This window comes from Megalobrama amblycephala, unplaced genomic scaffold, assembly GCF_018812025.1.
Source record: "Megalobrama amblycephala isolate DHTTF-2021 unplaced genomic scaffold, ASM1881202v1 scaffold434, whole genome shotgun sequence".
Classification (NCBI taxonomy): Eukaryota; Metazoa; Chordata; class Actinopteri; order Cypriniformes; family Xenocyprididae; genus Megalobrama; species Megalobrama amblycephala.
The window spans coordinates 89,757-161,845 of NW_025953377.1; the positions used below are offsets into that span (position 1 = coordinate 89,757).

The 72,089-nt window shown below is 35.5% G+C and overlaps 3 protein-coding genes and 1 long non-coding RNA gene across 6 annotated transcripts; all 4 read right to left on the reverse strand.

Moving 5' to 3' along the window:
• Positions 1-9,190: 9,190 nt before the first annotated feature.
• LOC125261578 lies at positions 9,191-11,910 on the reverse strand. Its single transcript, XM_048180135.1, has 4 exons — positions 11,211-11,910; positions 10,618-10,700; positions 9,864-10,160; positions 9,191-9,743 (listed from the first exon to the last, which is right to left on the reverse strand). Exons 2-4 carry the CDS (start codon positions 10,688-10,690, stop codon positions 9,460-9,462), a joined length of 654 nt encoding a protein of 217 aa, XP_048036092.1. The 5' UTR covers positions 10,691-10,700; positions 11,211-11,910; the 3' UTR covers positions 9,191-9,459.
• A 14,263-nt stretch (positions 11,911-26,173) lies between these two features.
• LOC125261580 lies at positions 26,174-30,253 on the reverse strand. The gene is made up of 3 exons (XR_007183370.1): positions 29,313-30,253; positions 28,760-28,842; positions 26,174-26,307 (listed from the first exon to the last, which is right to left on the reverse strand). It is a non-coding gene; the product is annotated as an uncharacterized LOC125261580 (long non-coding RNA).
• Positions 30,254-34,135: 3,882 nt separating this feature from the next.
• Positions 34,136-39,231, reverse strand: LOC125261577. Of its 2 annotated transcripts, none has more exons than XM_048180133.1 (6): positions 39,085-39,231; positions 36,204-36,286; positions 35,690-35,986; positions 35,554-35,598; positions 34,977-35,021; positions 34,136-34,828 (listed from the first exon to the last, which is right to left on the reverse strand). In XM_048180133.1, the coding sequence occupies exons 2-6, from the start codon at positions 36,274-36,276 to the stop codon at positions 34,623-34,625; spliced, it is 666 nt and encodes a 221-aa protein (XP_048036090.1). In that variant the 5' UTR covers positions 36,277-36,286; positions 39,085-39,231; the 3' UTR covers positions 34,136-34,622. The 2 variants fall into 2 exon arrangements, with proteins under 2 accessions (XP_048036090.1, XP_048036089.1); XM_048180132.1 differs by lacking the exon at positions 39,085-39,231 and adding an exon at positions 37,093-37,245 and having other exon boundaries at positions 34,137-34,828.
• Positions 39,232-43,905: 4,674 nt separating this feature from the next.
• LOC125261576 lies at positions 43,906-58,332 on the reverse strand. 2 transcript variants are annotated; one of them, XM_048180130.1, is made up of 6 exons: positions 58,162-58,331; positions 54,191-54,270; positions 47,457-47,753; positions 46,777-47,070; positions 46,665-46,697; positions 43,906-46,203 (listed from the first exon to the last, which is right to left on the reverse strand). In XM_048180130.1, the coding sequence occupies exons 1-6, from the start codon at positions 58,170-58,172 to the stop codon at positions 46,004-46,006; spliced, it is 915 nt and encodes a 304-aa protein (XP_048036087.1). In that variant the 5' UTR covers positions 58,173-58,331; the 3' UTR covers positions 43,906-46,003. The 2 variants fall into 2 exon arrangements, with proteins under 2 accessions (XP_048036087.1, XP_048036088.1); XM_048180131.1 differs by lacking the exons at positions 43,906-46,203; positions 46,665-46,697; positions 46,777-47,070; positions 47,457-47,753 and adding exons at positions 51,273-51,829; positions 52,238-52,270; positions 52,350-52,643; positions 53,020-53,316 and having other exon boundaries at positions 58,162-58,332.
• Between the last annotated feature and the right edge of the window lie 13,757 nt (positions 58,333-72,089).

Genomic DNA, 72,089 nt, shown 5'->3' on the forward strand with positions numbered 1-72,089 from the left:
GTACATTAGATTTTGAAAAGGGATTTATTTCTGGTAATGGGAGGGTCATATATTTTATTGTTTATTATGAATCATAGCTAATATGTTCACTACAGTCTCTGAATACAACATCCTGTTTCTTTTAATCATGTGCATCAGAGTCAGTTGAGAAACAACAAACACATACAAACATATTATTCTCTTACCATCATCAGCTCGACAGACAGCAGTAAAAGTCCAAACCACAATGAACAGTTGCACAGTATTTACAGCATTCATGGTTTTGATTCTGCAATAGAAAAAAAAAAAAAAATGGAGCCCGATCACACGAAAATGCGTATCAATAGTACGAGTGTGTAATCTCGTAGAATATATATGGTACGCAGTTTTTCGCGTGCATGATACGCACCTTATGGCGTATTATATGTACGAAACCCCACCCCCATCTTACCCAAGAGCGTATCATATACACGCCATAAAGTGCGTATCATATGCACGCGAAAAACTGCGTACCATAAACACGCCAAAACTCATTTTGGCGTATATATTCTACGAGATTACAAACTCGTACTATTGATACGCATTTTCATGTGATCATGACAGAAATTTGCATCAGAAGAACTAGATATAGTTAGAGATGATTTACTGCTCAGTAGAAATGTCAACATAATGAATCATGCATTCATTTGGAGGTGATGAAGAGACTCATGAGTGTAAAATACAACCGCAAAACTACAAGATTTATCACAATAAAGCACAGAGAGAACACAATGAATCACATCCATTCATGATAATATTGCTGCTGAATCTACAGAGCTGAGATGAAATAAAATAAATTCTGTTGAATTATCTTCACTGGCTAAAGCAAAAACAAATTAAATTCTGTAGGAAACACTGCAACATTACTCAGACAAAATTATCACCTGAAAAAAAGTTTTCTATTTTCGTAGGCATTTTAAACATCTTAAAAATGTGTAAATGAAATAATAAAAAAGCACCATGCATGTATTAAAGATTTTCCTGTGGCTGGTTGTTTCTTTTTTAAAGAGAGTCTGCTCACCTCTGGTCTGTAGGTCTTCTCCGTCTGAGTTCATTTCTGCAGCGACACCAGAATATAAATGAACTACTTTCGGATTCAAAATGGCTCGGACCACACAGCTTAAGCCAGTCGCCAAAAAAAACTATATGGTCATTTCAGGAACAGCAGAGAGAGAACGCGCCTTCTGAGTGCTTGAGTTGCCCAGATCTTCTTTCTTTCTTAAGGATGTCTTTAATATCTTTCTGGACCTCAAAAGTTATGAAGAAAGTGTAAACTGGCGTTGTGTCAGTTACACTTTTACCGTAAGATGAATAGGGAAGGCTATTCACTGTTTTCCTAGGACACCGGGTGGTGGTGGCTCTGGTGTGAGGGCCCTTTCATCGCTGCTTGCAGCTTTAATTATTAAAATTATTAAAATAACTCCACTTGTGTTCATCAGAAAGAAGAAAGTCATATACAACTTTCATTTGAAAGTGAACTGATCCTTTAACATCATTGCTTATTTCTCTTTTAGACACTTATTTAAAACATTATTTATTTTATAAACGTACTTTAATGCACAATCAGTTTAAGGGAAGATATTGTCCGTTAATGGAAAAGGTCTGACTGCAGCAGTCTCAGTGGAAGAGAGGGGCACACAGAAGGATGTTAAATTCTTCAGGGTGTACGCAACTGTAAAAATCATTTTGCAATATAGTATAGCAGTACTGTGTCCCTCCCATACTTTTTCCATTCGTTCATCCCCACTGGGCTCAAAGTCTTGGCATCGGAACAGGCAAGCTGTTCAAGCTTGGTTGGGCTGTCTAAAGCACACTGGCAAATGACTGACACCTAACTAGTTTAAAATAAAGGACTTAAATGTTGGTTTTAATAAAGACTTGGAGCAGCCATTTTTCAGCAAAACGCACAGAATAAAAGTGTGTCACACTTTACTGCGTGTTCTGCAACATGACATGTAATTCTTCTTCAGTAAGGAACCAGAATAATATATGCTTAGAGCTACACCTAGCTGTCATTCAATGAAACTTAAACGAGTAATTCACATGAGCTTGATAACTTAAACAGCTTTAACTGAAATACATAATTATTCTAGTAAGAGTGTATTTTTCCATCATTAAACAGGTGCAGTTTGTGATATTGTAGATATCAGTGTCAGCATCAGGTACTTAAAAACATATTGCGCAAGATAGCCTGCGCAACAAACATATACAATGAGATGAATGTACATTACATGCATGCATTTAGCAGATGCTTTTATCCAAAATACTTTACAATAGAGGAACAAAAGAAATGTATTAACCAACAATAATCATATTTAGTTGGAGGTTGGCAGCTCTTTCCACCAGAGAGGAGCAGAGAGGGTGAAGGGTCTGGAAACTGATTTTTTGAGAAAGAAACCTTAGATCCACGACCTCTTTGGCTGTCGATCAATGAAATATTGTTGAATATTGTTGAGTTTCTCTGGAAAAGTGCATTAAATCTTTTTTAAACCATAAACTCAATATCAGACTACATCAGACTTGACAGTGAGATTCTCCACAATTGTTTGTACTAATTCTACATATCTTTTGTTGTCTGATTCTCAAAACACATGATGTCTGAAGGTCTATCTGTTCTCCATCAGACTGAGATTGATTTGATCTGTGTGGTTCAAAAGGGCGAAGAATGGCGTTGAACATCAGAAATCTAATTTGTGACTTTTTATGTGATCTAAAGATTATCTGTGCCAATTTTGGGGAAAACTGGATGCATTTTATATAAGAGTTGAATGACTTCCAAAACCCCCAGAAGTGTAGAAAATCATGTCCATTTTGAACCTGCCTGTTGATCCACAATCTCTCCCTCATCAAAGGTAAACAGGTTAAAGCGGAACTCAGTAAGATTTGCTCCCCCTACAGGTTCCTTCAGTGAATCACACTGTCGTAAATACTCCATGCGCAGCTCTGGACTACAACGACTACAACGCTCACCAGCGCAGTAGTTTTGCAAATACAGTACAAGAAATCTCGAAGGTGGTGGGTAATTTTCGAAATTGTCTTAAGTCATAATATATACATCGCTTTTGAATTACCGAAAAGCATTTTGTCACTCTCGCGTGAACGTGAACATGAGGCGAGATTGTGTCGGGTCGGCACAGCTCAACTTGCAAGTGCTGTTTTCTGGCATAGACGTGCCAGAGGGGGTTAGTGCACACCTCAAACACACCACTACAAGTCAATTAACCATCGTAAGGACTTAGAAAACTATTTATGAAGGTAAAAAAAGTTACTTAGTTCTGCTTTAAATTGCATCACATCTACATGTACATTGAGTCAATAAACTGTGTGAGGTGAAACAGTCAAGTGAGGTTCTTCCCACATTGCTTTTCTCTATGCATAATCACTTTGGAATCAATATATTTAGTAATGCTAATAACTTCTACCAGAAAGACTCGGGAGGCAAGATAACGGAACACTGATATTTATTACCAAACAGCAAGCAGAATATATAAGGTTAATGATCTTTGGCGTAGACCCCGTCCGTAGCTCACGTCCTGAGGGTTGGAGACTTTGCATTTCCTGCCTGAAGCTGAAGGCAGGGGCGTAGCCAACCCCCGGGGAGTATGGACAGGGACCATCCTGGTGGTGGTGGGGAGGATGGAGGTGAAAGATCGCGTCAGCATCTGCGAACTCAGACAAGTGTAAGTACCAATCTTTTATACTCCAAGTGTTAGATAATGATTGGTTAGATCTGAATTAATAAGTGACGTAACATTTGAGTCTTCCCGGCAGAACTTGCGCTAGAGCTTCATTTCTGTGTTTCGCCCATCTTTTCCCATTTCTTCATCCTACTGCAATCCCTCAACATCACAAGACAGGGAATCAGTCCAAGTAGAAATTACTCAAATGGCGGATAACTATGATTTCAAGTGTGAGTAATGATAATCACAATCAGAGCTGGCTCTAGTCTGGGGAGACTCCTGAAAATAACCTCTAGAAACTCCTTTTTAAAAATGACCACCCTCAAGTGTTTTAAATTCACTTTTCATGAATCAAACCCGCAAAAAGGAAACAGGAGCCTGTGGTGGTTAAGAGAAGAGGAACAAAAGCTCAAATATTACACAAAGCTGTGCATGTTTCAGGTTTATCCACAAACTAAAAAGAGTGAATCGTTATTATTTCATTACAATTCTGAGTGACATTTTGATTTTACTGATGATTTTGCTGCATGGCAATTTTATTTATTTATTTTTACTCATAATTAATATTTATTATTATTTTATTTATTATTAATTTAAATGTACATCATATGTATTTCATATTTTTGTATAAATCTAACATTTATATAAATATTTTATTTTATATATTGTTGTTTATACAGTAGGATAGGAAATATGGAGTAAAATAGGTTTTGAATTGAGCAATTTCATGAATTTGCTTGTTATCAAGCAAATCGTCATCATTAAATTGTATTGATGCGTTATATCAGCTATCAAACACTTTGCAGTGTAGATATTAATCAGATACTGAAAAACTTGCACATATTTTCTGGACAATTGCTGCTGTTATCATCATGTCTGTGGCACAGAAACAACCTCCTCTGGAATCCACAAGGTTTGCTGTTTGGTTTAGTTTTGTAAATGATGATTATGATGATGATGAATAAACAGTCCACGATTGCAGTGATGACATTATAATTAGATCCAGTCTCTTTTGATCTTTGATCTTTTGATATATATCTTCCAAGGGGTTTTTTCCCTCCTAGGACTTTTTTCCCAGTGTTAGCACGCTGGGTTTTTCTCCTAGGGGTTTTTTTCCACCCCTGGGAGTCAGCCGACATTGGCTTAATGTAGCACCATCTTGTATATGTTACATATTACCACGCTTGTTTGTACAGCTTATTTTTAACCACTTCCCTTTTTTCTGTGCTTCTAATATGTAAAGCTGCTTTGAAACAATTACCAATTGTAAAAGCGCTATATAAATAAATTTGACTTGACTTGACTTGATCTTGATTTAGAAACCTCTCCTGTTGATGATAGTGTCTCTGGAAAGGGGCATTTAAACTGTTTACAGTAAATGATTATTTAAATCATAAACTCAACTTCAGTCTATCACACATCAGACAGTCAGATTCTCCACACAGACTTCACAAAACACTAATACACTGGCATAAAGTTGGTTCGATGTTGGACGTTCGATATTCGCAAATTCTCTAAAGTTACTGGAATACACATTCTAACTTCAATAGCATTTGAAGAGAATGGCTTACAGTCATATAACTGACCGTAAAGTGTTCATCTAGGTGTCGACTATAATGCACACATTTTAGATTTTTGATAAACTGTCAAATTATATGAAAATATTACTATGTATTTCATATGGTATATGGTCTCATACACAAAATGTCATAATTTAAAGCTCAATAACATTTGAAGAGAGTGACTTTCAGTCATAAAACCAACTGTAAAGTGTTACTCTAGGTGTCAACTATAATACACACATTTAATATGTTTTATATTTATTAAAATAAACTATTAAATCATATGTAAAATATTGTAGCAATCCAGGCAAAGGCATAGGATCAATTATTGAATGACTATTTATTTAATTTTAAGGTAAGATGACAAATAGATAAACGAGAGCAGGATTGCACTGTCTGTTCACACACATGCATCAATTGGAGATGTTAACAGTTTAACAGTGAGCGAGATCTTGTCACATTTTCAGTTATTTCCGGACTACATTTCCCATAATCCTCCCTGCCAATCACCTGCACGCACTCCACTAATCAGCACACCCAGCTGCCACACATTACCTGGAATATATATGCTAGTCACATCCTCACAAACATTGCGAGGTCTTGTTAACTCTTGTTGCAATTCTGAGCGTTATTTATCTTTTCTGTCTGCTCCCCGTGTACGATTCACTGCTGCCTGCCCTTTGGACTATTTGCTAGTGATGGGAAACCGAGGCTTTCTGAAGCATTTGAGGCTTTCATCAAATTGTGCCGAAAAACGGTTCATGAAGCATCTGTTCATAAAAGCTTGCAGATGGATCCTACCCTGAGTCCCGTCGCGTTACAGATCTTGTGGCAGGCGCAAAAAGAGCAAATTACATATAAGATAAAATAGCACATATAGATAAGTAAATAAGTAAATGGTTGCACTATCTGTTTGCTCTCACGTAGTCTTGTGTAACCAGAGCTTCAGACGGACAGCAGAAGGTCTGGACTCTATCGCAGCTTTCATTGGCCAAGGACCACCCAAGAGGATGTTTGACTGACATGGTAACGCAACCAATCACAGTTCGTTTGGTTCCGAATCATGTTTAAGGGTGTGAAAATGTAAAGTCGATGTCTCTACAATAACAGACCAGAGTGCATCCAATAAATTATTCATTCAAGAACGTCGAGCTGCAAACTTCACATGCTTTTTTTAAAATCCAGCGTTTAGTTGATCCTCATAAGCGCTTATTCTCACAATTGTAAACATGATGGCATTCATGATGGCATTCTTCTTCCATGAGGGGGTTTGGCATCATGGCATTTGTTTCCAAGCAGACCATTAAAGAATGCAACACAGGATGTCACCCAGACATCCAGTAGAATACAACCAACCAGATGATGACTTCGATACTCCTGAAGTGTTTCCAGATAAGTATCATTCAGACATCAGATGTTCAGTCAACGGGCTGTGGGCGTGATGTCTGAGGCTGAGACTATCTCTCATGCATCAAACTGAGTGTCTGGTAGATCTTGTGGCACGCACGACCCTTAGTAGGTGTCACGAGACTCGTGCTCTGGATTTAAACGGTGGAATAAAATATAAGGTAAGGTGGCAAAAAGGTAGGCTAAATAAGAGTAGAAGGAACTGCAGGATACATGTCTGATTCTCAAACCACATGATGCCTGAAGGTCTATCTGTTCTCCATCAGACTGAGACTGCTTTGATCTGTGCGCTTCAAAAGGGCAAATATTGTTTCTGAAGAATGGTGTTGAAAATTAATTCACGGGATTTAAAGATTAAGTGAATTTTGATTGAGTTGAGTCACTTCCGAATCCCCAGAATTGTATAAAAAATCATGACCTGAAAAACTGTTTGATTTACGTTGAAGTGACATGAGAATATCTGTCTGCCATTGCAAAATCTCTCCCTCATCAAAGATAAGCAGGTTGGATTGCTTCACATCTACATGCACACTGAGTCGTTAAACTGTGTGTGAAAGTATGAATGCAGGTTTGTATAAAATTTTCCATCATTACAAACGAATACAAGCCACCACCTTTGTGCCTCGTGCGAGGTGCTTCCCATGATGCTTTAGGGAGACTTTCACTATAAACATGCATTTAAAATGGCTTTAGAATCAATATTTTCTAATATAATAGTGCTAATAACTTTTGCCTGTGTCTCACCCATCTGGGGCGTCTCCTGAAAATGACCTCTAAAAACTCCTTTTAAAACGCTGATCCCTCAAGTGTTATAAATTCACTTTTATTGTTGTTGTGTGAATGATTGATGATGAAATAATGAAACAGACCTGCAAAACCTGTTTCAGGATGTTCACAAACTAAAAAGAGTGAATCATCATAATTTTGAGTGATATTAATGATGACTTTGTTGCATGGCAAATTTTATTAGTTTATTTTACTATTATATAAATAATATGTATTATTATTTATTATATATGTATTATATCTGACCATCATTAAATTGTATTATTTATATCTGCATTATATCATCTATCAGCCTCCTTACAGTACAGATAATGAAAAACTTATATTGATCAGTGAATGCATTTACAATGAAATGAAGATTGTTTCAGTTTTGAAAGCTGTCATTTCTCATATTTCAGAAAACTAATCTCAAAGTTGATCTAAATTTACACTGAAATCATTAGTCTTTAAATAGGCTTATAAAAATCAGTCTACCATTGAATCTCTTATAAAATCTATGAATGTCTAAAGATTTACTGCAGAATAAGATAATGTAACTTAAGTAAGGCATAAAATCTATCTCATACCACAAGAAAACAACAAATGGTGCTAATATACACACACGATGTGGTATAATACTTCCAAAAAATTATAATCATAACCTTTATCTCCACACCAAAATCCCAGATGGCTAGACAGTGATTCATCTTTTATAAATCGTTAAAATATGAATGTCTGTGACGCTGTGAGCATGGAGAATTGTTGTGTAGACTGTAAGTATTTTAAATGTTTACCTTTTTAAAATGTTAAATGTTTAATATGAATAAATAGCGCTCATAAACGGCTGTAGAGATGCCATTCTCAAGAGAAACGAGTCAAGGCTTGGACCCAGAAACGGCGTTCCTTACGTCACGGCTTAACAAGCGGATAAGGAGAATAATCCTGGAATGTTTTCATCAAAAACCTTAATTTCTTTGACTGAAAAAGGAAGGACATGAACATCTTGGATGATATAGGGGTGAATAAATTATCAGGAAAATTTTATTTGAACGTGAACTAATCCTTTAAAGACAAAAATATACACAGATCAAATAGATCCACTGTAAAAAATGACCGTGATTTTAACAGTAAAAGACTGTAAAAATGCTGCGGTGAAAAACTGTCAATTGGTTTACAGAAAGTTTCCGTACTATATACGGTGAATAACTGTAATAGATCTAACGGTACATTTAATGTAATTTTACGGTAAAATACCATTAAATTCACAGTTTTTGGAAGTGAAAAATAACAATTCATTGTAAAATTTACAGTGAAAAAACGTAAATTGACATTCCCACAATTCTCTGCGTGACACTTCACATTTGATATATTTTCGTTGAAATAATTCTGTTTCTTCTTAGTTTTTCTCATTTTTTTCTAATCAGTTATGTACATTAGGGTTTTATGTTACATCTAATGTTGTTAAATTAATGTTTATTGCATTTTTAAAATTTCATGCATGTTACCATGATGGTGTTTAGTGCGTGTGAATGACACTGTGTGCACCTTTTATATGTTTGTGTTGTCCTTCTCAGCTTGTGGAAAATCTGCTTGTGATGAACTTTGATTCATCATGTGACTCTTATCACCACTGTGTTTGGTGACTGTCAGTGTATTATAAAGGTACAAAACAGATATTAGTATTTCATTAGGTTGGTAAATTAACATTATATCAGTTAATGAAATACGTTATTTTACCGTAAATTTAACAGATTTTTTTTTATGTTGCTACTGTATTTTTTACGGTAAAGTTCTGGCAACCACAGCTGCCGTTTTTTTACCGTAAATTTTACTGGGATTTTTTTTACAGTAATATACCATTATTTCACAGAAATTAATATAAAACAGATACAGAATTTTAAAACCTACAACCAGAGTTATATAGTTTAGTAGTTTGAGATATAACAGATAGTAACATATAGTTTATGGAGTTCCTATAAAATTGGTCTTTCATGAGTTTCACATTAAAAGTCAAACAAACTCACTGCTTATACTGTTGAGTCAGTGCTATTAATCTCATTTTGTGTGCTTTGCTGTTGCAAATTGCTGTTGTCTTCATCATGTCTGAGGCACAGAAACATCCTCCTCTGGAAATCACAAGGATAGCTGTAGTATGACTGTGTTTTGTAAATGATTGTCATCATGATGATGATGATGATGGTGATGATGGAACAGCCCACGACTGCTGTGGTGACATTACCATTAGATTCACCATTAGATTCAGGACTCTCCTCTGATCCAGGATCCTCCTCTGTTTTTAATTCCTGATGCTCTGGAAAGGTGCATTTAAACTGTTTAATTGGTTGTTTAAATCATAAACTCAGTGTTTATGAATGAAAAAAAAAATTGCAAACATTTATTGAATTATAAACAACAGTATTCTATACAGTACCTGTTATGTCCACAGTGAATTCTGTGTTTTTCTTTCCACACTTGATTGTTTGTACAAAGAATCTGAATTGTCCTGTCATTGCTGTAGCTGGAGTGTATCTGCATGTGAAGTTGTTTCTCTGTTCACAGGAGCCCTCAGGAAACTCTTGTCTACAGATTTCCGTGTCATTATAAATCTTAGGGTATTGAAACTTATACTTTGAAATGCAGCATTCAGAGCACTTCTGAGAGACGCTGCAGGTGAAATTTACTTTTCCCACAGTTCCAGTCACATTCTCACAGTTTACACTGGAGAGATCTGAAAAAAACAAGGGTCACGTACTTTATTATTTATCATGAATTATAGCTTATATATTCAATAGCAATATATATCCACCACAGTCCCTGCATGCAACATCTTGTCTGTTTCTTTTAATCATGAGCATCAGATAGAGTCAGTTGAAAAACACAAGATCCTGTAGTCTTGATTGAAAGTTTTGATTGAAAATAAAAATATTACATTACTTTTCATAAAATAGTGTGAATAACAGATTTCACTGTATTGTTCAAACTGTAATTGTTCAAATAGTAAATCAAAATTTGAATCATTGGAAGGATGTAAAACTCAGAAACAAAAACACTTGTACTGAACACTTACAAAAGAGTTTTAAAGAGTCACTTGTGTTGTATATCTATTAATATGATTTGACCTTTTTTCATTATCTTTGATTGAGTCCCTCACACACACTCGTTCTAGTGAAAGTTTATTCTCTTACCATCATCAGCTCGACAGACTGCAGTAAAAGTCCAAACCACAATGAACAGATGCACACAATTTACAGCATTCATGCTTTTGATTCTGCAATAAAAAATAATGATAGAAATTTGCATCAAAAGAGAGACTTAACCAACAAGAACTAAAAAGTAAGTACTTTTGAGAACTAGATTAAGCAGTAGATTTAGATGATTTACTGAAAGCTCAGTAGAAATGTCAACATAATGAATTATGCATTAATTTGGAGGGGTTGAAGGGACTCATGAGTGTAAAATACAACCGCAAAACCACAAGATTGTACTGAGAGAACACAATAAAACACATCCATTGGTGATAATATTGCTGCTGAAGAGCCGAGACAGAAACTGAACGCGATGAAAATATTTCTATTGCATTATCTTCTCTGGCAGACTGCAACACTGATCAGACAAATTTGTCACAAACACAAATTTTCATAAGCAAAATATCTGCAAAATGTACAAATCTCATAACAGAAAAACACCATGTACTGAACATTTTCCTGTTGCTGATTATAGGTTAGTAAAGGAGATTATTTTCCTATAGAGAGAGAGAGAGAGAGAGAGTTATTCTCACCTCTGGTCTGTATGTCTTCACCGTCTGAAATTATTCCACTCTGGGACCCTCTCTGCGGCGACACTAGAATATAAATGAGTTGCTGAGCTTTCGGTTTCACTCGGTTATTCTCACACAGGTTATCGTATTTTTTGTCCAGCAGTTCAGCAGTTCGTGCTGTCACGAACCTGCACATTTCCCCTTCATGCCATCTCTCCATATAATCTCAATACGTCAAATAATAGTGATCTTCACTATTCACTATCGTCAGGTCCGTTGTTGTTGTGCTCGATTATTTCCTCTTGTATCTTCACTCTCAGTCCTTTAATTGACGGTTGAACGGATAATTACAGCGGAGGGAGAAAAGGTTTGAGCTTTCCTCAGGGGTTTATTAGGACTATTTCAGGGTAACTGATGTAAAGATGTTATCAGGTGTGGTACAGGGAGGGATTCATTCGATAAGAAATACATTACATTATATAGAAATGCGAAATAATTTCCATCTTTACCTTACGTTCCTGCAAATGATCCCAATAACCCTATAACAGAGGAGAGAGAGAGAAAGCTCCAGCCAAAGCCTGGTCAATGTCAAAACAACTGAGATGACCAATCATATCAAAGAATTCCAGCGATGTAAAATGCTCAACTTTTTTTTGTCAAATTTCCACATATTAATGGAAAATATAATTTATGTGATTCATAACTGAAAGTGATGGAAACACATTATTAGCCTATATTGTTATTCTATATATTTTAAAATAAAAAGATATTTGCAAATATTTCAAATTGATTTGACTTTGATTGAATTGACTTTACAAAAAAAAAAAAAAAAAAAAAAAAAATCTTATTTTTGTTTGTTCACCATTCTATGGGACTCAATCGGTCACAATATTCAAGACATTACAGCCTTTCATACAGATTCCCTTTCTGTTTAGCTATCAAAATCATCAGTTTTACACTGTTTAATAGACTATGTCAAGAATTTTCAATAACTTAATAAATTTAAGTCTACTGGACTGGTCTACTGGTTATGCATGACGCCCCTCTTGGGGTCAATGAGGTGTTGTTGCTTAGGTCCCACTTTATATTACGTGGCCTTAACTAATATGTACTTACATTTAAATTAATCATTTGATACAATGCACTTATTGTGTACATACATGTTTTTACATTGTATTTATAGTTTAAAATCACCTGCATGTAATTACATCTGTAATTAATTTCTGTAATTACATTTATAATTACACTGTTGACCCATCCCTTAACCCTTACCCCTACCCTTAAACCTACCCATACCACCAAAGCTTTCCATATCCACCTCAATAGCAGCAAAAGTGATTTGCAATTCAATATGAACCCAATAAGTAAATTGTACCTATTTTTTTATTTAAGTACAGTTAAGTAGTATATAAGTAGTTAAGGCCACTTAATATAAAGTTGCTTACTGCTTTTTTTCTTCTATTTTGAACATCAAAGTGATATTTAAAATAACTTTTCACTGGAGGAACGCTCTATCCACACAGGTTTTTAATAGATTGCATCACCTCTACATGCAGTTGTTAAACCATGTGTTAAAAGATGAATAGTTTGTCTGATATTTTCCATCATTACAAACAAGACAACTGTTGTGCCTCGAGTGAGGTAATTCCCATGATGCTTTACGGAGACTTTCGTTTTAATAAACATGCACTGGAATCATTGTTTTGTAATATAGTGGCAGTATTGTGTCTCGCCCATACTCTTCTACTCTTTCCTGCCCACTGCATTCAAATTCTTGGAATCAGAACAGGAAATCTATTCAAGTAAGCTTGGTATATACCAAACACATTACATTTAGCAGACACTTTTGTCCAAAGCGAAAATAGAGGAACAAAATAAATTTTTCATAGAACCAACAATAACCATATTCAGGTGGAGGTTGGCAGCTCTTTCCACCAATGAGAAGCAGAGAGGGTGAAGGGTCTGGAAAGTGACTGTGAGAAAGAAACCTTAAGGATTTAAGGGGCTTTTGTCTGATTCTGAAACTGCATGATGTCTGAAAGTCTGTCTGTTCTCCATATTACCGAGATTGATTTGATCTGTGTGGTTCAAAAGGGTGAAGAATGGCATCATTAATCTAATTTGTGACTTTTTATGTAATCTAAAGATTACCTGTGCCAATTCTGGGGAAAACTGGACGCATTTTCTTCAAGAGTTGAATCACTTCCAAAACCCCCAGAAGTGTAGAAAATAATGTCCTTACACTGTAATGATTTTACACCAGTGACATGAGAGAACCTGCCTGTTGATCCACAATCTCTCCCTCATCAAAGATATGCAGGTTGGATTGCATCACATCTACATGCACATTGAGTGAACGAATGCACTTTGTAAAAAAAAAAAAAATCCAGCATTACAAACAATGCAAGTCACCACCATCATGCCTCAAATGAGGTTCTTTCCATGATGTTTTAGTGAGACTTTCACTGTAAACATGCATTTAAAATGGTTTTAGATCAATATCAATATTTATAAATCAATATTTTCTAATATAGTAGTGTTATAGTTTTTCTCGATTGCTTGAACACCAGGCTTTTGAACTAAATTTTCAAAACCATAACGCCATTTATCAAAAAGCACACCCATTTCCCTAAACTATAAACACTATAGAAGGGTGGGCTATGACTATATACTCTTCATACAACTTTACAGTTTTTTTCAGTTGCTTACACACATTTCCAAAACTTTGCTTCTTTGTTTCAAAGCTTTACACACAAATCCAAGAATTGGACACACAAAATGCTTCACATCTCTTGCAAAATGAAGCACTGCATATCACACATTTTAAATATCACAAACACATCTCAAAAGCAAAAAGCTTGTCTTACATTGCAAACACCTTTTGCCATAATATTCTATTTATTTATATATATATATATATATTATATACACAGTTATTCAAAACCTAAAGCTCTTCTTTCATGACCTTCATTTCTGTACAAGATTGAAGTTGAAAATTTCATGGTAAACACAAAAGCAAGATTAAAACCAAACCTTTTTTTTTTTTTTTTTTTTTTTTTTTTTACTCTACGCATTTGTGGTTGTGAATACAGTATTATACGTATAATACGCCATAAAGTGCGTATAGCTATCATATGCACGCCTAAACTCATTTTGGCGTATACATTCCACGAGATTACACACTCTATTGATACGCATTTTCGTGTGATCGGGCTCATTTTATGTGTAAGCAGTTTACAAAAATGTATCGTATCTTGCACCCCTCTATTTATGTTGTATGCTCTAAAATTATACCTGATTGATTGCCAAAATGAGGATTTTGTAACAGTGTTTTGAATAGTGTAAGAATATGTTGTACATTAGTTTGTGTGTTTTTGAGGGCTTGTCTTGTTTTTTCAGCAAGATTGAATGGGTTTTGAGTAGAGAGTTTCATTCTGACCTGAAAATAGCAAGTTTGGGGAATTGGGTGTGTTTAGAGTTTTGAAGAAAAGCATGCACAGTTTCAAAAAAATATGCCGTCAACAAAAGTTGTAAGTATGAGTAATGATAATCACAGTCAGAGTTGTCATGGGGCATAACCTGAAAACGACTCTTAGAAAAGAGGAAGGAACTCACACACAGAGTTTCTTCCTCTTTTTGAAATTCTCTAGACATGATGTGATGCCTGCCTAGTGATGCTGACACACATCAACTGAAATGTCTAGGCAGACTTCTTCCATTCCATTTTCTCTGTAGGAGGCATAATTTCATGAAATGTGTTTAAGCAATCAAGAAAAACTGTAAAAAGCCTCAAGTGTTTTAATATCACTAGTTTAATAGGTGTTGTGTAAATGATTGATGATAAAATGATGAATCATTTCTGCAAAAAGGAAACAGGAGCCTGTAGTGTTTCAGAGAAGCGAAAGAAAAGCTTGGATATTACACAAAGCATGACTCAAATATATTTATAAACTAAAAAGTGAATCATTATTATTTCATTAAAATGCTGATTGACATTTTAATGACCTTACTGATGACTTTGCATGGCAAATTTTATTTATTTATTTTTATGATTCTAAAAAATAAAATAAAAAAATGTATGATTATGTTATTTTATTTATTATTAATCTAAATACTTTATTTTTAATCTAACATTTATATCAGTATGTTTGGTAACACTTTAGATTACAGCCCTGAAAGTACTGTGTAATTACAACGTTATTACAGCGTAACTTACGGTAATTATAGTGTACGTAAGAAGTATTTATGTAGGGGAACAATATGCAAAATCTGGGGAATAAAGGGGTAACAACCAAGAAAATAACAAATTAATCATACTGTAAGTATTTTAGAATACTACTATTTTAGAACTTATTCCATAGTTACAGGGTAAGTATGACTTTACGGGCTGTAAATTAAAGTGGTGCTTGTTACCCTCTTGTTTCATGTAGTTACAGGGTAAATACAATACAAACACAACTATACGTCACACCTCAAGTTATGTCAAGCGTGAACTCTCAACCCTCTCATGCACTCACAGGTGAACGTTGGTCGAAAGCATTACAGTTTAAAAATTTTAATTGTTTGGTATTTTTCTTACAAACACTTTTCGTTTCACTTCAGAAGAAATTGATTCATCCGTTGGGGTTGTATGGATTACTGTAGTTATTACTCTATGTGCTGTTTGATGCTTCGACTTTTAGGAACACATGCGCTTGGATTATAAAGCATTCCCAGAGATTATTTATTTTTCTAAAAACCTTTGTTTGTGTTCATCTGAAGAAGGAAGGTCATATACATCTCGGATGGCATGAGGGTAAAAGATGAGTAAATGGTGAGGACATTTCTGGGTGTACTGTATTTTCTTATAATACATACAGAAGTTAAAGAAAGAAAAGAGGAACAGGAGGAGGAGGGAGCCAAGCAAGAAAAAAAATGAATAAGAAGTGTTGTAAATCTGTTTTGAAATAAGTTGTTTTTCAAATAAAGGTTTCCTAGTGATATCAGATTGTGTGTATACATGTGTTTTTATTGTTCTTACCCTGTTACTACATGAAACAAGAGTATACTTCCCCAGTATTAAAAAAATTGCAATATTGTAGTTTTACTTGCCTTGAAACAACTCAGTCAGTTCACACTTATGCAATAAAACAAAATAGGCCTACTGTGTCAATGCACTGATATGTAGCCTACCCTGTACATTGTTTTAAAAAAAAAGCCTTGATATATTTGTACACTATTATTACAAAAAGGTATGCAGTGTATGTTCTCGCTAAATTGTTATCAAATTTAAGATTGTTGTCTATCATAACAATATAAGAACCCCTTAGTTCTAAAATACTTACAGTATAAATAATTGGTTATTTTCCTGGTTGTTACCCCTTTATTCCGCAGAGTTTACTCTATACTTACTTTATGTACACTACAATTACTGGAAGTTATGCTGCAAATATGTTGTAGTAACACAGTACATTCCGGGCTGTAATCTAAAGCGTTGCCATATGTTGTTTATACAGTAGGCCAATTACAGCAAATATGGAGTAAAACAGGTTTTGAATTTGCAGTTTCATGAATTTGCATGTCATCAAGCAATTTGTTATTAAATTGTTTTACATGCATTATATCAGCTATCAGCCACCTTGCAGTAGATATTACAGTTTTTCGCAATCGATCTGACACATTTCTCCAAATGAATGTAGTTGCTCTCAAAACAATGAACACAGCAAACTAAACACTCTTATTTTGGCAAAACAGTTCAGTATTCACTGCATAATGAAGCTCATAATGGATAATGCATAATGGCCCTCATCCTCATCCTCGTCCTCCTCCACGATCTGGATCCGTTGTTCCAAAACTGAATGAACTGACTCTAGCTCTTTTATTGAAGGTTGGTATGCCTTATTTATTCACTAGTTTTACAGGTAAGTTACCAGATATTCATCTTTAGAGAGCATCACTTTCAAGTCTTTATTGATTTCATTTTTTAAACAATAAAAAAAAAAACCTATACAAAGTCACATCATTAGAAACCTGCAAGTACAGAATATATAAAAAAAATCATTTCCACACTTAAGGTATAGTACCACTTACCAAATACAAATTGACATTCATTTTATACATTCATTGAAAGTCTGAAAAAAGAGCAAAATCAAACACAGTTTGGGTTTTTGAAAAAAAGAACCGGAACCGTGCAAGATTTCCAAGTTTCGGTTCCGAAAACTGTTCTGGTGTAATGGGAGGGCGAAGTGCGGGAGCGTATCCTTTCATAGAGACGTCTCACATCATAAATATTACAGCAATGAATGCACTGAAAAGCCATCGCGCGCCATCCACATCATTTCCTCCATTTCCTTCTATTTTTTTCCTTCTTGTCAAAACAATTGCTGTCTTTGCTTGGCCAACAATGCAATATAAATAAACGCCCCTTTCTTCTATTTTCTCTCCTATATCAAAAACCATATACAACATTAGAAAATACAACTTTGAAATCCACAAAAATTCTTTGAGAGAGAGAGAGAGAGAGAGAGAGAGAGAGATGCACAAAGCTGCACGATTAATCTTTAAAAGATCGCGTTCTCGCTTTTATCACCCACATTCTAATTCAACGATTCGCCCGTGTATATTAAACCTTTGACAAAAATAACATCGCAACTTTCAAATCTGCGTTCGCGCTGCCGTTGATCTGAAGAGAGTTGTCACGTGTAGATATGAACAGCAAAGAATCTTTTCAAACGCACAGTATCATTATTTCTGTGTGACAAATATTCCAATTATAACAGAAGTAGGCTATACAAAAGTGTATTATTCAGATAGAAACGCTGACGTTTATGTATAATTAATTACCTTATGTTCTGAAAGTAACGACTGTATCGACTGCACTGTTACGCCAGTAAGTCTTTATGAATCCAACTTACAAAAATATTCTGTTTCACCTGTCTGGATCTTACATGTGTGTTCAAGCATCTTATCTAATTTGTGGTAACACTGTACAATGAGTTTCATTTATGAACTAACCATGAGTAATACATTTGTTAGTGTATCTTTGTTAATGTTAGTTAATAAAAAAATACAGCTGTTCATAGTTTGTCCATGCTACTTCACAGTGCATTAACTAATGTTAACAAATACAGCTCTTGATTTTAATAATGTAATAGTAAATATTGAACATTAATAAATTTAACGTCTCTCTCTCTCTCTCTCTCTCTCTCTCTCTCTCTGCATTGAAATCTTGAAATCTTGAGTAGCGGCGCGTGAGGGCTTTTCAGTGCATTCATTGCTGTAATATTGATGATGTGAGATGTCTCTATGAAAGGATACGCTCCCTGCACTTCGCCCACCCATTAAACCAGAACCGTTTGAACCGAAACTTAGAAATCTTGCACAGTTCCGTTTTTTTTTTTTTTCTTCAGAAAACACTACCAGTTCCGGTGGAGAACAGGATCTAGGTTCCCAACCCTAGGCCTACTAATAAGGAAGTGTAAAATTAGATGTAGACAATTTACTGAAAGCTCATCAGAAATGAATTTAGCTTGTATTCAATCAGTTTTGTCAGGAAGCAAAACGTCTGCCGTCATTTGAACGTGAGCCACATGGACAATCTCGCTATAGTGATTTAATGTAGTTTAAAATGACAAGAGGATGATTAAATGAAGATAAACTTATTTTTTATTTAATTAATTACCCTTCATGCTTCAAGAAGCACTAATATCTTCTAATGCATCTTTAGATGACTTGTGATATAATAGAATAATTGCACAGTAAAATAATTACTTTACTTAAAGCTTGAGAAAATGCTCAATATGTCAAACTTAAATAATTTTGTGAGGTTTCACACAACATAATGAATCATGCATTCACTTGGAGCCGTTGGAGGGACTTGTTGTATTCAACAAGTACAACCACAAATCCACAAGATTTACAATAAACCACAGAGAGAACACAATGAATCACATCCACTCAGGATAATATTGCTTCTGAATTTTCAGATTATTTTCCTGTTCAGAGAGTTACTCACCTCCGGTCTGTATGTCTTCACCGTCTGATTCATTCTGACTCTCTCTGCAGCGAACACCTGTATATAACCTGCAAATTTTCCATTGATACCATACCATGGCGATGACAGCAAATCAGTGGAAATGCTGACATGCTCCATCATGTTACCCCCATTCAATGTTTGTCAAATATTTTTCAAACTCGAGTGAGGTGCTTCCTATGTTGCTTTAAAGGATAAGTTCACTTTCAAATGAATATTTCCTGATAATTTACTCACCCCCATGCCATCCAAGATATTCATGTCTTTCTTTTGAAATAACAAGACATAAATTTGAAAGAGAACGAATCCTTTAAGGAGACATGCTTTTAGAATCACTTGTTTGCAACATCGTAGCAGTACTGTGTCTCAACTATTTTCCATTCATTCCTCCCCACTGGGCTCAAATTCTTGGCATCAGGACAAGCAACCAGTTCAAGTATAAAAGCTTAGTTGAGCTAAAAATAATCAGTGTGAGATGTTGGTCTGAAGCGCACTGGCAAATGACTGATACCTAACTGGTTTAAAATAAAGTCAAAACAAAAGACTTAAATAGGTGCAGTTTATGATCTTAAAACATCACTGTAGATATCAGTATCAGCATCAGCCACTGAAAAATATATTGCTCAAAGAGTAGCCTGTACAACAAACATATACAATGAGATGAATGTACATTAAAATCATGCATTTATCATGCAAAAGCCATTTATCATAGAACCAACAATAATCATATTCAGGTGGAGGTTGGCAGCTCTTTTCACCAGAGAGGAGCAGAGAGGGTGAAGGGTCTGGAAAGTAAAGCAAGCTTAAAGTATGAATGCAGCTTGTATAAAATTTCCCATAATTTTAAACAATACAAGCCACCATTGTGCCTCAAGGCCTCACCATTGCTTTAGGGAGACTTTCACTGTAAACATGCATTTAAAATCACTTTGGAATTAATAATTTGTAATACAGTAGTGCTAATAACTTCTGTCTGTGTCTCGCCCATCTTTTCCCCATTCATTCACCCCACTGCAATCCCTCAGCATCACACGCCAGGAATCAGTCCAAGTAGAAATTCCTCAAATGGCGGATAAATATGAATTTAATTAAGACATTAATTATTAGTAATGATAATCACAATCAAAGCTGTCTCTAGCTCAAGTGTTTTAAATTTACTCTTATTGGTGTTGCGTGAATGATTGATGAAACAGACCTGTAAAAAGGAGCCTGGGTTCAGAAAAGCGAAAGAAAAGCTCAAATATTACACAAAGCTGTGCATGTTTCAGGTTCACCAACTAAAAAGAGTGAATCATTATTATTTTATTACAATTCTGACTGACATTTTGATCTAACTGATGACTCTGCAGCATGGCAAATTTTCTTTATTTATTTTTACTATTATAAACAATAATTATTATTATTTTATTTATTATTAATTTAAATAAGTAATAATTAACCTTTTTTAAAATCTAATATATATATATATATATATATATATATATATATATATATATATATATATATATATATATGTGGTAGGCCTATTTCAGTAAATATGGAGTAAAATAGGTTTTGAATTTGTAATTTTGTGAATTTGCTTGTTATTAAATTGTATTACATGCATTTTATCAGTCATCAGCACCTTGCAGTAGATATTAGATTACATAATAAACTTACACATAAACATTCACAGTAAAATAATATTAAGATGTCTTTGTTTCAGTTTTGAAATCAAGTTTTTCCATCTGCTTTCATAGACTGGCATGTTTCCATACACACACACACACACACACGTGCACACACACACACACACACACACACACACACACACACACACACACACACACACACACACACATTCTATGGTGGCCATTTCATCTGATCGTTTCTCATTTGTTGTGGACTCAAACTGACTAATTGAATGAAACACACTTGATTTTCAGCGATGGAATGATTTGCTTCTCGTGTCCAGCTCTAAATGCTTGACATTGACAGCTGTTTGCTTTTATCAACTGTCGGATCATTTTGTTTTCTTTCTCAGAACAGTATATGTCGTTCAAACAGAAGAGTATGGCGGTGAAGATTAGACAAGATCATGGGTTTGATTCTCAGGGAATGCATGAACTGATCAAATGTAAACCTTGAATGCAATGTAAGGTGCTTTGATAACAAAAAAACATCTGCAAATGCACAAATCTAAACGTACACTAAAATTATTTAAACTTATGCTAAAATCATTAGACTTTGATTATGCTTATAAAAATCATACTGCAAATCTCTTAATTTCCTGGAAAAAAACTAACAATATCTAAAGATTTACTGCACAACAAGTTCATGTTCATAAATTCAGATCATATCTTTACACCTACCCTTCACCTAGTTTACTAGTTTGACTGGTATACTGTATCTTACCCATCATGCATGTGACAAAAAAAAAAAAGTTTCCAGATATTCATGTTTAGAGAGCATCACACGTGTTTATTCATTCCTTTTTTCTTTTTCTTTTTTCTTCTTTTTTTTTTTTTATATAATAATAAAAAAGAATCATGTAAAAAAACATAGTGTTCAAATAATTCAAAAATTGCATGTACAAAATATTAAAAGTAAAAAATCAATTGTAAACTTCAGGTACTTACCAAATACAAAATTTACATTCATTTTATATATTAATTCTAAAGTCTGAAAAAAAGAGCAAAACCAAACACAGTTTGTGTTTTTCTGCATCGCCTCTTAATGTTCACACAGGCCTGACTTCATTAAAGCCAAAAATATACACTGATCAAAAAGATCAATAATATATCATTGTTTCACAGATATCAATATAAAAACAGAAAAACCCACAAACAGAGTTATATAGTTTGAGATATAACAGATAGATATAGTTTATGGAGTTCTTATAAAGTTTGTGTCTTTCATGATCTTCAAAACTCGCTGCTTTCATACTGTTGAATCATTGACATTAGATCATATTTACTGGACAATTGCTGTCGTCATTATCATGTCTGCATTCCAGAAGCATCCTCTTTTGCAATCCACAAGGTTTGCTGTAGTTTGGTTTCATTTTATAAATGATTGTCATTATGATGACGATGATGATGAAACAGCCTGCAACTGCAGCGATGGCAATAGATGCAAGACTCTCCTCTGATCCAGTAATGTGTCCTGTTCTTGGCTCTGGAAAGTTGGAATTAAATGGTTTAACAGATTGTTTAAATCATAAACTCAACATCAGCCTATCAAACATCAGGCAGTCAGATTCTTCACACAGATTCACAAAACACTTCTGCTGCTGACAAATCTGATCACATATATACATACATACATACATATATACATACTGTACCTGTTACGTCCACAGTGAATTCTGTGTCTTTCCATCCACACGTTGTTTGCACAAAGAATCTGAATGGTCCTGGCTTTGCTGTAGTGTATCTGCATGTGAAGCTGTTTCTCTTTCTTTCACATGGGTCCTTAGGATGCTCTCGTCTATAGATTGTTGAGTCATTATTGTTGTCAGTGTAACACTTAGACAACGTAATGCAGCATTCAGAGCGGCGCAGAGAGACGCTGCAGGTGAAAGTTACTTCTTTACCCACAGCTCCAGTCACATCCTCACAGTTTACACTGATGTCATCTGAAAAATATTTTATATTAAATAATACAGCAACTGAACAATAATAAAGTTCTCTGTTTTTGTTTTTTTTATATCTCATGAGACAGACTTCTTGTGTATCTGTCCATGTCAGTCATATAATAAACACACAGTGACTTTTTCATTAGAGAACCTATTCATAAATAAAATCACTGCATCAAGTGTTTTTGTACATTAGAGTTTGAATAGGTAATTTAATCTCTGGTAATGGGAGGGTCACATATCATATTGTTTATTATGAATTATAGCTTATATGTTCAGTAGCAATATATAAAGTCTCAGCATGCAACATCCTGTCTCTTTTAATCATGTGCATCAGATAGAGTCAGAGTCAGAGTCTAGACACACAAGATCCTGTAGTCTTGATTGAAAATGTGATTTGTATGAATATTATTATACATAAAAGAGTGTGTAATTAAACATAAATTAGCAGTAACTTGCAATGCACTGCTCCTTGACTCCCCGACTGTAATGGATTTCCCTCAAAGCCATACACATTTGGACTGAAATGGATACACTAACAAAAAGGTTTTAAGAGGTTTGACCTTCTTTCTTTATCTTATATTTAGTCCTTCCTCAAAACTTACACACTCTTTATAGGGAAAGTTTATTCTCTTACCATCAGCTCGACAGACTGCAGTAAAAGTCCAAACCAGAATGATCAGATGCACAGAATTTACAGCATTCATGCTTTTGATTCTGTAATAGAAAAAGAATGACAGAAATGTGCATCAGAAGTGGAACTTAAACGAATAAGGAAGTACTAGAGATATAATTAGATATGAATTTACTTGAAAGCTCTGAACATGAATGTATGATTACCGAAAAAACTGAACGTGATGATATAAAATTAGACTTTTTCTGTTGCTTTGTATCCACTGGTTAAACCCAAAAACAAACAATTATGTAGGAAGTAACATTAATCAGACAGAATTATCACAAAGAAGAACGTTTTCTGTCTTCATAGTCATTTTTAAATATCTGCAAAATATGTAAATCACATATTACAAAAACACCATGCATGTATTGAAGATTTTCCTGTGGCTGGTTATGGATTAGTAAATATATAGGAGATTTTTTTTGTTATTCTCACCTCTTGTCTGTAGCCTATGTCTTCACCGTCTGAGTTCATTCCACTCTGACTGACTAAACTTTTAGTTTTCAGATGACATTCCTGACCGGCAGCTGGTGATGTCACTAACCTGTGGATATCCCCTTCATGCAGTGATGCAATTGCATTTCAATACGTCAAAAAATATATTGAAGATACCGGGAGGGTCGTATAGCTTCTCTGTTTGTTGCTATGTTTGAAAACAAAACGTTTTAAAATATAGGCTACGTGCGGTCTAACAGCGCTCATCAATGTCAAACTGATGGAGATAACCAATCATATCAAGGCGGAGCGTTAATGTTCACGAACATGAATTCCAGCACTACACTTCAGTTCTAATGATTAAGGAGAGTGAACTAAACATTAAATATTTGATGTTTAGTAAAGCTGCTTTAAAAAGTGAAATATAAAATAATTAACTTCATTGGAGGAAGCCTTATCCATCCATGAGAGGACCACCAGAGAGGAGAAGAGAGGGTGAAGGGTCTGGAAAGTGACTTTGAGAAGGCAACCTTTAGATCCACGATCCTCTTCTGTCGATTGCTGAAATGTTCTTGATATGTTCCATGCTGAACATCTCTGGAAAGGTGAATTTAATCTTTTTTAAACCATTAACTTTAATTCTAAAGATTTACTGCACAATAAGCTTCATGTAACTTAAATAAATAAGGCATGAAATTCAGATCATCTCTGTGCGGCGACTCTTTACCCACTTTACTAGTTTTACTGGTGTACGGTATCTTACCCAACATCATGTGATGATAAAAAAGTTTCCAGATATTCATGTTTAGAGAGCATCACACGTGTTTATTCATTCCATTTTTCTTTTTCTTTTTTTTTTTAAATAAAAAAGAACCCTGTACAAAATCGCACCATTCACAGCATTAGAAAATTGCAGGTATACAACATTAAAAGTAAAAAATCACAATACCACTTAACCAGTACAAAACTGACATTCATTATAGAGATTCCTTGGAAATCAGGAAAAAAAGAGCAAAACCAAACACAGTTTGTGTTTTTCTGCATTGCCTCGTAATGTTCACACAATGCCAAAAATATACACTGATCAAAAAGATAATCATATATCACAGAAATCAATATAAAACAGAAACAGGTTTAAAATCTACAACCACAGTTATATAGTTCAGTTTGAGATATGACAGATAGTAATGTATGTACAGATATAGTTAATTAAGTTCCTATAAAGTTGGTCTTTCATGAGCTTCACATTAAAAGTCAAACAAAACTCATTGCTTTCATACTGTTGAGTCAGTGCTATTGAATCTCATTTTGTGGGCTTTGCTGTTGCAAATTGCTGTTGTCTTCATCATGTCTGAGGCACAGAAACATCCTCCTCTGGAAATCATAAGGTTTGCTGTAGTTTGGTTTCCTTTTGTAAATGATTGTCATCGTTATGATGATGATGAAGATGATGATGAAACAGCCGGCAAATGAACAAGCGACAGAAGATCCAGAAACTGCTTCTGGTATTGATTCAGTATGATTTCTTTTTGTTAATCCAGAAACCTCTCCTGTTGGTGATGGTGTCTCTGGAAAGGTGCATTTAAAGTGTTTAACTGATTGTTTAAATCATAAACTCAACTTCAGCCTATCAAACATCAGACAGTCAGATTCTCCACAGATTCACGAAACACTTCTGCTGCTGAGAATCTGAGAGAACTGATTTATGACACACACAGACCAAATCTAAACATCTCTAAAATCTGACTGAAATATCTAGAGAGATGTGAGACTATGATCATACATCAGTTTCCTTCTTAGACCCTAAACTCTAAAATCATTTATTCACAGGTGATTTTTAAAATTATAAATATTCTGACAAGAGACTGAAGAGCTGTTTTCAGTCTTCATTAATAATCCTGGAGCTCAATAATCATTAACCAGAATGGAATGTAATATCTTTCTTAGGATCTTCAGTGATAATTGCAGGTTTAATGGACTATGTTAACAGATTTTAAACCAATGCTAGTAGATTGAAAATAAATGTAGAGTTGCACACATTTATTGAATTATAAACAACAGTATTATATACCAGTACCTGTTAATGTTCCACAGTGAAATTCTGTTCTTTTCATGGTCCACTCTTTGTTTGCACAAAGAATCTGAATTTCCCAGTCATTGCTGTAGTTGGAGTGTGTCTGCATGTGAAGTTGTTTCTCTGTTCACAGGAGCCCTGAAGATCTTCTCTACAGATTGTTGAGTCCATTATAGATCTCAGTGGTATTGAAAACTTATACAATGTTAATGCAGCTTTCAGAGCACTTCTGAGAGACGCTGCAGGTGAAAGTTACTTCTTCACCCACAGTTCCAGTCAAATCCTCACAGCTTACACTGCAGACATCTGAAAAATAACAATGTATATCATATGATACAGCAACTGAACAATAATAAAGATCTCTCTCCTTTTTTGTTTTTTTACATATCATTAAACTTATAACATATCCAGACTTGTGTCTCCATCCATGTCAGTCATATAATAAACACACAGAGACTCTTTCATTAGAGAACAATCATAAATAAAATCACTGCATTATGTGTTTTTTTGTACATTAGAGTTTGAACAGGATTTAATCTCTGGTAATGGGAGGGTCACATACGTTTATTATGAATTATAGCTTATATATTCACAAGCAATATGTACACAACAGTTATTGCATGCAACGGAGTTTGCATGTTCTCCCTGTGTCTGCATGGTTTTCCTCCAGGTGCTCCGGTTTGACATGCAGTACAGGTAAAGTGAATAAAGTGCTATGTCCGAACTGATTGCACTTTACTTTATATGTATCATCTTTCTATTCTTTTAATTCTTTTTTCTTGTTTTTATTTCATTTTTAATGCATTTTATGTTATTTTTATTTCTTATGCATTCCATTTTTACTCTTATCTATTTGCTTCCTCTTTATGTAAAGCACTTTGAATTACCACTGTGTATGAAATGTGCTATATAAATAAAATTGCCTTGCCTTGTCAAAGTAAATAAGCCATAGTGAGTGAGTGAGTGTCCTAGCGAGTATAAACACATAAATTAGCAGAAAAAATGCAGTGCTCGCTAGACTCTAAAGCCCCGTTCACACCGCCCGCGACAAGCAGCGACAAAGCGACAGGATCCCATTCATTTCAATGGAGCGCTGGCGACTTCCGGCGACAAGAGCGACAGTAGGCGTTTCTCAATGTCAAGGAAGGATCCTCGGAAGCCAGAATTTCGAGGATGCTACGTCATCGACATCTGTCGAAGGACTGTTCCAATGTCGAGGATCCTCGGAATTTCAAACAAGGACTGAGTCCTTCATTCGAAAAATATCCCATATACAGGAAAGGATATGTGTAGCCTTCGCGCTCTCAAATCACCCACAATCCTATGCGCACAGCTTTGCAATCTTGTTCAAAAAATTTACAACAAATGTCAGACGTTAACGGGCAATATGCTTTCAAATGTAAGTATATTTACTTGTTACCATTTGTAACTGTAGTAAATATGTCAGATAAATAAAGTTTAACGTTTAAATGCCAGTACAAATTACTACTGTATTGATATTATAAATTATACTTTTTTTATACTTTATACTTTAATTATACTTTAATTATGTTATTGATGGCTAACTGAACCGGGCCGTCATTTAACAATTGTTAGCTTGGTTGCCGTCACCGGCATTTCTTTTATAAATAACTAGTTAAGTTGTCCAAAGTAATTTAACATTAATATTATACCATTATACCATTCACAGCGTTATTCATAGCTTTCTCGTCTTTTTAAACAGGGACCAAGGAACAAACGGAGGCGTTCATACGTCTCCGTGTAGAAAGCAGGCAGCTGTTTACCGGGGGGTAATGACGCAATGACGTGCACTTGCTAGTCTGTTCCATTTACGTGTTCTCCGAATGTGACCAATCTCCTAGTGACCGTTGGCGAAGGAATGTAGGCGTGTCAAGCGACGGGAGACAGGCGACAAAAGTTTAGAGATATTTCAACTTTATGCAAATCAGGAGCGAATTTCGCGAGCGACAACCAATAGGAGTGAAGGCTCTCTGGAGCTCACGTCACCGTCTCGAGTGCAGGCAAGACAGACAGGAATTCCCGAGCGATTTCACTGTTTTATATGATTTGGCTGTACATATATAATAAAATGATGCGTGGAAAAGAAACGGTCGGCAGTCTTGTGAGTTTGATTCATATATTCTGTGTTGTTAATTATATGATGCTGTGAGCAGTTTAGCACTGCTGCAGTTCATATTACAGTTTCCCCTGCATTGTGTTGATTATTAGGGACAAGAAAATTGATTATTTGTCAAATTCGAATGACGTTTTAGTATTTTTTGACAGTATTAGTGAGTTTAATTTGTTGATAGATCGATCGTTAATCTAGTTAATTATTTAATGCACCGAGCTGCAGTCACAACACTCTACAACAGCAGAATGTTACTTAATTATTTTAAACCTAATTCCTAGTCAAATTAGAATGATTTCTTAGTTTTATATATCATTTGTGATTGCATTTTCTATATCAGACGTGTCTACCAATGATATTAGAGCAACAGCACTAGGAACGCCCACAAGCGACTTCACAGTAGGAGACTAGCGACATGCAGCGAAAAAGTCGCTGGCGGTGTGAACGTGGCTTAAAGGATTTCCCTCTATTGTTCAAACAGTAATTGTTCAAATAGTGAATCTACTTTTAAATCACTGGAAGGATATAATACTTGTAAAAGATTTGACCTTTTCCCCCATTATCTTTGATTCAGTCCCTCCTCAAAACTCTCACACATTCTTTCTAGAGGAAAGTTTATTATCTTACCATCATCAGCTCGACAGACTGCAGTAAAAGTCCAAACCACAATGAACAGATGCACACAATTTACAGCATTCATGGTTTTGATTCTGCAATAGAAAAAAGACAGAAATGTGCATCAGAAGAGAGACTAGGAAGTACTAGAGATTAAATAGAAAATATAGATGATTTACTGAAAACTCAGCAGAAATGTCAGAATTTATCAGTGAAATTTTGCTTGTTTAGCTATTAAATCAGTTGGAAATAAAAAAATCTGCCATCATTTGAACAAATCTTTATGGTGATTTTAAGTAGTTTGAAATGAGTAGAGTTTTCTTTATTATTAATTACCCTTCATGTTTCAAGAAACACCAATATCTTCTAATGCTTTCTAATCTTCTAAATCTTTAGATTATTTGATCAAAAACAGAATATGATAATTGTACAGTAAAAACTGAGAAAATGCTCAACTTCTTCAATATATCGCACAATGACCCCATTGAAGAGTCTTGTGAGTGCAAAATACACCCGCAAAACCAGAAGATTTATTACATTAAAGCACTGAATAATAAAGCATTACCTGCTTCGGTCTGTATGTCTTCACCGTCTTTCCACTCTGGTTCACTCTGCAGCAACGCCAATTGCAAAACTCTAATGTACGAGTCATTAAGCTTTCCATTTTTTGAAAATGACTCATTCAATTTTCTATAATATTTGTGACCAGCAGTTGGTGCTGTCACAAACCTACAAATTACCCCTTCTATCATAATGGTGATGCAAGCAACCAATTGCAATTTCAGTAAGTTCAAATACAAGTTAATACTACTCTATCATGTTATAGTTATATGCATGACTCTTATCCAAATGGTCAAGGTGGTGTTGTTGCTTCCGAACACATTTTCTTCTTTGTAAGGCACTTTTTTTAGCAAAACTACTTTTGAACATGTAGTCTACTGTGAAAAGTGCTCTATAAATAAAAGTCAATTCAATAGAGGAACGCTTATCCAGTATCCACCCATGAAAGAAACTGTCATTGCAAAATCTCTCATCAACGGTAAACAGGTTTGTATTTCATCACCTCTACATGCACATTGATTCGTTAAACGTCAAAACATGAATGCGGTTTGTAGGCTATAAAATTTTCCATCATAACCTACAACACAAATACAAACCAACACCGTTGTGCCTCAAGCCCTAGGTGCTTCCCATGTTGCTTTAGCGTGACGTTCATTGTAATAAACATGCATTTAAATGTATTTAGGAATAATAGCTTTGAAATAGTCTATTGTAGTAGTACTGTGTCTCGCCCATACTTTCCATTCATTCATCCCCACTGGCCTCAAACTTTTGGCATTACACATCTGGAAATCAGCCCAAGTAAAACTTGGTTGAGCTAAAAATAAGTCAGTGACTGTACACGTGCACCAATAATGCGATTATTTCCTATAATCAGAGAAACCATATATGCTACCTTATTGTGCTATCAGAAACTTGATCATTCCCACTTCTGAAGTCATTATTAAGAGCTCATTGTATTCAAAATGGGAGGGCGTTTATGTGCTATTTTTACCTAAGAAACTTGATGCCTATGTAGCAATTTTGTTGCTAGATTTAGCAACTTTTCAACTATCACAAGCACATGCACACTTCTGTCAGAGTGGAATAGATGCAATTTGCATTTACATGCCAGTTTATTACGATTAAAGTCGGCATACGCCACATAGCCTTTGTCACTGCGATCAGCGTATGCCATACAGTTCAATACATTTTTGGTTATTAGCTTAATCATTAATCGTATCAATTTAAGTATTGTATTTACATGAGGTAAAGTTCAATTCGCAATATTGTCTAGTTGTTACAGTCTAAAGCACACCAGCAAATTACTGACACCTGAAGAAAGATAAAACAAAAGATTTAAACTGCATGGTTAGGTTCGTGGTTTTGACTCTTGTACATCGCTGTCTGTAGATATCAGTATCAGCATCAGCCACTGAAAAACACATTTTGCAAAACACAACAAACATATACAATGAAATTACATCACATTACATTCATGCATTTAGCAGATGCTTTTATCTAACAAGACTTACAATAGAGGAAGAACACCAATTCATCATAGAACTGACAATAATTGTTTTCGGCAGTTCGGGTAGAGATTGGCAGCTCATTCCACCAGAGAGGAGCAGAGACGGTGAAGGGTCTGGAAAGTGAACTTTGTGCCTTGTTGTGAAGTAGAGGTCTGTGCAGGACTGTTTATTTTTGTCTCACTCCCACCCACTCCCACCTAAAATTCACTCTGTGTTCACCTGCTATCCGCTTATAATGATTTTCTTCCCGGGTCCCGCTAAATTGGATCGTTTCCAGATTCTCGCATTTAAACTTCCTCCAAAAAAGAGAGTGATTGGGGAATATAAAATGTTGGATAGCCTACAAGATTTGTTATTTGTCTTATGATGCTGTCAACACCCTAAAAAATGTCAGAGAAAAAATGTCACAAAGAATAATAGGCTAAATATCACAGAGAAAAGTAGGCGAAATTAAATACAATACAATTCAGTAGGCTACACTATAGTTACTGACTGCTACTGCCATTCATTCAAAATTTAATCCCGCGTCTCGATAAATCTTATCGGGAAAGCTGTGGTAATGCAGACCGCTATTGTGAAGGAACAACAAGGCATCACTCAATCTATTTTATTTTTTATTTTTTTGAAAAAATACAACACAACTTCAGCCTATCAGACTAGTCAGATTCTAATTTTGTAGTGGCTTTTGACTGTTATGTGTTTGAAAGTCCATCTGTTCTCCATCAGACTGAGATTGCATTGATCTGTGTAGTTCAAAATGGTGAACATTGTTTCTGAAGAATGGTTTTGAACATCAACAATCCTATTGGTGTCTTTTTATGTGATCTAATGATTATTTGTGCCAATTTTGGTGAAAATTGGATGCATTTTTTTAGAGTTGAATCACCCAGAGAAGTGTATGGAAAATCATGTCCTTACATTGTAATGATTTTAAACCAGTGACATGAGAGAACCTGCTTGCCCTTGCAAAATCTCTCTCTTAAGGTAAGCAGAAGGTTAATTGATTGCATTGCCTCTACATGCACATTGATTTGTGTGGGAAAATATGAATATAAAATTTTCCATCATTACAGCCACCACCATTGTGCCTCAAGCAAGGTGCTTCCCGTGTTTCTTTATGGAGTCTTTCACAGTAAACATGCATTCAAAATGGCTTTGAAGTCTTTTTTTTTTTAAATATAGTCACAATTACTTCTATTCATTCACACGGTCTGAGTTCAAACCCTCAACATCACATGATAGGGAACCAGTACAAGTAAAAAAGCCAGATAAATTATCATAGAATGATATTATCATAGTTGGTATGAGCTGTCTGTAGTCTGTGGCATCAGTGCATATACTAAACACCCTCTATACTATACAAAATGACCTCTAGAAAGTGATTTAATTCTTACAACGTGAAAATGAAGTAATTGCCAAATGAGCAATTGTTTTTATAATAGTTTGTCATGTATTTCTTTATTCCAGGCCATCATAAAGAGACGCTAACACGGCCATTACAGAACTTTTTACAACCACATTCCTTTGTTTGTTTTCATCTGTCATGTGCTCCTTTGTTCTAGTTTCCCACCACAATCTGTCACCATGGACACTAATCACATTATCACAGCTGTTTTTAATTAATTCGTCGGTGTATATTAGTTCAATTCTGTTGATGTGTTTTGGTCGGGTCTTGTATTTACTTGTGTTATGTTCCTATTCTGCATTCTCCCGTTTGATTATCAAGTAAAGACTTGTTTGTGTGTTATCTTCTTTATTGTGTGTTCTGCTATACCAGTGTTTCCCAACCCTGTTCCTGGAGGGACACCAACAGTGCATATTTTGGATGACTCCATTATCTGGCCCATATATTTCTGGTCTTGGAGTCTCTACTAATGAGCTGATGAGTTGAATCAGGTGTGTTTGATTAGGAAGAGTTGGAAAATGTGTAGTGTTGGTGTGCCTCCAGGGGCCTGTACCATGATGGTATTGAACAAACTCAGGGTTATAGGATTAGTTTTAAATTGACAAAACCAAACCACTCCAATCCAAGTTTGTTGGTACCGTGATGCCGATCGCCAACTTTCTCTGTCAACTCAGGCTTTGATCCTGAGTTTGTGGAGCGCGTGCACATGAATCCGTGACATCAGTGACAAACAGCTAATCACATGCCTTGCAACAGAAATAAACTGTTTTGATTCACTTCTCGCGAGAGAGTCAGCATGATTCAAAACTCTTTTGCTGAAAATGAAGAATTTAAACGCATTTACACTAATGGAAAATACTTGTCTGTGAAAGAGGACAAATAAAAGAAATGATCTTTCTCTATCAGTGCAAGTTGTGAAGTTAGTTTATATAGTTGATAATATCGATAGAGACTCAAACATACAAGGTCACATGTATAGTCATATTTAAAGAGTATATTTACACCTTATTTATATGATCTATATATTATTAATATTCATTGAAACTAAATGCTTATTAACAACTGTTAAACTAAACTTGCGTGTGTGTAATGATTAATAAAAAAAAAAAGATCATATACAAATCATATATAAATCATAAAATAATTCTACGTAATTATCATTAAAACCAAACAATTCGATAGTTATTTGTTTTTACTATATAATGACCTTTAATTTGGAGGATTGTGTGTGTTGGGTGTGTCAGTATCACAGCTTACATCTGATTGGTCCAATTTCAGTTTCAGATCTCTGACCCAGAACATAACCTACCCCGGACCAGGTTAGCCATGGAGCTTAAGTTACCATGGCGATGAACACCGCTAAAAGTCAAGTTACTTTCATGGTACCTAAAACCCAGGATTGGCGCAAACTAATCTGAAACTTACCTGGCTAGCCAGCTAATCCAGCTTCATGGTACAGGCCCCACGAACAGGGTTGTGAAACACTGCTATATACAACCAGCACGTTACACACAGTGGTACACTGGTACACTGTATGAAAGACCAGGAACAAAGTGAAAGAAAAAAGAAACTTCAAAGAAATAAAAAGTAAACAAGAGACATCAAAGGAGACTCAAATGAGAGCAGAAGAATTTCATGCTGTTTATGTACATTCAGATGCTGCTTAATGAAAAGCATAGTATCTCACATATATATATATATATATATATATATATATATATATATATACACACATGATCATATACATATTCAATTATTAAATATATGAATGCTAGAATATAACACGGTTCCGTTTGTTGTGAACTCAACTGACTGCTACACACTGTATTGAATTTATGTAATGCGTGGTTTGACACATACTGAACTCTTAATTTCTTTTTCTCACTTTCTCAGCAACAGTAATTCATTTCTCAGAAAACAAATCTCACCCTCTTTACTGGATTTCACTGGTATACCATGTGATGATGAAATGAGGTTCAAGATAATCATCTTTAGAGAACAACACCAGTGTTTCTTCATTCCATTGCTTTTTAATACAACAACACATTGTGCAACACAACACCATTTACATCATTAGAAAACTGCATGTGTAGAATAATAACAGTAAAATAATTTCCATACTATTACCACTTACCACCAAATACAAAATTAACATCATATACATATCTTGAATGTCAGAATAAAAAAGAGCAAAAGTAAACACTGTTTTTTGTTGCTTTACCGTTTTAGTGTTTAAATAGGTGTGAGATCATTAAAGATCAAATAGATAAATAATACTACCATTATTTCATAGAAATCAATGACCAGATATAGAGTTCCTATAAAGTTTGTGTCTTTCATGATCTTCACTTGAAAATCAAACAAAACACACTGCTTTTATAATGTTGAGTCTGTGATATTAGACCACATTTACTGGACATCTTTCTTGGCAGTTGTTCCGAAACCTCTTCTTCTGTTTGCAATTTTGTTTCATTTTGTAAATCACAGGAACGATGACGATGATAAAACTGCTTACGACAGCAGCGATGACAGCGACTTTAAATCCACGTCCTTCTGCTCTTTCGTGCTCATATTTTCCTAAATTATCCAAGTTACTTGCTTCTTCTAGAAAGATAAATTTAAAATGTTTCATGACATTAAAACCATTTATTCACAGGTGATTTAAAATTATAAGAGGCTAAAGAGCAGTTTTCTGTCTTTCATAAATAACCTGGAGCTCAATAATCAATAACTATAAAAGAATATATTGTACCTTTCCTGTCATGATCTTCAGTGTCAGTTTCAGGTTTTCTGGGCTCTGTTAATAGATTTTAAAACACTGTTAGTAGATTGAAAATTAAAGTTTCAAACATCCATTGAATCTTATCACAGGTCTTTTATTTTTGTCTGGTTTTTGTCCTTAAAACGCTGTTGTGTGTAGAACTACTTTTTTGGATCTCATCCAAAGCCGTTTCGAATTCAAAATGTAATTTTAAAGATAGTAACGGAGGCTTGAGCCATTTAAAGCTATTCAACTCACCACCAAGAAATGTCAAGTCGCTTTTCAGTCGTTACACTATTTTATTGATAATTCATGGGGCAGCGCTGACAGCGTGATTTACATAGATAATAAAAGTTAATTTAGTAGGTAAAACATGGAAGTTGTTTGTCATTTTTATCCAATTGTTTGTCATATTTGTCTTGAATGAAATGAGATGAGTTGGTGAAGTGATATGAAACTGATTCACTGCTGTGTGTTTATTGGAAAATAATTGCACGCCTTAGAACATTCATTAACCAATCAGAATCAAGCATTCAACAGTCTTGTGGTATAATAAAATATATATTACCTTTCCTACCAGGAGCTTCTTTGATAATTTCAGGTTTACTGGGCTCTGTTAACAGATTTTAAACCACTGTAAATACACTGAAACTACAAGCTGCAAACATTTATTGAATTATAAACAACAGTATTATATACAGTACCTGTTATGTCCACAGTGAATTCTGTTCTTTTCATGTCACATGTTGTTTGAAAAAATAATCTGAATTGTCCTGTCATTGCTGTAGTTGGAGTGTATCTGCATGTGAAGCTGTTCCTCTGTTCACAGGGGTCCAGATGAAACTCTTGTTTACAGATTGCTGAGTTATTATATTTTTCAGGGTATTGAAACTTATACATTATAATGCAGCATTCAGTGCACTTCTGAGGGACACTGCAGGTGAAAGCTACTTGTTTTCCTACAGTTCCTGTCACATCCTCACAGCTTATACTGCAGACATCTGAAAAATAACAATATATATCAGCAACTGAAGAATAATAAAAATGTATGTAGCTATAATAAGAAATTCAGATTCACTTTCATTGAACATTGTGCATCTTTATTTGTGCATGTGTGTAAAAATCAAAATCATATGAATTAAAACATATTCCATTATCTTATATTCAGTCCCTCCTCAAAACTCACACACTCTTTCTAGTGAAAGTTTATTCTCTTACCATCATCAGCTCGACAGACAGCAGTAAAAGTCCAAACCACAATGAACAGTTGCACAGAATTCACAGCATTCATGCTTTTGATTCTGCAATAGAAAAAAGACAGAAATTTGTATCAGATGAGAGACTTAACCACCAAGGAGGACTAACATGGAAGTTCTCGAGATTAAAGATAGAGATTGTTGAGAGAAAATTATCAGGAAAAGTTTGCTTAGATTAAATGAGTTCCTTAAGGAAAAGATAAAAACAACAAGTCTGCCTTCATTTCAACATAGCGCAGCCATATGGACTAGTTTGAAATGACGATTAAATGTTTTAACAACCTATTCTTTCATGCTCCAAGAAACACCAACATCTTCTAATGCTCATTATGACTTATAATATGATCGAATATAGAGAACGATTTGCACTTTGCAGAGTGAAAAACACTTCGCTTTTACGCTACTTCAAGCCTCGGGTTATGTAATATATCACTCGTCATTTTTAGAGGATTTCACACAACATAATGAATCATGCATTAATGTTGAGGTGTTGAAGGGACTCATGGGTGCAAAATACACCCGCGAAACCACAAGATTAATCACAATAAAGCACAAAGAACACGACGAAACTCCATTCAGAATAATATTACAGTCTACAGCGCCACGCCAGCAACTGATCGAGGCGATATAAAAGCCTTTCTATTTAAATGTCTGAAAAACAAATGCAATTTTGTAGGAACTGTAACACCGATCGGGTAAAATGATCACACACACACACACACACACACACACACACACACACACACACACACACACACTATATTAAACAAATACAGTTAACTACCAGTTTTCCCGTGATTATGGATTAGGCTAGTAAAGGATCCTGTTGAGAGAAAGAGAGTTATATTCACCTCTGGTCTGTATGTCTTCACCGTCTGAGTTCATTCACACCGAGACTCTTCTGCGACACCAGAATGAGCGAGCTTTCGCTTTCATGCACTCAGACCTCACACAGCTGTTTTGTTGTCACATTTTTGGCCCGCATCCCAATGTCCATACTATCCACCCTAAACAGTACTGAATATTCAACACGATCACATGAGAATGCGTATCAATAGTACGAGTTTGTAATCTCGTAGAATATATACGCCAAAATGAGTTTTGGCGTGCTTATGGCAGGGGCGGCGCCAGCCGATTTTGCCGGGGCTTCAGCCCCGAATGTTTTGAGTCAAGCCCCGAATGTAATGACAGTCACTGAGCAAATATGAAACTGGACAATAGCCTATGCAAACCCCCGAAATCATAAGTTGTTTTATTTCATTGCGCTTTGGCTTTGCATATACTGCATACAGCCTGTAAAAACAGACCTTAAAAATAATCTAGCCTATAGAATACATTTCTTTGCTGTCGGTAGCCTATGGGCTACACCGTTTCTTCCTCTCTGTTGAATATGCAGCAGGTAGGGGAGGAGCTAGCACAGTCAACCGCAAGAGTGCGAGACAGTCAGCGAGCAGGAATTTCAGGTTTGAGGTTTCTTAACAGTGCTCTCAAAATATAATTTTTCTAAACAGATCTCTCTATTAAAATACGTTAAGCAGTTCAATACAGCTTTTCTACAGTATCCGACCATACACCGGCAGCGCTTTCTCTCTCTCGCACATTTGCGCACGCGATCAGCTGGTGATCTGGTGATCAAAATAAAAGCTCAAGGATTTATCTTTTAAAAAGAAATGAGTACACAAGTATTGTAAAAAAGATGTTTGAACCCTTTTTAATGTCCAGGTACAAGTCAACGCTGTTTCTTTGTTCAATTTGCACACTGTATATGGGTTGAAGCTCTTAATTTTGAGTTTCCAGAGTGCACCAGATTGATGCATTTAACCTTAAAATGTACAAAATTTTCTTCCGGGGGGGCATGCCCCCGGACCCCCCTAGAGCTGGTACATCCAACAAAGTTTTACAAATTACAGTGTCAAATAATGTACATTTTCTAAACAAGAATACGACAACAAAAGCTCCTTTCATGTCAGTAAAGCTGTTAATAGAAAATTAAAATGTCTTTGGACAAATATAGATTTGGGCTAAGCCCCGAATGTTTACAATGTCTGGCTCCGCCCCTGGCTTATGGTACGCGTTTTTTCGCGTGCATATGATACGCTCTTTATGGCGTGTATATGATACGCTCTTGGGTAGGATGGGGGTGGGGGAGTGGGGGTTTCGTACGTATAGTACGCCATAAAGTACGTCTCATATGCACGCGAAAAACTGCGTACCATAAACACGCCAAAACTCATTTTGGCGTATATATTCTACGAGATTACAAACTCGTACTATTGATACACATTTTCGTGTGATCAGGAAGGATAGTATGCACATTGAGACGCAGGCTTGGAAAAGTCCCCTTCATGCCATGTAACGACAGCTGCTAATGCAATACACTGACTAATATCAAAATCGTTGGTTATTCTTAGACCGTTTAATAACTGTACTGGACTTCATGGCTCAGCTATGCTATAAGAGCAATTCATGACTGCCATCCAAAGATGCAAGGCATTGTTGTTTTACTATTGCATACCTGAACAAACACATCAGGGAGATTTTCTTCTTTGTAAGGCACTAAATTCACTGGAGGAACCCTTATCCACCTATGAACCTGTCAATCTCTCCTCATCAAAGGTAAACAGTTTTTTAATGGATAAACCTCTAATGGCACCACCTCTACATGCAGTTGTTAAACCTTGTGCCAAAATATGAACTAAAATTTTCCATCATTACAAAAAATTCAAGCCACAACCATTGTGCTCTTTGCGCGATGCTTCCCATGGTGCACAATGCACAATGCAAACACATGCATTTAACAAAGCGGAATCATTGTTTTGTAATATATTAGCAATGCTTATTACCTCTCTTTTTCCTTTCAGTTCCCCATCTGTGTTCAGACCTTCAGCATCACGACCAAGCATAAAAGCCTGATAATAAGTGTATGATGATGAAAGTCATAGTCGATATGAGCTGTCTCTGTCTGTTGTGTCAGTGCATATAAACGCCCTGAAAATGACCAAACTTATGTAGAACATTATGTAGGGGAGAGTGGGGTAGGTTGACCCACCCCGTCTTGGCAGCCGTACCCAATTGCCATGTGACCATATATTTTGGAGCTACGCATTATTTCTGCCAGACTGTGAAAAGGAGAAGCACATGGGAGGAGTGGAATGCGCCAGTTTACTTTAAAAACTGTTTTTGGCTTGTTAAAGTAAGATATTAGCATAACAAATATAATGGCTGTTACATCAAAGCAAATTTGTTCATGTCTAAAAATATTTATGAATCATATTAGTGATTTAGCAATGTATAAAATCATGCAAAGCATTTAGCTAAATATTACGCTAGCTTGTTTCCCCCAATGACAGCTATATGGGGCAAAGTGAGCCAAATGCTGTGGGGTAAATTGAGCCAGTGTTTACCCCACCATAATGCATTGAATTAACAGTGTAAATTAAATCTCTGAAGTATAAACTTCTATCATTTCAATGTAATATTATGCAGCTGGGATTGTTTTCTTTTCTTTCTTTTTCATTTTTTTTTAGTTTATTTGATAGGAACAGTGTATAAATCCACCAAATCCTTCTCTGATATGAACCAGAAGATGTTTCATCATATATATCTTTCCACCAGTAGTCTCTAATGGCCTAAACATGGTCAACATTGCAGAATAACTACCAGACCATTTTGACTAAAATATTTATTAGTTTCAGTAACATTTATTCATTCTAATTCAGTTTTTATTTAATTTTACTCCAATTTTCTGTTTAGTTTTTTTTTTTTTTTGGTTCAACATATTGTTTCAGATTGTTTCATAAATATTTGTAAGCAGATATTTGATGATTAGATTAGTTTTCAAAAGAGGTAATCTTTTAAAAGAGGTTCAACAACAATGAACATGTTTACTATAGCTCGAGTGTGATTTAGAGGAGGTCAGCCAATGAGTGCAGCATTAATGATGTCCAGTGGTTTGAAATGTCGTCTTCTGCTTCATGCAGTCAGCCTCCAAACAGCTCCAGCACTTAAAGAGGAATCCTCAGAGTCTGTGCGTGGTGACACTGCTAAAAAGCTTTTGTTGGCCAGAGCCAAAACTCACATTGAACAACAAACAAGTCCATTCAATACTGTCTGCAACAAATAATGACAGCCTAGAGATGTTTGGCCAGCAAGTAGTGTTGTGGTTTCTACTTTATGCAAAAAAAAATCACTTCTTAAAGATCTTTGATTCCAGACATTTTATTATTTTATTGTACAACAAAGGAAACAGCCTCTTCAGGAGACAGCTCCAGATTTCTGCTCTGATCTCATTATATATCCAGGCAAATGCCCTGTGCCATACATTTTATAGACATTCTTGTAAAGGTCCTTTTACATTCTGCAGCTTGGAATAGAATTTTCCATATGCTTTACATTTCTCATCAAACTTAGCAACACATGCATAAGGCCTTGTACTCTCATGTATTCTGCAACCTTAACACGCACATGTAAAAACTTTTCATTTGATTGTAATTGCGAATTGAGATTATGCTCTATTATACTTAATTTTACCATAACAAAATCTTCTACAGTAGCAACCGAGCTGAGAAATGTTAAAGATAAAGCATTGCAGCTCAGACTTAGGAGGAATATAGTGAATATGTTGTATGATGCTCAAGAGGCAGAGCAGGCAAGCCAGTACCAACCACTAGTTGTGGGGCCATCTTCATGTCAGTCAAGGCCTTACTTTTTTCCAGGGAAGATCAAAAGTAGGTATCCTCTTTTGTGTTGTTTTGGCCAGTGCATTCTTTATTTCTTTATCAAATTTCCTCTCTGACTCAACTGTACATTGTGGTGTTTGTGGGACAAGGCGCCCAGCTGAGCCCTGTGTTTGTGGAATTCAATGAGGCAGAGCAGGCAAGCCAGTCAAAGTGGACCCAGGCCCAGTCACAAAGTCAGCCTCACCACTCTCTTTTGTAAGGATGCTTAATTTGGAGCATGATTAATTTAACACAACTTCTGTAATGTCCCAGGTGAAAAAAATTACATTTCTATAATGTACTTAAAGTGATATTTTTGCGCACTAATTTTGTATTTAAAATGCTAAAAATTCTTCTTTAGTACTTAAGATAGTCTCAAGAACATCTAAGCATGAATATGAACTAAAATGTGCTTTTAATAAACTATCTCTGTATTAAAAAAAAAAAAAAGATTAATTACCACTTGTAGTACACTAGAGGTCTTCACCCGCTATCCGCATATAGTGATTTTCTTCCCGACCCGACGGGTCCCGCTAAAGATCGTTTCCAGAATATCGAGTTTAATCTTCCCTTAAAGAAAGAGAGTGATTGGGTATAACAAATATAAAATGTTGCATATACAAGATTTGTTATTTGTCTATGATGCTGTCAACACCCTAAAAATGTCAGAGAAAAATTGTTGGCTTAGCTATACTGCAAAATGAAATCTTTTTTAACATCCATGCAACAACAGAATGACGCTGACTGACGACCGTTTCAGAACGTCTCTCCTCCAAAGTCCGATCACAAAGGTTGAATGTTCTCTGAAGGTTCACTCGCGCAGACCTCTAATGCAAAGAACATATTGCCAGGTTTCTCAGGACAGAGAACTGGTGACTGTGTGAGCGCCAGCACTGCAGAAAGTTTTGTTCACTTCAAGTTCAAGCACAGATGCGCGGATGTCAAATCATCTCGGGAGTGAGCGGCTTATTGTCAGACCGCCCGCAGTACACTAGTTACCGACCGCAATCCGCCTTTTTTATTCAAAATGTAAGGACTTTAAGTAAATGTAATTAATTTCACCATTGTGAACTCATGTTTCCATTTGAAAGAAGTTTCTCTCTTGGTCTGAGTATTTAAATTGATGTTGCAAGAGGCTCAGGGGGTGATTCTGTAATCAGATCAGCCCACATTGGTGAGTGTCCTACAGACGTGTGTATTTTTCTAATGTCAGCAGGCCCGGATTAACACAGTGTAGTGTCCTAGGGTGACCACATTTGAAGTGATGGTAAATAAGACTTACCTAAGCAGAATTTTTTTTTCTAGAATTTGTGCTTGCAAAATCGTTAATTAATTCTGCCTTCACGTGCTATTGGAATTATCGTAAATACGAGCTTCCTAGGTAAAAATTGTACATGAACATTTACATATATGTGTAATCATTTGAGGAATATTGTATGTTTTATAGGCTACATAGCGAATATTGCCTGCATTTGATCTAAATAACAGAATCGTAAGCCAATGGACTATCTAGATAGCACTGTGAATTTGGTTGTCAGTGCATGGGACACCACATAGGCCTATCATTTTGGATTTAATAAGATTTTCCCAATAAATAGGCAAGAATAAACCTGTGTCCTCCATGCAGCGGCATGCACAGACCTCCGCCTTTGAGGGCAGGGGCGAAATCGCGTTCTGGGTCGCATCGGAGAAATGGGAACGCGGGGCACCGCGATGTAGAGACCTACATCGGATGGGACGGATTTTTCAGTCCCGCGCCCATCAAATCTTGTCCCGCGCCGCACTCTGTTGCGTTGTGTCCCGCGGATCTCTACCGCGATGCGACCGCAAAGGGCACTTTCACTTTCGCGAGGTCAAAGGGGCAGGGCTCTTTATGGATTCTGTCCGTATATGTGTAGATATTGTATATGTATATTTTGTATGTATCTTTCCAGCTAAATAATATACAAAACACGATTTTTTAATCACTTGGTGCCCCCCTATTGGCTGGTGCCCCAGGGCACTCGCCTAATCCCGTCTATGGATAATCCGGCCCTGAATGTCAGGTATTCATCTTTTACTCTGTTTGTGAGCATTTGATGTTTTGTATTGATCATATCTGAATCGATTATGTAATTGGCATTTACATTTACCTGACTAATACATTGTTATATTTGATTTTATTCTGATTTACTCTGAAATTATTGACTCTAGTAGATTACGTTAAATCCATAACCCCACAACTCAGGTTAGTAACAGACTAAAGTACAGTTTAGGTGGAGCAGTGGGGCACACCAACTGATAATTTAGAGCTCTGACTAACACATTGGCATTAGTTATGTGAAATATTTTATGTTTAAAGTGTTGGTCTCAGCATTAAAGGAAGGTAGACAGAGGGTCTTTTGTGATCTAACATAAGGTTTTCTTTATGTACTGGAACCACTCCTAAGTACAGTGGCAGAGCCAGGATTTTTTCATAGGGCAAGCGATTCAGGAAGAAAGTGGTGCGGCCGTGCTTTCCACGCTTTTTTAGACGCGATATGTGAACAGCCCCTAATATGACAACTTTTTAGTGATCATAGAGGGAGCATGCCAAATCCCTTAAGCAGTAGCCTATGCTTATTTCTGCACACAGAATTGCACATATAACCAAGGCAATATTAGGTTTTTATTCTATGTCACAATTTTTTAAATAATAGTGCACAATTATACACAGCTGTGTATAATTGCACTCACTGATAGAAAAACAGTTGTACTATATATCATGCAACACTCGGACAGTTTTGAAAAAAAGACAGTTTTGTGTTTTATTAACAGACATTGACTGTATTCCAAAACATTACAATCTCTTTTTTTGTCACACACAGTATTGCAACTTTCACCTGGCGTCTTAACACCCAAATTATATTACATAACTTGTCTGGGCACACAACCTGTTAACAGAGTACACAAATAACACACACGTTGTACTCTTTCCCATCATCCAGTCACTCTAAATGGCACATTTTTATTAAACTATTAAACAGATTAGGTCACATGACATACACTTCGCAGTGTGATTGGATTGCCTGTACCACAGAGAAAAAAAAAAGAAAAAAAAAAAACAAAGCTGGAAAACCAAATAAAATTACAAATACAAATGAGAGTATAGCTTATACATATTTATCATAGTCAAGTTAAATTTTATTAACTTGAGCTTTGTTGCTGGTTTTGTTACACCTGCAACCATATCATCAGTTGGATAGCACTCTAAGTCTGCCTTAATTTATTACTGATTTCACAGAATGGTATTTAATGTCCACATATTGGCGATCTCACTTTGTAAAGAAAGACTTTGCGCCTGCGCATACGCATTCTTTCACAGAGCATTCGCGCCAAACTTATTTTTACAGTTTACTGCACTTTGATATTCTTCTCATTATTTCCATATAGCTGCTAATAAATCGGAAGTCTCGCAGCTTCACAGAAAATAAAATGAAAAAAATATAGGCCTTTATCACAGTTCGCGTGTCGTCACATCCTGCTCCGATTAGTAGCGTAAAGTAATTTAAACGTGCATTATTGTCAATGGACAGACCTCAGTTTTTAGAAGAAAATTAAACTAATTTAGTTGAACTGAACAATAAATATCAGTATTTAAAACTGTTTATTTACACGATACCCTACTATGTATAACATTAGTCCTATCTGAGAGATGTGATTGTCAGTCATGAGGAGATTAACAAGCAGCGCGCAGCTCAAGTTACTTACAGAGGAACCATTAGACTGATTTAATTTTATTTTGTTCATTTTTGCATTATATTACCAGCCATTATTGTCTAGAGTATAACACTATCCAATCACTGTACTCAAATATGGACGATATGACTTATTTATGATGATCAGACCAATTATTTTTTAACAATCGTCTATGGGCTGGAAATATTCCTTTATTTAAACAACTTTGATTTAATTATTGATTATTGCATTAAGTAGATGCATGAAAGTAAGTAAATGCACTTTAATTAAACCTTTAATTTAATACCCCACCCCCCAAAATAGACATTATATTTTATGATTTGTCTAATTCTAATGCTCTTTAACGTGATATGTTGTTTGCATTTTGTATTCTTGCAGTTTTGCAATAAAATAAGGTGATCAGACTCTGCACATACACATACAGTATGGCTTGCACGTTCCCCTTTAAATCACGAAATAACCGTCTGAATATCATGACACCCTTTTTCTCTGATTCACAATAAACTGAGGTTGTATAAGAAGTATCTGTGCTGAATTTTACATAAATCAAAACAATCCCGTGCTGTGGGCACAGCCATTGATACAATTTGAAGCTTCCGCTTTGAACACGGAAGTGTGATAAAGGCCTATAAGGTGGATAGACTAAACATGTAATACACATGTGCATGAAATCACGTTTTCACAAATTCATGTTTTGGTAGTTTACACGGATATGACAGTATCATTATCAAAAATTTGATTTTTTCAGGCCACCAAAACGCTGTTGTTGTATAAATGAATGGCCAAAAAACACATAAAAAATTAGTTTTTAGTTGAAAACAGTGTCGTATAAACAGCACCTTTACATTATTTCTGTCAGGACCACTATCGTCAAATATGATTGATAATGCATAGAGTTTGTATTGGCGGTATGGTTCTGTTCTGGGCAAGAACTCCCTGTGCATCCATGCAGCCTAGTATGGATAAGAGCCGGGAGAGCAGCAATAACCCCCCTAGGGTAAACAGAACAGAACCAACATATGCAGAAATCATCAAATGTCATAATTTAACATGTACACATATTTCAAGAATTAGTCTGATTAGGAGAATAATAAGGCTGATCCTGACTAAAGAGAGGAGGAGCTGGGGATGGAGGAGGGTAGTTTGCTCCTGAGAAATGCAATAGCTGCTGATAATACTGAGGAGCTTATATATGGATGCTGTGATAGGCATCATATTCCTATAGGTCACCTGGGAGTCAGCTGATGTGAGCTTGACTGATGTGACCTGCCAGAACTGACGCTAACACTGGATCTTTACATGAAAAATGAAACAAAATTCACAACTTTCATTCTGTTTCATTCTGATCTTTTACTGTTGTCATTGTTGGTTCTTCAGAAGCACCTCTTTCATATTTCATCTGTAATCCAGAAGGGTTGGAGCATTTGAACCTCTTTACACAAGAGACTGATATCCCGATGATGAAGATGATGATGATGATGATGAAACAGCCAACAACAGCACCAGTGAACATAGGGGCTGTAGATCCTGTTTGATATGATATAGTAAAATTAAGAATATTCCGTAATGTCTACAGATGTATTCAAATGCATAAAATTGTTCATAAAACGACCATATTTCAGCCTATTGGACTTCTCACACAGACTTCACAATACACTTCTGCTGCTGTTAGAATATGTACTCATATCTAACTGTACTCTATACAGAAACATATCAGACTGTCAATATTTGTAAACTCTCCCATGATTAATAAGACTTGAGCATCTTTTACCATGTCAATTTCTGTGATTTGACATTAAGGATATTTCTGACAAGTGATAGAAGAGCAGTTTCCATTTTTATAGTAATTCAGAACAGTAAACAATAATCAGTTGTTATTTAATATGGTATGATACCTGTATTAACATGAACATGCTAAATAACAGTGTTCTAACCTGAATTCACACTCAGTAATAAGTAACTATAATAGAATGATATATATTTCTTACCAGGATCTTCAGAGCCAGTTTGTTTATTGTGCTCTGTGAACAGATTTTAAAACACAGTTAGTAGATTGAAAATAATTTATTGAATTATAAACAACAGTATTATATACAGTACCTGTTATGTCCACAGTGAATTCTGTGCTTTTCAGTCCACACGTTGTTTGCACAAAGAATTTGAATCGTCCAGTCATTGCTTTAGTTGCATTGTATCTGCATGTGAAGTTGTTTCTCTGTTCACAAGGGTCCTGAGGAAGATCTTGTCTACAGATTGATTTATTGTCATTATAGTTCTCAGTGTAATAAAACTTATATTTTTCAATGCAGCATTCAGAGCAGTTCTGAGAGACGCTGCAGGTGAGATTTGCTTCTTTCCCCACAGTCACATTTTTACAGCTTACACTGCAACCATCTTATTTAAGAAAAAAAGATTATATCAGTTTAATACATCAACAGAAAACTAATTTCACATCATGTGTCATATTACACATCAAAAGTAAAGTTGAAGTGTGTCGCTTGATTGATTATATACAGTAATGTTAATATAACAACAGCAGCAGTAAGATTTATTGCTCTATAACAACTATATAACAGCTTCTTGTGTTCTGTTAGTAACCTGAATTTGTATTCAATATGTAATTATAAAAGAATGTAATATCATTTTTGTCAGGAGCTTCAGTGACAGTTTCAGGTTTAATGAGCTCTGTGAACTGATTTAATCCACTGTTAGTACACTGAAAATAAATGTACAGCTGCAAACAGTTATTAAATTATAAACAACAGTATTATATACTGTACCTGCTTTGTTCACAGTCAATTCTGTTTTTATTGGTCCACACTTGATTGTTTGCACCAAGAATCTGAATTGTCTCATCATTGCTGTAGTTGGAGTGTGTCTGCATGTGAAGTTGTTTCTCTGTTCACAGGAGCCCTCAGGAAGATCTTCTCTACAGATTGTTGAGTCATATTTCTCAGGGTATTGAAACCTATACTTTATAAAGCAGCATTCAGAGCACTTCTGAGAGACATTACAGATGAAATTTACTTTTTCACCCACAGTTCCAGTCACATTCATACAGCTTACACTGCAGCCATCTGAAAAATAACAATGTTTATCATATAATGCATCAACTGAACAATAATAGAAATGTCTGTAGCTTTAATAATATAAAAAAAATCAGATTTACTTCCACTGAATACTGTGCTTCTTTATTTTTGTATATATGTATGAAATTCATATGAACCAAAACATTTTCCATTTGCATTATCTTATATTCAGTCCCTCCTCAAAACTCTCACACACTCCCTCTAGAGCAGTGGTTCTCAAACTTTTTCCCAGTGGGCCGCACAATTATGCAAGTCTCACGGTCCGCATATAATTTACATATGACACCAATCAAACCAATCAGATTTAATGTTATGGTATTAGCAGATAATACTATTATTATACTTAGATGTTGCACACAATAAATAACAAATAAAAACTAACTTACTGACAGCACAATAATAATCAGTAATGCAATGAACACACAAACTGTATATACAATCAAAGTTGCTATTTAATTCATGACTTTATGACTCTCTTCAACATCATCGCAATAGTCACCAAACAATCACATAAACGCCTTAATAAGCAAATATTACTCAGCTCTTTTTAAAACAACAATTGCACTACAATTACAATCTCTGCATTCATGTCATGTCGCAATTGCGCAGCATCGGATCAGCGCGCGGCCGAGTGGGCTATCCAGCCGCGGGTGCGCTGAGCGGTTATTTTTACTGAAAAATACATCAATCAAACACATCGACAGATTCTTTTGAATTTGGTTTTGCACTAGGCTAAAGAAAGAAGGATGCTTCGCTCAACACAAACTGATTATTCTTCTTAATATGCTGCGACTCTTCTTGTTTGCTTGTGTTCCTTCATATCTTCCACATTTAGTTTTTCTCCTTTAATAACAAATTTGATGAGGCTTAAATTTACTTAATGGCTAGTTGAACTCTTCCTAAGCGCGCACTTTGTTTGTTTCGTTAGAGTGTGATTGCATCATTAGTAAGGCTGATGTCTGATTTACCCAAATTATTTTATATGACAAATAAAGCATTATAGCAAATTTTTTTAATTCACTTTATTTAAATTTTAAAACAAAAATAAATTGTTTAATTTTTTTTATTATTATTATTATTGCTTGGGGCCGCATTAATTTGTGACGGGCCGCAGGTTGAGAACAGCTCCACACCCATTCAAACGTTAGGAATGTCGCGTCGCGCAGCGCCCAATCAAAACTACAAGCCTGTCACGGAGGAAAACTTTAAATATCTCGCCTTCGCTTTATCGGACCATCTCCAAAAAGAACATAAACAAATGATTTTGATGCGTTTACTAGGAAATCCAGACTTTTAATCCCTTACACACAATTACTGCTGGTTGAAATAGGCGGGTCCGGAAATCCCCTCCGTCGCCGGACCGGAGTCCGGACTAGAAGTTTCTAGAAATTTATTCTCTTACCATTATCAGCTCGACAGACAGCAGTCCAAACCACAATGAACAGTTGCACAGAATTTACAGCATTCATGCTTTTGATTCTGCAATAGAAAAAAGACAGAAATTTGCACTAAAAGAAAGACTTAGGCTAACACGATTAAATAAATAGAGATGACATTAAAGTTAGTAAAGAAGAATTTATCAGCCAAAGTTTGCTTGGATTAAATCAGCTCCTGGAATAGCTCAAAACTACAAGCTTGTCTTCATCTGAACATATGATAAAAAAGGTTTAGTCGCTTAGTTTGAAATGACTTCATTTTTTAAATAAACATTCTTTCTTTTAGTAAAGAATATTATTTTCTGTTGAGAGAGAGTTATTCTCACCGTGGTCTGTATGTGTTCTCCGTCTGAGTTCATTCACTCTGAGACTCTCCTATCAGGTCGACACTCAGCAATATAAACGACCGACTGAACTTTCGGTTTCAAAATCGAGTCAGTTTTCACACGGCTGTCCTGCTGTGATTTTTTGGCCAGCAGCGGGTGCTCCTGTCACTATCCTGCAAATTTCCCTTCATGCCATAACGGTGACGACAGCTGCCTATAATATAATCGTTATAGTGAAGTTTTATTGCCTAAACACCGTCAAGAACGTCACAAGAGAAGTTTGGTGGATTTCATTATAATTTGTTATTTATTTCTGTATTCTAGGCCATCATAAAGAGAGACAAACATACTGTATGAAAGACCAGGAACAAAATGAAAGAATAAAGAAACTTCAAAGAAATAAAGAGTCAACAAAACAATTTAAAGTAGTGTTTCCTTCACTTTCAGTCTATAACAATATCAGTTTTGTCCTCATTTACAAATATAACAAGCTTAAACAAGCAGCAATCCTCAGCAAGAGTCATCAGACGACACTCTTTAACAGTTTCATGCGGTTTATGTACATTCAGCTGCTGCTTAATTACAAATAGAGTTTCAAATGATAATCATATTGATCAAAGACAATTGATTTCATCATAGCAGGACACGCTCTCTGCTGGCAGAAGAATGCATTGCAACAGTTAGTTTGGGTAACATGAATTTGGTGTCTCTGGAAAACAGTGATCTGTGACATTGTATTATGTTGAATATCAAAGTTTTTTGTGTCCATTTGTTAATGAGGGATTTGTGGACACTTCAATGTTTTTGGATTTGTAAAGTAAAAGTTATAGTTTTTATTTTTTAAGTATAAAGATAAAAAGAGGCATGTTGTTACTTGTATTTTTAAATGTAATGCTTATTGTAATTAATGGGGTTAATATTTAACTTTTACACGAATTAGATGTATGTTTCAGACATCTTTGCTTTCACTAAAACTGGTTAATTGAGTGAAGTCATTCAATTTGATTTCACAGGGTTTCTATTGTGACATATCTTCAATTAAAATATGGGCAATTAAAAATGTAAATATTCATATTCCAGTACATAAATCATAATTTTGCCTCTCAGATAAATCTTTTACTGGGATTCTGCTTTGCCTGTCATTGGTTATTCAATCACTCAACTAAACTGTCAAAATAAAACTTTAAATAGTTGATTTAATATGTTAGCCCACATTAATGACACTTTAAAAAACATATAAATATTAACAAGAATATCAAAAGTAAAATATACATTCTGTAGAAGTTTACCCATCTTACGCCTCTCTTAATGTTTGACATTTTGTGCTATAACAAATAAATTAGCAAATGTTTCTATTTACTATAATAACACATTGGCTGATCATCATCATCCTGCACATGATAAACTTATATCTACATTGCCCGGTTTAACAGTCTTAAGTCTAGTCCCAGACTAAAATGCATGTTTGAGCTGTTTTATTTAAAAATAACTTCGTAAAATAAGTCAGTGTCATTGTTTCGTCTCATGATGCACACCAGTAGTGTTTTTAAAAGGCACATTTATATGCTAATTTAACTAAGGTCGAGTCCTGGCTTAATCTAGGCCTTGCCTGTGAAACTAGGCTCATATGTTACAGTTGAAAAGTAAATCCACATTGTTCTTAAGGGGGGTGTCCCCCTTCCCACATGTGACCCCTACATTATATTCATAAATGTAACACTTGAGCAGTATAACACTTAGTAGTATAGCAGTATAACACATATTTAATAATTTAATAAATACAATTACAATACTAACTTAAAAAAACAAAACAATAGACAAATGCAATGGCATATACAATATGGATATATGACACTGAAAACTGTTAAAATAAAAACAATATTTACTCAAATTATTAAAGTCTTTTGAAACAAAGGCAGAATTATTATCTAATGCAGATCATCTCAACATGGCCAAATATTGGCTGATTAATTGGTCTGATCAATATATTGATCTATCATTGTTTCTGACACTGTATGAATTTTACAGTTCAATTAAAGGCATCTTTGGATAAAGTGAACATTATCACTTGTGCGATCTTTACATGAAAAATGAAACAAAACTCACAGCTTTCATTTTGTTTCATTCTGATCTTTTACTGTTGTTATTGTTGGTTCTTCAGAAGCACCTCTTTCATATTTCATCTGGGATCCAGAAGGGTTGGAGCGTTTGAACCTCTTTACACAAAAGACTGACATCCCGATGATGAAGATGATGATGAAACAGCCAACAACAGCACCAGGGAACATAGGGGCTGTAGATCCTGTTTGATATGATATATAGTAATATTAAGAATATTCCGTAATGTCTACAGATGTATTCAAATGCATAAAATTGTTCATAAAACAACCATATTTCAGCCTATTGGACTTCTCACACAGACTTCACAATACACTTCTGCTGCTTTAAGCATCCTTTACCATGTCAATTTATGTGACTTGACATTAAGGATATTTCTGACAAGTGATAAAAGAGCAGTTTCCATTTTTATAGTAATTCAGAACAGTAAACAATGATCAATTATTTTTTCATATGGTATGATACCTGTATTAACATGAACATGCTAATAACTACTTATTTAATTTTTGTTAAATAACAACAGTAGCAAATAGTTTAAAAGAATATCTAACAGCTTCCTGTGTACTATAATAGAATGTAATATATTTCTTACCAGGATCTTCAGAGCCAGTTTGTTTATTGTGCTCTGTGAACAGATTTTAAACCATTGTTATTAGTTTGAAAATAATTGATTGAATTATAAACAACAGTATTATATACAGTACCTGTTATGTCCACAGTGAATACTGTTAGTTTCAGTCCACACGTTGTTTGCACATAGAATCTGAATCGTCCTGTCATTGCTTTAGTTGGAGTGTATCTGCATGTGAAGTTGTTTCTCTGTTCACAGGAGCCCAGAGGAAGCTCTTGTCTACAGATAACTTTATTGTCATTATAGTTCTCAGTGTAATAAAACTTATATTTTTCAATGCAGCATTCAGAGCAGTTCTGAGAGACGCTGCAGGTGAGATTTGCTTCTTTCCCCACAGTCACATTTTTACAGCTTACACTGCAACCATCTTATTGAAGAAAAAAAGATTATATCAGTTTAATACATCAACAGAAAACTAATTTCATTATGTGTCATATTACACATCAAAAGTAAAGTTGAAATGTGTCGCTTGATTATAAACAGTAATGTTTATATAACAACAGCAGTAAATTTTATTGCTCTATAACAACTATATAACAGCTTCTTGTGCTCTGTTAGTAACCTGAATTTGTGTTTCTTTATATAATTATAAAAGAATGTAATATCATTTTTGTCAGGAGCTTCAGTGACAGTTTCAGGTTTAATGAGCTCTGTGAACTGATTTAATCCACTGTTAGTAGATGGAAAATAAATGTACAGTTGCAAACAGTTATTGAATTATAAACAACAGTATTATACTGTACCTGCTTTGTTCACAGTCGATTCTGTTTTTATTGGTCCACACTTGATTGTTTTCACTAAGAATCTGAATTGTCTCATCATTTCTGTAGTTGGAGTGTATCTGCATGTGAAGCTGTTTCTCTGTTCACAGGAGCCCTCAGGAAGATCTTCTCTACAGATTGTTGAGTCATATTTCTCAGGGTATTGAAACCTATACTTTCTAATGCAGCATTCAGAGCACTTCTGAGAGACGTTGCAGGTGAGATTTGCTTCTTTCCCCACATCTCCAGTCACATCCTCACAGCTTACACTGCAGACATCTGAAAAATAACAATGTTTATCATATAATAAATCAACAGAAAACTAAATTATTAACATTTTACATACAACAAATTCCATTTAAAGTTGAAGTGTGTTGCTTCTGTGATATTAGCATCACCAAACAAATGCAAAAATAACTAGAATGTACATTTCCTGAAGAAAACGTGAGTGCTTGCAGTGGCAAAACGCAGCTCTCGGTCACTAGGGTGTTTCTAGGCAGTTGCTAGAGTGTCATGGGTAGTTGCTATAGTGTTGCTAAGGCATTCTGGGTCATTGAAAAGCGGTAGCTAGGTTGTTCCTGTGGTTGCTATGGTGTTGATAGGTGGTTGCTATGGTATTGCTAAGGTATATTGGGTGGTTACTAGGGCATATATAGGGTGTTCTGGATGGTTGCTAGGGCATAGCTAGGGCACTGTTATGTGGTTGCTAAGGTGTTGTGGGTGGTTGCTAGGGAGTTACTAGGAGGTTTTTAAGGTATTCTGGGTGGTTGATATGGTGTTGCTAGGCAGATTTTAGTTGTCACATATGGTTACTATGGAGTTTTTAACAGGTTCTTAGCATGTTTTAAAAGGTAAGCTAAACACTGTTATCATGTAGCTATTCACTGGGCAGCTTGCCAGTATGAATGATATAAACCAACCCCAATGCCTCTATGATGTTCAGATTTAAAAATATCATATATATCATATATTGTGTTTGGGTTGCTAGGGCATGGCTAGGAAGTGGTGAAGATGATTTGTGATTGGCTGCTTGCTGCCCCGAGTCAAATGAGCCCACCCCACCCCTATGACACTTCTCTTTAATGGAAGTCTATGAAACTTGTTGCTTTTGTGCTCTAAATGGTTGCATGACTTGTCTTTCTGTTTCTCTTACCATCATCAGCTTGACAGACAGCTGTGAAAGTCCAAACCAGAATGAACAGCAGCACATTATCAGCACCCATGGCTGTTCTTCTGCAGAAAACACATGAAATACATTTAGATCTGAAGTGAAACCGAAGCTGTGCTCCATCTAGATATATAACAGAAGAACACGTCCTGTGTGTTGATCACCATTACTGTCCTGGACATCTGTTTCAGGCATCCGAGACAAAACCCTATTTATTTGAATAGGGAAATCCTGAAATCTCAAAAACTGCTTGCTATACTCACATTTAAATCATATATTTCATAATCGGCAACAAAAATCTGACATGTCATGTCAAATAGCAGCAATAAAGCTTATATTTCAGGCTGGACCAGAAGGATGCTGACCGTTTCTACAGCAACCAGATCTTCTAACAGCAGCTGCAGTGATGTGATGACTTCCGCAACCTGTGATGGGCTATATGCACGGTTACTTCCTGATTGTCATTAAGCCAGCTCGGGCATTTCCGGTGAACTGTTAGCTGTTCATTCTGTACTTGCTGTGCATCGACACAAAACCATGACTTTTTACTGTTGTATTCATATTTTAATGCAGTTATCACATTTACCTAATTTGCCAATAAACCAGTTTTATTGATTGCAATTAGAGCTGCACGATTAATCATATCGCAATCGCAATCGCGATGTCAAGCTTGTGCGATTATATGACGCAAAATGCTGCGATTTTATGAAATAAAATATTAAGTTAATAAATAAATAAAAAATAAAAAAAATACATGTGTGGACACAACAACCCATTATCTGAGAGCTGTTTGCCCATTTTATACACCGCTAATAAAAAGAAGACCAGTCAGTTTCAGTTTAGGCAGTGGCATGTGTGGCGCGCACGGTCATGACTTTTCCGGTGTGCAGCGCAGAGAACGGGTAAAGATGGATGCGGAGCAAACGGTCACTGAACTGGTGGCAAGAAAAAACGCTACCTCTGTTATATGGCGATATTTTGGCTATAAGATTAGAAACCCAGATTAGTAGTGGTTGAAGAGGAAAGGGGATTTAATTCGGTATCGCACGCAGCGCTGTTATCGGTGCGCACATGACGCACATACATACAAGGCTGGCGCGCACAGAGAGAGAGAGGCGCGTTATAGCTCGCGAACTCCAAATTGATTTCTCTTTCGCGTCCTCAGTGCACTTGGATGGTCACATACACGCATTATGTCAGTCAAAATACCCCTCTCAGCAAGTATTCATGTAAACACATTCAGTTATGTCTTAATTGAACGAGGTGAGAATTCGGATGTATATCTGTCCGATGTGTGCGTGCATGTCTTACTCTTAAAGTGACAGCAACCTATAAATACCTGCTGTTGTCTGTCATGTAAATCAAACAACAAAACACAGCTTTAACAAATATTAATCTATATTGAATTTATACAATGAACAGTGTCATTTTACATTTAATTATTACATTTCTGTGCATGAAAATTAATACTACAGTTAGACCTTATACTTTATTTGTAACTTTATGTAGTATTTATCTATGCTTGTTGTAATTGGTGTACAGTATTTGTTCTTTTTACAGTCTGTTCACTTGCCTTTAATAATGTATTATTTAGGCTAGCAGTTTATGCTATGGTATCAGAATAGTTAAAGTGGGCTAAGTAATAAATGCAAAGTTAAGTTACCCCCATCCAATTTTTTTTTTTTTTTTGTGCTGATCCGAAAAATGATCCGATCTGTGACGTCATAACCGTGATGTGATCCGAACCGTGAGTTTTGTGATCCGTTGAACCACTACAGATTAGTAAAGAAACAAATATCTTAAATGGGATTATAACAAGTTTGCAGTAATGCAAAGATGTTATTTAATTTAATAAAAATATTTTAATTTGAAAACGCTGTGCATTTGTTTGCTGTTGTTGCTAGTTTGAGTTGAGAAATACACATTTCAGCATTATCAGTGATCTGTGTGTGTATTTTCATTGAGAACCAAGCAAGATGACTCATGATACTATTTGTTTATTATATCGCTATCGCAAATCGCAATCGCAATATTGACCTCAATAATCGCAATATGACATTTTCCCCAAATCGTGCAGCCCTAATTGCAATAAAGACAAAGCTATTAGGACCGTTTAAAAAAAATCTGTGTCTGTAATTAGACATGCACACACATTTTTTTCCCCAGCACTTCAAATGTTATTTTTAATGTGATGACCACAAACATTAATTATTCATCCTTCTGAGACTGTCCCCATTGTAAAACTGTACTTTGCGCATATATCAGCCATTTCCTCTAATCGTTTTTCACTTCATTTTTGACTAATTATTAAACATTATAAAATAACTAGGTTTAAAAATACATTGTCAATGTGAAGTATGAAATACTCACAAAATCATAAGAAAAACAATAACTTTTCTTGTGAATGAATGACACAGAAAGCGAGCACCACGCTCTCTCTTTATAATCACAGCAGCTGTCAGTCAGTGCAGCGCAAGATCAATGATTTCAGCACACTTGAGAAAACTCACATTTTATTCAATGAATCAAACAAAAGTGCACAATAAATATTAATTTCTGGAGCTTTTTTCATACAAAAGTGTAAAAACTGATGGTCGAATTGAATTTAGCCGAGGAGGAACACTGAGGTACGTCTTTATTTATTTATTTTTTATGCTGTCTTACGTTTGAATAACTAAATTCATGCTATGCCTGACTATTTAAATGACTATAATCCGATTATTAAACTAAGTATTGCACTAATGATGCTCAGTGACATCTCACCGTTCTCGAGCTGGCTTAAATTAATGTGGAAGTTCCAAAGAACGCTTCATGCATATTATAGTCCATTGGCTCCTTATTATAATGTGAGGTTATATTCCACCATACTGCACTAGTAATATAAATGCACTGTCTTGTCTTGGTATATCTAAAGTCTTGAAGTAAAAGAGTACTTTAAAGTGAAAGTAAAAGAGTACTTTAAAGTGAAAGATGTGGTGCAAATGAACAGACCTCAGTCAGGGTAGATGCTATATTTAACTTTTGTATTGGATTTTGAGATATGGGCGTGGCACCCAAAAATTGAGCCAGATGGATGTGAGTTTGCAGGGGCAAAGTTTAACCGGACTTAATGATTGGAGAAATCCTGTATATGTCAACAGAGAGAAGTCTGAGATGCACGGATGAATTGTTTACACTATATATATATATATATATATATATATATATATATATATATATAAGAAAGACCTAAAACATGCATTAAAAGGAAATGGGTAGGTATATACATTTTTATATATATATTTTTGTATTTCATGCCGACTTTAAGGTTCTATGTAATGTTTCATTTCCACAACACATTTTCCAGAATATTTTGTTATCAGGAATTGTTTTGGTAAACGTATAACCAGTAAAAGCAAATCGTGTTGAAGTTGTGTAACAACACTCACTAGACTACAACTTATACTGAGACCTCAGAACCACAATAATCTGTAACAATATAGCTGTGTTTACAATCTTGACCTCCCATATATTGGGCCTTGAATTACTCATTCAATCTAACATTTCATAGGCCTATAGGGACCTTGGTTTACAGGGTCAATTACCCACACAATGAATTAAATAGTTCAGTTCAGAAACACACAATTTCGATTTAAAGAGGTAAATTGCGTTCAGTGTGAACAGGTTTTACCATATATTTACTGTTTGACTCTGTCTGTGTGAATTTGTAAACTTTTACTTTCGGTTTCAAAATTGCTCTGATTCACGGTCGACTTCCCTCACTCATTTGATGTTTAAACAACAGAAACTGATTAAAATGGTCGCTTGTAGGGAAAGGATGAATGTTTTATCGGTTTCATATGCTTGTATTGTTATTTATATTTTTGGACAGACTGACTTACACTACAGAAAACAACATCGCTTCGTTCGCGCTCCTAATGAACATCATTATTATCAAATACATCGACTAAACTCACCTCAGTGTCATTATATGCTCAGCGATTCAGCTCCTTAACTTCATAATTTCCATCAGACGAAGTTGGGACTTTCTAATTGCTGAATCCGACACTTTGAGGAAAATGAAAAGGGGAGAAGTCCACTTGTCGCCACAGTCTTCTCTGCCTTCAACAACAACAGTGTACTTCTTCTTCTTTTGATGTTTTATGGCACCCTGCACTTTTAGTGCATATTCCGCCACCTACTGGGATGGAGTGTGAGGCGATGATAGCAAGGTTAATAATAACATAAAAATAATACTAATAATACTATAAAATAATACAAAAATAATAATATTAATAACATAAAAATATACTCACTTTTGTGGCCAGCGGTTTAGACATTAATGGCTGTGTGTTGAGTTATTTTGAGGGGACAGCAAATTTACACTGTTATTCAAGCTGTACACTCACTACTTTACATTGTAGCAAAGTGTCACTTCTTCAGTGAAAATATTTAAAATATTTCCCAAAATTTGAGGGGTGTACTCACTTCTGTGAGATGCTGTATATTCTCTGGTCTTTCAGCAGCCTATGTGACATTCACATTAAGGAAAGCTGTCTGTCTATGTTTATCACGTTTGAAATACTTCCATATTTGCCTCCAAAGCATTTTTTCCTGCAGCGACTGACAATACAACCATAAGATACACCAAAGCACAACATAAATTCACAAATAACATCCATTTTATTTGTTCACTGTACTCCATCTTTAGAATCCATATGTTTGTAAGGATAGTTTCGCAATAAATAAATCAGAATCAGAATCAGAAAGATTCTGATTCAATCATTCAATAAATGATTGTGATTACACTTCTTTGTCTGTTAGCCTATTCTTTTATTTATAACAGTATAGGTTAAAGAAATGGTTATGGTTAGGTGTAGGGGTAGGTGTAGGATTAGTGGCTCAAAATATATTAATGTTATATTTTTACTAAAATTGCCATTTTTCTACACATTTCTGTCCATTTTATTTCATTTTAACATTCTGTATAAAATGGGTATGGTTAGGTTCGGGGTGGGGTTTAGGGTCTTACATTTATCTACAAAATAATAAAAGGGAAATTATACATATAGCCTATCTTTAAGACTATAGTAAATTTATGAAACATTTGTAAATATTTTACATATTTTCACTGTAAAACTTTTTTTTTTTTTTTTTTTTTTTTTTTTTTTTTGCACAGGCCTATCTAAAGGGTTAATGGTGCCACCTGGTGATCGACAGTAAAAATTACAAATTTTACCTCTTCCCAACAGGGAAAACCACCAACAACCAAGAATGCATGATTATATGGTGTCATGACTTTGCAAGTTTGCAATCAAAAAATGTTGTTATAATGGTAATCAATGGGGCAAAAACAGCCACGAACAGTAAACAGAGAAAAAATTAAAATCTGATGCAACACAAAAACTAACAATGCATCAAAGCTAATGTTGTTACTAATCTTTGACATGCCCAAGACTGTGATGAGAAAAGGTAAAAAATATCCAGTCCACAATCACTTTTTACATTGAAAATAAGTCATTTTGTGTGTTTTTTCCCCACATCAGTGACATCATTTATGAACTTGGCAATTAAAGAGTAAAAATCCTTTTTTTTAAACATTTTGATCAGGACTGAGGTTGATTTAATAGATTTATGCAAAAAAAAAAAAAAAAAAAAAAAAATCTGATACATTTTTACAGCAGTTTAATTTAGTGGATGTTTTCATCCTGAACATAACGAACGAGTAGTAAATTTGCCCACAGTGTATTTTTGAGGTTTTGGAAATTTTCAAAGCATTTTCCAAAATATGTATCAAAATAAGATTTATCACCAAAAACCATTCCATTTGCTGAAACACAGAAGAAAGTTGTGGCCAAATTAAGACTCAAAAACACCCCATAGTGGATGAAAACATGCCCAACAACACATAAGGGTTAAATACGTCAATGTTTCAGCACCTTTCTAAAAGATCAAAAATGTACATTTTGTGTCTTTGAAAGTTGCATACTAATGCCTACGTATTAACAATGAGACCAGGCTGAACAATCATAACGTGCTCTCAGGCAGGACTGCCGAAAGGCAGAACGTAAATGGAAAAAAGACAGGCTACATGTCTCTCTGGAGATTTTTAAGAACTGCCGGTCTGCCTATCAGTGTTACTAAACTAATACTAAACTTAAACCCCTCACAGGAAAGAATCTGTCATTGTAAAATCTCTCCCTCATCAAAGGTAAACCAGTTGTTAATTGATTTCATCGCCTCTACATGCACATTGATTCATGTGCCAAAATATGAATGAAGTTTGACTAATATTTTCCATCATTATAAACAATAAAAGCCAAAACTGTTGTGCCTTGAGCGAGATGCTTCCCACGATGTTTTAGTGTGACTTTCACTGTAATAAACATGCATTGGAATCATTGTTTTGTAATATAGTACCAGTGTCTCGTCCATACTTTTCCATTCGTGCATCGTCACTGGCCTCAAACCCAGCACAAGTCACAAATAATCAGTGACTATCACATGTGCACCAGTAATGATTATTTCCAATAACCAGAGTAGCCTAAGGAATATCACAGTAACACGAGCAAACCTCTTCAATTTTCAGTATTCTGATTATTCGCTAAGAATTGAGTTTATTTTTATCGCAATCATTCACACACCGCAATACACAGCACAAATGATGAATTCACATACAGTTGTTAATAAATGCATGCATCAGTGAAAGCAACCTTAGACCCAGGACCTTCATCTGCTTTGACTTGTTGAGATGTTCTTTGTATGTCCCATACATTTCCAGCTGGAAAGCTGCACTTGAAATTCTTTGATCCATAAATTCAACTTCAACTGACAGATTTTACATTCAGATTAACCCTATATGGTTTAGATTCTCAGACCAAATCTGATATCACTGAAATGCATTTACTTTTTCCCAGTCTGCTTATACTCAAACCACATGATGCCTGACGGTTCTTCATCAGACTGAGACTGATTTGTTCTGTGTAGTTCAAAAGGTTGAACACTGTTCCTGGAGAATTAATCTGTCTGCCATTGCAAAATCTCTCCCTCATCAGAGTTAACCAAGTATCATGTCTACATACACATTGAGTGGTTAAACTGGTTCAAGTACGAATGCAGTTTGTATTCCATTTTCTGTCGTTACAAACAATACAAGACACCCTCGAGCTAGGTGCTTCCCACGATGCTTTAGGGAGATTTTCACTGTAAACATGGATTTGAAATGGCAAATTTTAATTACTTCTGTCTGTCTCACCCATCTTTTTCCCACACTGATTTCAAACTTGACATGGAATCAGTCCAAGCATAAAAGCCTGTTGACTGATATATAATAATCATGAGTATGCAAATGACAATAGTCTCTAGACCAGGAACAAAGTGAAAGAATAAAGAAACTTCAAAGAAAAAAAAAAGAGTAAACAAAAAGTAGTGTTTCACTTTCAAATATAAAAAAATATTGTGTTGGTCCCTGTTTTTCTGCCAAAACAGTCCTGACCCATTGAGGCATGGACTCCTCTAGACCCCTGAAGGTGTGCTGTAGTATCTGACACCAAGATGTTGGAAGCAGATCCTTGAAGTCCTGTAAGTTGTGAGATGGATCCTCCATGGATCGGACTTGTTTGTTCTGCACATCCCACAGATGTTCGATTGGATTCGAGATCTGGGGAATTTGGAACCCAAGACAACGCCTCAAACTCATTGTTGCGCTCCTACAAACCATTCCTGAACCACGTTTGCTTTGTGACTATCCTGCTGAAAGAGGCCACAGCCACCAGGGAATACCGTTTCCATGAAAGGATGTACATGGTCCACGGACATAAACTCGCCAGTCTGATCTTCGTCAGAGGGTGTAATAAGTTGGCTAATACCTTTAGTCGGTTGCCTACTGCTCACTCGAACAAAAGTGTATTTTAATCTAGCCACTTCCATACACCTTGCCAAATCATTGGTAAACAGAAATCAAAAGGTCTTCAGATGAAGTGCCTACTGCTCCTTCATTCATGCGCCTTCAGTTTGTTCTACCCTGGACACAGATTTGCGGTAGCATTAGCCTCCCATAATTTACTGGTAATAATTATTTCAGGAGAATCCAGAGTAAATCAAATATAACATTTTATTTGTCAGGTAAAAGTGTATCGTGCCAATTTCACAATTAAAAGCCAATTCAGAAATCATAAATACATAACATCAGTTGCTTAAAGATTACTCTAAGAGTAACAACTGCATATACACACAGTGGTGGATCAGTGTTTGACGACACTTGCCCATCCCTGTATGGGGGCCTCTGGCTACAGAAGATCCCACCTGACTGCTTTGCAATTTACCTTATACACAGACCAGAACAAAAGGGTTAAAAATATTTACTACACCAACACCTGTTTTGGGGGAAGAGGAGTGGGTTTTCACAAAAGGCACCACCCAAAGAGAGGACAGAATTTTCCTCTGCCGGCTTGCTTTCTTCCTATAGTGCATCCTGGTCCCATGTGTTCCCAGGTAAGTGATGCACACGCACCCGGCCATCCACGTGATGTAAAAGAAAACGTGATTCATCAGATCAGGCCACCTTCTTCCATTGCTCTGTGGTCCAGTTCTGATGCTCACGTGTCCACTGTTGGCACTTTCAGTGGTGGACAGGGGTCAGCATGGGCACCCTGACTGGTCTGCAGCTCCACACGCAACAAACTGTGATGCACTGTGTATTCTGACACCTTTCTATCAGAACCAGCATTAACTTCTGGAGTAATTTGAGCTACAGCAGCTCATCTGTTGGATCGGACCACACACTCTCCACGTGCATCAATGACCCTTGGCCGCCCATGACCCTGTTGCTGGTTCACCACTGTTCCTTCCTTGGAGCACTATTGATAGATCCTGACTAGGGCTGGGCGATATATCGCATGCGCCTTTTAATAGACAGAGCCGTAGTTCACTGATAAGCCACGCAAAATCGGGTTCAGTATCGAAGTCGATTCATCTTCGATACTGAACGCGATTTTGCGTGGCTTGTCCGTGAACTACGGCTCTGTCTATTAAATGCCGGGAACACCCCACAAGAGCTGCAGTTTTGGAGATGCTCTGACCCAGTCTTCTAGCCATCATAATTTTGCCCTCTGTCAAACTCGCTCAAATCCTTATGCTTTTTTCCATTTTTCCTGCTTCTAACACATAAACTTTGAGGACAAAATGTTCACTTGCTGCCTAATATATCCCACCCACTAACAGGTGCCGTGATGAAGAGATAATCAGTGTTATTCACTTCACATATATATATATATATACTGTATATGTATATGACTCGGCTAGAATGTATTGCAACAGTTATAATAGTGTTATAATCATAAAAGTTGTTCTTGTTTGTTGTGAACTCAAACGATTGCTACATTGGATTTTAATGTAATGCATGATTTGTCATGTACTGAGCTGTTTTTCTCACTTTCTCAGAACAGTAATTCATTCCTCGAATTAAAAACAAATCTCACCCTCTTTACTGGTTTCACTGGTATACCATGTGATGATGAAATGAGGTTCAAGATACTCATCTTTAGAGAACAACACCAGTGTTTCTTCATTCCATTGCTTTTCAATACAACAACACATTGTCCAACACAAAACCATTTACATCATTATAAAATTGCATGTGTAGAATAATAACAGTAAAAAATAATTTCCATACTATTACCACTTACCAAATACAAAATTAACATCATGTACATAACTTGATTATCAGAACAATAAAAAAGAACAAAAGCAAACACTGTTTGATTTTTGCTGCTTTAGTCTTTTAATATTCACACAGGCATAAGATCATTAAAGCCACACACACACACACACACACACACACACACACACACACACACACACTGAGATCAATAATACATTATTTCATAGAAATCAATTAAAAACAGAAAGACTTTTTTAAATTTACAACCAGAGTTATATAGTTCAGTAGTTTGAGATATAACAGATAGTAATGTATTTACACATATAGTTTACAGAGTTCTTATAAAGTTTGTATCTTTCATGATCTTCACATGAAAATCAAACAAAACTCAATGCTTTTATAATGTTGAGTCTGTGATATTAGACCACATTTTCTTGGCTGTCGTCCAGAAACATCCTATGCTGGTTAGTTTTGTTTCATTTTGTAAATGATTGCCATGATGACGATGATGAAACAGCTTACAACAGCAGCGATAACAGCAACTTTAAATCCACAACCTTCTGCTCTTTCAGGTTTAGATGCTTCTAATTTATACCCTCGAGGTTCTTCTGGAAAGATACATTTATTTTTTTATGACATTATTTAAAATCATTTATTCACAGGTGATATTTAAAATGATAAATATGATGACAAAAGACTAAATAGCATGTTTCTGTCCCATAAGTAACCTGGAGCTCAATAATCAATAACTATAGGCCTAATAGAATACAGTACCTTTCTTACCAGGATCTTCAGGGTTGATTTGAGATTTAATGGGTTTTGTGAACAGATTTTAAACCATGATAGTAGATTAAAAAAATAAAGTTTCAAATATTTATTAAAGTTTATACCACAGGTTTGTTGTTGTTTTATCTCAAGACATTCATTCATCAACCAATCGGAATCAAGCATTCAACAGTCTTGTGGTATAATAGAAATATCTTTCTTACCAGGAGTTTCACTGTCAATTTCATGTTTAATGGACTCTGTTAACAGATTATAATCCACTGTTAGTAGATTGAAAATAAATGTAAAGTTGCAAACATTTACTGAATTATAAACCACAGTATTATATCCAGTACCTGTTATGTTCACAGTGAATTCTGTTCTTTTTGTTCCACACGTTGTTTGCACAAAGAATTTGAATTGTCTTAGCACTGATGTAGTTGGAGTGTATCTGCATGTGAAGCTGTTTCTCTGTTCACAGGAGCCCTTAGGAAACTCTTGTCTACAGATTTTTAAGTCATTATGGACCTCAGGAAACTTATACATTGTAATGCAGCATTCAGAGCACTTCTGAGAGACGCTGCAGGTGAGAGTTACTTCTTCACCCACAGTTCCAGTCACATCCTCACAGTTTATACTGCAGACATCTGAAAAATAATAATGTGTATCATTTAATTCAACAACTGAACAATAATAAAAAATTTCTATATAGTTTTAATAAGAAATTCAGATTCACTTCCACTTAATATACTGCATCTGAATCAAATTTTGCCAAAACCGTTTTCATAATCTTAGATTTAGTCTCTCACACTCTTTCTAGTGAAAGTTTATTCTCTTACCATCATCAGCTCGACAGACTGCAGTAAAAGTCCAAACCAGAATGAACAGTTGCACAGAATTTATGGCATTCATGCTTTTGATTCTGCAATAGAAAAACAACTTAACCAACCAGGACTAATAAGGAAGTACTTGATATTAATGCAGCAACTGAACAAAAGTAGGCCTAATATTTATTTGCTAAAAAATAAGATTTTTCTGCTAAATTATATACATTATAGAGCCCCTGGCCTAAAGGGACATGGTGAAGGAAAAAAAAATTATTTGGAAAAATATTTATTTTTGTTATCACTCTCAAAAGCTTGTGTTCTGCCAAAAAACTTTGCTATTGCATAGTTTCTCAGGGTTACTTTAAGAAATGTTTCCTGTGTTTCCAGCATCTGGAACCTTTTTTTTAATCAAAGTTACATTTACAATGCATAATTTTGCTACCAAATGGTGAAATAAAAGACGTGGATCATCAAAATAATAAGATAAGCAAGTATCAAAATAACACAAAATAACTCCTAAGCAAAACAGCAGAAGAAGTGAAACGATGTGGTTTTAATAATACACTCTTTACATGACTCACATGCTGGGACACACACTGCAGCTGCAGCTTCACGAACGTCCCACACATAAATATTAGAGAACTGAAACATTTCTGATCATCTTCACAGCATTTACTACGGTGACCGGGAGAGGACATGTTTGGTTCATTTAGTTTTGTCGTGGCCACAACATAAACTCGTGGGAACGTGATAATAACTCGTGGCCACGAGATGATTTTGTCGAGGTAAGGACATCCTTATGTGTTGCCACGCGATGTAAAGTCGTGGCCTCGAGATCACATGGTGAGGGAACGACATATTTTTCTCGTGGCCACAACTTCATTATGTTGAGGGAACGACATCTATTTCTCATGGCGAAGTTACATGTGTAAACAACCTGCGCAACCATAGCAACCTGGAACTATCACAAATGAATGAGACCATGATAATATTTATTTTTAATTAAGAATGAAAAATAAGGGTGGAATATATAATATTCCCGTAAAGGAACTCCCTGTAAACTTCCCGTGTGCCTATAAAATAAAATCATAAATAAAGCTTTCATAGGTTATATACAAATAATAAACAAAATATTCTAAAATAGTAACACATTTTTTAAGCTTAAACTCCGAATTAATTCGAATGCTGTCACAGGCACGAGGGGCTACAAGAGAAAACATACGCTCATTTAAGCTACAGAAACATAAAGTCAAAACTTTATTGGCATGATCGGGCATTTACAGTAGGCTATTTAACCTACAGAATACAAACTTTCAGTAACATAAAGTACAGAATATTAATTAGATAAAGAAATATGGGAAATTAAGGGGAAAATAAAGCAAATAAATGTACAAATGTAACTAATAATATAAAAATATTAATAAAAAATAAACGATAAGTGAATGGATTTAAAAGACTGGTGGATGGAATTAAAATGTACAATGTTTATTTATAAACCTTATTCGAATGCTGTCTAAGCAACATCGCGCGCAAACTAAATGAACCGAACATGTCCGTCCCGGTCACCGTACTTCTGCGATAAAAGAATGACATTAACTCTTAAACATCTTATTTATAATTTAAAGCACTGCACTGAATAAAATTGAAGTCTAATGTTTATTCAAACCAAGGTTATAATAGTTTTGCATTTTTCATTAGTTTTTATTTTTATTCCGTTTTGACTTTTTGTTTTCAAATTCAGTTTAGTTTTAATTAGTTTTTATATTTTTGGTGCACCAAAAAAACCAAAATAACGACTTATTTAGTGATGGCCGATTTCAAAACACTGCTTCAGGAAGCTTCGGAGCATCAATGAATCAGTGTGTCGAATCATGATTCGGATCGTGTGTCAAACCGCCAAACTGCTGAAATCACGTGACTCTGGCGCTGATTCGACTCAAAAGATTCATTATGCTCCGAAGCTCCCTGAAGCAGTGTTTTGAAATCGGCCATCACTATATAAGTCGCTATTTAGTTTTTTTTTGGCGCACCAAAATATTCTCGTCGCTTTATAATATTAATATTGAACCACTGTACTCACATGAGTTGATTTAAATATGTTTTTAGTATATCTTGATGGATCTTGAGAGAGGAAATGTCATTACTCCCTACGCAGGCCTCACTGAGCCAATGAATGAAGGTCTTACAGGTGTGGAACGGCATGAGGGTGAGTAATAAATGACAGAATTTTCATTTTTGGGTGAACTATCCCTTTAAGCTTGTGTTCTGTCAAAAAAAAAAAAAATTGCATTCATTTGCATAGTTTCTCAGGGTTACTTTAAGAGCTCTTTACTGTGAGAAAAAAACAATGTGATTTAAAAAAAACACTCTTTATCCAACATGACTCGCATGCTTTGTGGGACACACACTGCAGCTGCAGCTTCACAAACGTCCCACACATAAATACATTAGAGAATTGAAACATTTCTGAGAATAATTTCCTTAGGCAGAGTTCATATAAGTTTAATAAAGATCCAAACCATGTATGATCATCTTCACAGCATTTACAACCTCCATGGTTTTGCTTCTGCGATAAAAGAATGACATTAACTCTTAAACATCTTAATTACAATTAAAAGCACTGCACTGAATAAAATTGAAGTCTAATGTTTATTCAAACAGATTGCAGAGCACCACAAAACAGCAAAAAATGTGCAATCCTGTCACATTCAGAGGCTGTTTTGCCCTGATGCTGCACAGTTAGTGTCCAAAGAATAATAATCAGTTCTGTTGCCTGCCTGTCTAAATTCTGCAAAGTTTTTTTTGGTAACCCAGTGAATAGTCATATTGTTTAGCTGTTCAGCCAACATGTCTATGTGGGTCACACATGGGTTTTATCTGGGTTATATGGGCGTCATCTGGGCATGGGGTCAGAATGTACACTTTAATGGACTGAATGTTGTCCCCAGCTTGGATAAAGTCATGGGCCCCAGTTAGGTTACCCATTATTGCTTATTTGAGGGTCCCATTTGGGCTGCATTTACATGCATCTGCAAAAAATGTGCTCAAAAAGAAAATCACTTGCATCACCTTCCCCATGAGCTAAGATGATTGTCATTTAACTAACAAGTTTGTTTTGTATGTCTCTCTTATATGACACACTAAATTGAGTTCAATTTGTGTTAAATAGGGGAAACATACACAATGTGCAGAGTGGGTCACCAGGACCAGGATTAAGAACCACTGCATTAGAATAAGTGCTTTATGCTGTTTGCACATTTGACCAGCCGAATATTACTAATTCTATGTCTTTTCTTTTTTTTACTCTTTAGGTATGAAGCTGAGGAGTCTGTACAGGCCCAGAAATAAGAGCCCATGATTTACACATTTCGAGTTGAAATCATTTTCTTTACAGATTAAATATTTTATCATGTAATTTAAAAGGACCACATAAAATCAGCTGATTTTTGGGATTCTTTGTTTGGTCAGGTACAGGTGGTTTGAACGTGAATTTTGCAAAGTAACTCATTATTTGACCCACTGGAATCTTTAAAGGGTACATAACACATTCTCACATTAAAGGGTTAGTTCACCCAAAAATGAAATTTCTCTCATTTATTACTCATGTCGTTCCACACCTGTAAGACCTTCATTCATCTTCAGAACACAAATAAAGATATTTTTGATGAAATCCGAGGGTATCTGATCTACACATAAGCAGCAACATCAGAGGAAAACATGGTTAAAATAGCCAACGTGACTACAGTGGTTCAACCATAATGTTATGAAGCGACAAAAATACTTTTTGTGCGCAAAAAAAAAAAAAAATAAAAAATAACGACTTTATTCAACAATTTGAACTGTTGTCATACGTAGTGAATTCAGTGCAGGCTTCCTTGTTTATGTCCGAACGCTGGCTTGGTATTGTGCGAAGCTGAACACGTGAGCAGCACGACGCATGCATGTGATGCTGACACGGGATCCGGCCAATAATGAGCTGGCATTCGGATGTAAACAAGGAAGCCTGCTCTGAATTCACTACATATGACAATGATTTAAATTGTTGAATAAAGTTGTTATTTTTGTTTGGCCATGTTTAGCATGAGAATACAACTCTTTAACAGTGTAAATATGCATGAAATAGCATTAGACCCCCCTTTAATTAATAAACGGGGCCCAATTTTCACCCACAAAAATAAAAACAAAACATAATGGGGCCATTTGTGGGACCAGTCACCCGTGTGGGTCCCATAAGGTTTTTGTGAGTAGCCCAGCTCGGCCCCATTATTAGCACCCATTTGGGACCCAAGTGAGCCCATATAGGAACATCTAAATGGACCCATCATATAGGCTAACATACAGTACATGCAGCCCATGTGGAGCCAATGAACAAATGTTTCTGGGCTCCATTTGGGTGACAGCCCATCAAAATAATCTCAAATCTGGATAATAGCCTTAAGAATATCTACACTATCAAGGGCAACAAATTAATGGACTCACCATTGTTGAGAAACTACTCATGAAGGGAATATGTTCATCTCTGTATGGAGTCATTTCAAGATCCTGCTTAAATCCAAGATCAACCTCCATTCCAGGTTCCTGCTTCAGGCCACGTTCTTGCTCCATTCCAAGAACATGTTCCATTCCACATTCTGCTCCATTCCACATTCCTGCTCCATTCCAAAAACATGTTCCATTCCACATTCCTGCTCCATTCCACATTCCTGCTCCATTCCAAAAACATATTCCATTCCACATTTCTGCTCCATTCCACATTCCTGCTCCATTCCAAAAACATGTTCCATTCCACATTCCTGCTCCATTCCAAGATCCTGCTTCATCCACGTCCTGCTCCATTCCAAAAACATGTTCCATCCATTCCTGCTCCATTCCAGATCCTCCTCCAGCACCAGAGCTCCTGTTTCATTGACATAATTATTTACTTTTCAGAGATGAACTGGACTGTGAGCAAGTTACAGGACAATTTTGAGAAATGTGCCAAAGCCAATGAGAAAAAACTAAGAAAAAATGGTTCTTTTAAGAACAGCGTTCACTGAAATGTTCTTTGGGGAACCAAAAACGGTTTGCTGCAAAATCCCTCTTTTGGAATTTTTAAGTGTGGGTTGAGCCTAAGTTAAATTTATAATGTATTTTCATTTATATTTTACCTTTTTGTTTTGTTATCAAGGGTAAAAGAATGTCTTTAAGAATATAAGACATGGGGAACCAGTTTAGACATAAACCACAGACATTTGTAATTAAATGCAATACATCACAAGCAACATGGGTTAAAAACTACCTAAGTTGGGTTAAAAATAGTTGTTTTAACCCAATCTGCTGGGTAGTTTTATTTAACTCAACTATTTAAAAATTACTACATTGCTCACTTAATGTGAACCCAAAATAGGTTGGAAATTAACATTTATTAAGATCTTTAATAAATTAACATGTATAAATAATAATTAAATAATAAACATTTTTTAAATTGCTTATTAAATGTTCACCTTTTGATTATTATTGTTGCCTCTAGTAATTATGTGTTTGGTTTTTAATTTCCAACCTATTTTGGGTTCATTTTAAGTCAGCCATATATTAAAGCTTCGAAACTTCACGAATCTTTTGTTTTTCGAATCTCAGAGCGCCAAAATCATGTGATTTCAGCAAATGAGGCTATCATAAGTGTTTCGAAATTTCAGTAGTTCAGTGACTTTGGCAGCTTGATACACACTTTGTAAAGCTTTGAAGCTTCATGAAGCAGTGTTTTGAAATCGCCCATCACTAGATATCGTTGAATAAAGTCACTAAGTAGTATTCTCGTCGCTTCACAACATTAAGGTTGAACCACAGTAGTCACATGAACTGTTTTAAATATGATTTTAATAGCTTTCTGGGCATTGAAAAAGGAAATTATATTGCTGGCAATGGATGCTTCACTGAGCCAACGGATTTCCAATGTTAGTGTCCAAGGATGACAAGCATTTAAATATCATAAAATATCTACATGAATATGCTGGCAGTCAAAGCAGAGTCTTGCAAAGTATACTTCATTTGACTTGTACAACAAAGTACGCAAGGTTACAAAAATGCTGTACGCTGACCCTCGTGTACTCGTAAAAAGTGAAGTATACTTTGGGCTTTAGAGTATATCTTGTTTGCTCAGCAAAACTGATTAAAATCTATTGCCATGTGAAGTTTCTTAGCAAGGCAGCTTTAGTGTTTGGAACAATGCCAGAATATGTTGAACTAGCAAGTTTATTTTCTTGCACAGCTGACAGAAAGTGCTGATGACAAACATGACAAGATACCGAAAGTACTTATGCAAAAACTAAACACACAATGCAAGCATTCAGTGTTTTAAGATGATAATCAGCTAATGTGCTAATTTGATAAAACGAGTTTCATTTTTGTGCAGTGCTCAAACTAATGTTCTTATTCCCTCGTGTTTAAAATGAGCTGTGACCAGGGTGACACCCGTCCCTCTTTACGTTATACCCAAGCGGCAACCTCCCCCTTTCTCTCGTGAAGCCAATACGAAGTACTTAAACTGCGATTCATCGACTGGCCGCTAGGGACAGGCTCCAAAAGAGAGCAGAATTCATGAGTCCCATGTTAAATTGGCAAGTTTATAGCAGAAAAAAACATGTTTACAAGTTGGTTTAAATTGTGGTTTTGG

Excerpts from the sequence above, each read along its gene's own strand:
- LOC125261577 (XM_048180133.1), bottom strand. The coding sequence starts at position 36,276 with ATGAATGCTGTGAATTCTGTGCAACTGTTCATTGTGGTTTGGACTTTT. Across the intron at positions 35,599-35,689 it reads ATTCACTGTGGACATAACAG|AGCCCAGTAAACCTGAAATT; the intron begins GTACTGTATATA and ends ATCTGTTAACAG. Across the intron at positions 35,022-35,553 it reads AGAAGCTCCTGGTAGGAAAG|AGCCCAGAAAACCTGAAACT; the intron begins GTAATATATATT and ends ATCTATTAACAG.
- LOC125261576 (XM_048180130.1), bottom strand. Across the intron at positions 47,071-47,456 it reads ATTGACTGTGAACAAAGCAG|ATGGTTGCAGTGTAAGCTGT; the intron begins GTACAGTATATA and ends TTCTTAAATAAG. Across the intron at positions 46,204-46,664 it reads AACTGGCTCTGAAGATCCTG|GATCTACAGCCCCTATGTTC; the intron begins GTAAGAAATATA and ends CATATCAAACAG.
- LOC125261578 (XM_048180135.1), bottom strand. The coding sequence starts at position 10,690 with ATGAATGCTGTAAATTGTGTGCATCTGTTCATTGTGGTTTGGACTTTT. Across the intron at positions 10,161-10,617 it reads AGTCTGTCGAGCTGATGATG|ATCTCTCCAGTGTAAACTGT; the intron begins GTAAGAGAATAA and ends TGTTTTTTTCAG. Across the intron at positions 9,744-9,863 it reads ATTCACTGTGGACATAACAG|AGCATCAGGAATTAAAAACA; the intron begins GTACTGTATAGA and ends GCACCTTTCCAG.